The sequence below is a fragment of the Monodelphis domestica genome, chromosome X (assembly GCF_027887165.1).
Source record: "Monodelphis domestica isolate mMonDom1 chromosome X, mMonDom1.pri, whole genome shotgun sequence".
NCBI classification, from domain to species: Eukaryota; Metazoa; Chordata; class Mammalia; order Didelphimorphia; family Didelphidae; genus Monodelphis; species Monodelphis domestica.
Genome location: NC_077235.1, coordinates 33,551,858 through 33,623,946, shown reverse-complemented (window position 1 = coordinate 33,623,946; position 72,089 = coordinate 33,551,858). Strand labels below are relative to the sequence as shown.

The following is a 72,089-nucleotide window of genomic DNA, read 5'->3' as shown; positions in this document are numbered from 1 at the left end:
TCTGATATACTTAGCTCTGTGTTTGAGGATTCTCTTTTGGACAGCTGTGTGGAGAATGAACTGTAGAGTGAAGGGTCTGCAAGAAGATTCCAGTTATGAGGCCATTGCAATAGGCCCTATCCCAAGTTCATGCTACTCTTTGAACATGTGGGAAAGAATCATTAGTCCTTAGGTGTAGGATCAGTAACAACTAGGTCATCTCCTAAGAGAGAACATCCTTTCCAGGTCTTAACATTCTTAGATTCAAGTAAGTACCAAGAGAGTATATCTTTAGTCTGAAGATTCTCTAGGGTGTCTCCCAGACAGTCAGTTCCTTGGCTTAAAGGGTTTCCTTAGAGCCAAGGACCATGATAGCCATCTTTTCCCAAGATTTTCCTGAGAGCGATATGGAAACTGATTTGTAGCCAGAAAATACCTGGGCACCAGTACAGTGTACCAAGTGCTGAGAGGGCTGGATACAGAGAAGATGAAGCCACAATCCTGCCCTGGGGGACCTCCAATTTTAGGAAGAGAGATGGAGAAATAAGGTATACTTGGGATTGAGTTGGGTTTAAAGTCAAGGCTTAATTTCAATAGGGAGAAGTATGTAGAGACTAAAATTTTCAAAGCTGATTTGAGGGGTAGTCTGATCCTTTTAGTCTGGTCTGACGAAATCAGAAGGTTCCTATGGAGCAATTGAGGGAGATAATGTTGTTGGACTTGGGGTCAGGAAGGCCTTGGTTGAAAAAACTACCATTAATGTTTACTTGTTATGGGACAACAAACAATTCAGTTTGTCTCTCTGAGCTTTAGTTTCCTCATCTGTAAAATAGAAATGTTTGTCATACTTTCTTCATGTAGGGTGGACAGGATATTCCTTTGAACATTATTAGGTCAGATATTGTTCATTATAATGAGCTCTTGGCTTCTCTCTCTCTCTCTCTCTCTCTCTCTCTCTCTCTCTCTCTCTCTCTCTCTCTCTCTCTCTCTCTCTCTCTCTCTCTCCCTCCCTCCCTCCCTTCCTCCCCTTTAAAAAGTAATTTTCTCCAAAAAGCAAAGTCCACCATATACACTGGTATCTCCTCCCCCCACTTCCCAGACCTTGTCTGTTTATCTATCATCTATAGGCGTCCAGGGTCTTGGAATGTTCTGGACAAGGAAAGCATAGTCTTTACTTCCATTTCATTTCTATTTGTGGTTGTCTTTTTTGACCCTTCTTGAAACACTCTGGAGACTCTGCATTGTATCCAAGAGCCACCAGACTGCTGCTCTGGTTCTATTCATTTCCTTGTCTCCAGTGTCTCTGTTGTCCTTAATTAGATTCCCTCCTCACTTTCCCTGGTCTGAGGGAAGTCAAACTGCACTGAGCACTGAATTAATCATGATTCATGCTTCTTTGGCTCTAGGGAAGATGGGGGAAGACTACCTCCTTTGGAGAGCAAAAGACTCCTAGAACAGTGGTTGAGGTGCAGGATACATGCAGGGAGCTGGGAGATGTGGGTTCAAGTCCTGATTTTGTCATGTTAAGAGGCAGTGACACTGATATCCTTGCTGTCATTCACACATAATCATCCATCTCCTGGCTCCATACATTTTTGCTGGATTTACCCCCATGCCTAGCTTCCCTCACTTCCTTCAAGCCCCAACTAAAATAGACCATTTTGTAAGAAGCTTTTCCTGGTCCTCCTTAATGCTAGTTTCTTCTCTCTGAGATTATCTCCCTATTTATCTTGTATACATAGCTTGTTTGTACCCAGTTGTCTATATGTTGTCTCCCTTATCAGTATATGATACTTGAGAACAACAGGTACTTTTTTTGACCTTTCTTTGTATCCCCAGAACTTAGCAGAGTGCCTGCTAAATGCTGGTTTACTTGATTCTTCAGTCTTCATAAATTCTCCTCCCCTCCACCATATATTCCTCCGATCTCCATGTCTTTTAGAATCTTTGGCATTTGTCAAGACTCCATGTGCCACCTTCTGCCTTTCCCCCTTGGCTCCCCTCTTCCCCTGCAGTTCATCTCCTCTGGATGTATATCATAAGTACCTATTTATTTAGGTGGTGACTCTTCCATTAGATTATAATCTTCTTGAGGGCATGCAAGGCATTTACTTCTTCCCAGCATTCTAAGGAGGTAGGCAGTGCAGTTCTCTATTTTTTCACAGCAGAGGCAACAAGTCTTTGAAAAGTTTTGTGACTTGTCCATGGTCCTGAAATGTACACATTTTTGAGCCCAGGTTTCCTGACATGAAAGTTAGTGTTCTTGCCACTTTTCCCACCCTGACTCTCCTATCAGTTATATGGACCAGAGAATGGCTTTTCATAGTTGACACCCTCCTTACACATGCAGCTTTTCCACAGACTTTTGACTGTTGATTCTACCTGTATTGTAGGTCTTAATGTGTTGACCCATTTTTGCTGGGTCCCCACACATGGGTCCTCAAATATAACAGGCTTACTCTTAACTGGTGCATTTGTTCCTGCTGATTAGCCCCATACCACTGGAATTCCCTCCCTCTTCTTAGATTATTTACATCAGGGCTGGATTTGAATCAAAGGGCCCAAGTTTAAATTCGGGTGTGACTGCTTATTAGCTGTGCCATGTTAACAAATTCCCTTGCCCTTCCCTGGGCCCTAACTTAGGCATTTGTGCAGTAGGAGAATTGGGAATAGATGGTTCTTTTTTAAGTATTTATTTTTTAACATTCATTTAAAAACAATTTTATGTTTCAAATTCTCTCCCTTCCTCCAGGCCCATTCCCACCCACTACCCACTGAGAAGGCCAATGAATAGATGATTTATAAGGTCTCTTACATCTCTAAATATATGATCCAGTGATACTCTACATTTTCCCCTTTTTCAGAGGCCAGCTCAGGCCCACAGCCTTCAGGAAGCCTCCCCCACTCTGCCAGTCCCCACTGATATCTTCCTATTCTCAGGAATCATTAGGCAGTGGAAAGAAAACTGGACGTGGAGTGAAATCCCAGTTCTGCACTTCCTGTTCTTGTAAACCTGAGAAAGTGACATCATTTCATAGGGCCTCAGTGTCTTCATCTGCAAAGCAACAGAGTTGGACTCAGGGCCCTCCAAGGTCTCTTCTAGCTCTAAACCTATGATTTTATGGGACTGATTGTGTGCCCCCTTTCTTCCTGCCATAAATTAGCAGAGAATTGGGACACTAATGAGTGTCCCATGGGAGGAGTCAGGTCTCACTCTTCTTGGTATAGCCTACAGTTCAAGGAGATAAGTCAAACCTTGTTGAATTGACTAATATTCCCACTAGAACAGACTAAACAATGGCCACTATGAATAGATAATGGGCATTGGTAGATAGGGAGAAAAACACTATTCGAAAAGTCCTAAATGCTCTCTCTCAGGCCTCCCTATGTCAGAGCACTGAGGTGAATCCCAAACAAACCTTTGTTGACGTAGGAGGTAAGTGTGTAGCTGGCCCCTCTGGAGAATAAGCTAGTGGTCATCTTCTGCTACTCCCCCCACATTTGAAGACAATCAAACTGGACTTCCTGAAATGTAAAGGTCATCTCCATGGGTTGCTGTGTCCTGGTCTCACTGGAAAACCAGAGCAGATTTATTCAGGGGACTTGGTCTCTGTTCAGGCTTCACATCTTAGCCAGAAGAGAGATCTCAGGGGCCAGCTAGTTCAAAGGCAATAGGAATCCCTTCTCTTACATTGTGAACAAATGGTCCTTCAGCCTTTGGTTAAAAGGCTTAGTTTGACTACATCCCAAGACTGACATCCACCTCTGCCTCAGGAAGGCTGAGATGATTGGGAAGTCTTTCCTGCCATCAAACCTAAACCTGCCTCTTTGCAACTTTCAGCCAGTGGTTGGTCTTGTTTCTGCCCTCTGGGAGCAATCAGAATAAGGCTAAACCTTCCATAAGGCAGCCTTTCAAAGAATTAAAGATATCTCCTACTAAATTGTCTTTTCTCCAGGTGAAATATCCCTAGTTTCTTCCTCTAGAAATCATATTTAATGAAATAATAATAAAAGGTAGAATTTAAAACACTTTAAGGTTTACAAAGTGCTTTAGAAATGCGATCTCATTTTATCCTGGGACATAGGTGTTATTATTATCTTCATTTTATAGTTGAGGAAACTGGGGCAGGGTTCAAATGGCTTGTCCTGGGTTACATAGCCAATGTACATTGGAGTCTGGATTTGAACTCAGGTCTTCCTAACGCCAAATCCTGACTATAGCTTCTGTGCCATCTAGCCATCTTGACCACACTCTTTTATTTTTTCTTGATGTTGTTTTTTTAATTTTACTTAGTCAATTTAGAACATTATTCCTTGGTTACAAGAATCATATTCTATCCCTCCCTCCCCTACCCCCACTCTTCTCTTAACCCACATGCAATTCCACTGGGTATTACTTGTGTCCTTCATCAGAACCTATTTCCATGTTGTTGAGGTTTGAACTAGAATGTTCCTTTAGAGTCTACATCCCCAAGCATATCCCCATTGACCCATGTAGTCAAGCAGTTGTTTTCCTTCAGTGTTTCTACTTCCACAGTTTTTCCTCTGAATGTGGATAGTGTTCTTTCTCATAGATTCCTCCGAGTTGTTCAGGATCACTGCATTGACACTAATGGAGAAGTCCATTACATTCAATTGTTCCACAGTGTGTCAGTCTCTGTGTACAGTGTTCTCCTGGTTCTGCTCCTTTCACTCTGCATCAATTCCTGGAGGTCATTCCAGTTCACATGGAATTCCTCCAGTTCATCATTCCTTTGAGCACAATAGTATTCAATCACCCAACATATACCACAATTTGTTCAGCCATTCCCCAATTGAAGGGCATCCCCTCATTTTCCAATTTTTTTGCCAACACAAAGAACACAGCTATGAATATTCTTATATATGTCTTTTTCCTTATTATCTCTTTGGGGTACAAACCCATCAGTGCTATGGCTGGATCAAAGGGCAGACAGTTTTTTATCGCCCTTTGGGCATAGTTCCAATTTGCCCTCCAGAGTAGTTGGATCAATTCACAACTCCACCAGCAATGCATTGATGTTCCAACTTTGCCACATCCCCTCCAGCATTCATTACTTTCCATTGCTGTTATGTTAACCAATCTGCTAGGTGTGAGGTGGTAACTCAGAGTTGTTTTGATTTGCATCTCTCTGATTATAAGAGATTTAGAGCACTTTTTCATGTGCTTATTAATAGTTTTGATTTCTTTATCTGAAAATTGCCTGTTCATGTCCCTTTCCCATTTATCAATTGAAGAATGGCTTGGTTTTTTTGTACAATTGATTTAGTTCTTTATAAATTTTATTAATTAGACCTTTGTCAGAGGTTTTTGTTATGAAGATTGTTTCTGAATTTATTACTTCGCTTCTAACTTGGGTTGCATTGGTTTTGTTTATACAAAACCTTTTTAATTTGATGTAATCAACATTATTGATTTTACATTTTGTGATTTTTTTCTAACTCTTGCTTGGTTTTAAAATCTTTCTTTTCCTAAAGAACTGACATATATACTATTCTGTGTTCACCTAATTTACTTATAGTTTCCTTCTTAATGTTCAAGTCATTCACCCATTCTGAGTTTATCTTGGTGTAGGGTGTGAGATGTTGATCCAAACCTAGTCTCTCCCATATTGTCTTTCAATTTTCCCAGCAGTTTTTATCAACTAGTGGATTTTAGTCCCAAAACCTGGGATCTTTGGGCTTATCATAGACTGTCTTGCTGAGGTCACTTGCCCCAAATCCATTCCACTGATCCTCCTTTCTGTCTCTTAGCCAGTACCATATTGTTTTGATGACCACTGCTTTACAATATAGTTCGAGATCTGGTACTGCAAGGCCACCTTCCTTCATATTTGATTTCATTATTCCCCTGGATATCCTTGATCTTTTGTTATTCCAAATGAACATTGTTATGGTTTTTTCTAATTCAGTAAAAAAGTTTTTTTGGTAGTTTGATGGGTATGGCACTAAATAAGTAAATAAGTTTGGGTAGGATGGTCATTTTTATTATGTTAGCTCATCCTACCCATGAGCAATGTTTTTCCAATTGTTTAGATCTAGTTTTAATTGTGTGGAGAGTGTTTTGTAGTTGTGTTTATATAGTTCCTATCTCAGCAGATAGATTCCCAAGTATTTTATTTTGTCTAAGGTGATTTTAAATGGAATTTCTCTTTCTAATTCTTGCTGGCGAGATGATGGAGATATATAGAAATGCTGATGACTTATGTGGGTTTATTTTGTATCCTGCAACTTTGCTAAAGTTGTTGATTATTTCGACTAGCTTTTTAGTTGATTCTCTAGAATTCTTTAAGTACACCATCATATCATCTGCAAAGAGTGATAGTTTTGTCTCTTCATTGCCAATTTTAATACCTTCAATTTATTCTTCTTCTAATTGCTACTGCTAGTGTTTCTGGTACAATGTTAAATAATAGAGGTGATAATGGGTATCCTTGTTTCACTCCTGATCTTATTGGGAATGCATCTAGTTTATCCCCACTGCAGATGATGGTTGCTGATGGTTTTAGATAAATACTGTTTATTTTTTAGGAAAGGACCTTCTATTCCTATACTTTCTAGTTTTTTCCATAGGAATGTATGTTGGATTTTGTCAAAGGCTTTTTCTGCATCTATTGAGTAAATCATGTAATTTTTGTCAATTTTCTTGTTGATATGGTCAGTTATGTGGATGGTTTTCCTAATATTGAGCTATCCTTGCATTCCTGGTATAAATCCCACCTGATCATAATGAATAACCCTTGTGAGCACTTGCTGGAGTTTTTTTGCTAGTATTCTATTTAAGATTTTTGCATCTATGTTCATTGATTTGCCTATAGTTTTCTTTCTCTGTTTTAGACCTGCTTGGCTTTGGAATCGGTACCATATTTGTGTCATAAAAGGAATTTGGTAAAACTCCCTCTTTTCTTATTCTGTCAAATAGTTTGTGTAATATTGGGATTAGTTGTTCTTTGAATGTTTGATAGAATTAATGTGTGAATCCATCAAGCCCTGGTGATTTTTTCTTAAGTTCTTTGATGGCTTGTTCAATTTCTTTTTTCTGATATGGGATTATTTAAGAATTCTATTTCTTCTTCTGTTAGTCTAGGCAATTTATATTTTTGTAAATATTCATCCATATCACCTAGGTTGCCATATTTGTTGCCATATAATTGGGCAAAATAGTTTTTAATGATTGCCTTAATTTTCTCTTCATTCTCTGTTTTCATCTATGATACTGTTAATTTGGTTTTCTTCTTTCCTTTTTTTTATTAGATTGACCAGTACTTTGTCTATTTTGTTTGTTTTTTCAAAATACCAATTTCTAGTCTTATTTATGATTTCAATAGTTCTTTCACTTTAGATTTCATTAATTTCTCCCTTAATTTTTAGGAACTCTAATTTAGTTTTCATCTGGGGGTTTTTGATTTGTTCACTTTCAAGTTTTTTGATTTGCATGTCCAATTCATTGACCTCTGCCCTTATTTGTTAACATATGAACTCAAGGATATACATTTCCCCCTGAGTATTGCTTTGCCTGCATCCCATAGATTTTGAAAGGATGTCTCATCATTGTCATTTTCTTCAATGAAATTATTAATTGTTTCTATGATTTGTTCTCTAATTAACAGATTTTGGAGAATTATATTTAATTTCCAATTAATTTTTTATTTTCCTCTCCATGTACCCTTACTGATTATTATTTTTATTGCATTGTGATCTGAAAAGGTTGCATTTATTATTTCTGCTTTTCTGCATCTGTTTGCCATGTTTTTATCCCCTAGTACATGGTCAATCTTTGTGAATGTACCATGTGCTGCTGAAAAGAAGGTGTATTCCTTTTTGTCCCTATTTATTTTTCTTCATATATCTATTAAGTATAATTTTCCCAAGATTTCATTCACATCTTTTACCTCTTATTTATTTTTTTATTTTTTTTATCTAAATTTGATAGTGGTAGGTTCAAGTCTCCTACTAATAGAGTTTTACTATCTATTTCCTCCTTCAACTCCACTAGTTTCTCCTTTAGAAATTTGGATGCTATACCATTTGGTGCATACATGTTGATTACTGATATTTCCTCATTGTCTATATTCCCTTTTGTCAGGATGTAGTTACCTTCCCTATCCCTTTCAATCAGATCTATTTTTACTTTGGCTTTATCATATATCATGATTGCAACTCCTGCCTTCTTTCTATCAGTTGAGGCCCAATAGGTTTTGCTAAAACCTTTAATTGTAACCTTGTGAGTGTTTACCCACCTCAAGTGTGTTGTTTCTTGCAGACAACATATGGTAGGATTTTGATTTTTAATCCACTCTCCTATTTGTTTTCAATTTATGGGGGAGTTCATCCCATTCATGTTCAAAGTTATGATTGCCACTTGTTTATTCCCCGGCATTTTGATATCCTCTCCTAGTTCTGTCCTTTCTTCTTTTTCTATAACCTTTTAAACCAGTGGTTTGCTTTTAATCAGTCCCCCTAATCCCTGCCCTTAATAAGCTTCCCTTTCTGCCCCCTCCCTTTTTGTTCCCTTCTTATTTTTTTAGAGTCTGTTAAGTTCCCTCCCCCCTCTTTCCCTCTCTTTTTGTACTCCCTTCCCCCATGTCCCCCTTAGTTTTCCCTTCTTACTTTCCCTGTAGCGTAAGATAGAATTCAATACCCCAATGAATCTAGATGATGTTCCCTCTCTGAATTGATTTCACTGAGAGTAAGGTTTAAGTATTACCTATTAGCACTCTCTTCCTCCTCTTCTTATAAGAGTATTCTTCCCCCCCTTCCCGTGTGTATCTTTGTGTGATAAAGATTATCCTATTTATTTTATTTCTTCAAGTATCTCTTGGTGCCATCTTTGATTCCCCTCTCCCTTTTTCTTTTTTTGCATATTATCTTATAGAATTCATTATCTCAATTTCTTCCTGTGAATGATTACTCTAATTGCTATAATAGTGAATATAATTTTTGAGAGTTACATATAACATTTTCCCCATATACTAATATAAATAATTTGATCTCAAGGAAGTCCTTAAAGAAGAAAGTTTGAATAAAAAACACCCCCCCCCTTTTCCCTCTCTTATTTGCCTTTTCATGTTTCTCTTGATCTTTGTGTTTGGATTTTAAACTTTCCACTTAGTTCTGGTCTTTTCTTTACAAATACTTGGAAATCTTCTATTTTGTTGAATGCCCATACTTTCCCCTGGAAATATATAGTTAGTTTTGATGGATAGGTGATCCTTGGTTGAAGGCTCAATTCTCTTGCCTTTCTGAATATCATATTCCAAGCCTTGCAGTCTTTTAGTGTGGAAGCTGCCAGATCTTGTGTAATCCTGATTGGTGGCCCTTGATATCTGAATTGTCTCTTTTTGGCTTCTTGCAAAAATTTCTCCTTAGCTTGGAAGCTCTTGAATTTGGCAGTTACATTCCTGGGAGTTGTCTTTTGACGATTTAGTGTAGAGGGCGTTCTATGAACTCTTTCAATGTCTACTTTGCTCCCTTGTTCAAGAACATCAGGACAGTTTTCTTGGATAATTTCTTGTATTTCTTGTAGTACCTCTAGAGGTGCCCCTCGCTCACTGATTCTGGCATGAGACAACTCTGACTCTGGCTCCATAGGTGTGGTGGGGGAGGGATCAGCTCTCATTTTGGTGGAAGCTTTTTCACCCCCTTATGGTGTAGAAATGCCCAAAGCCCATGTACCTTCAGTGCTGCGCCCTACTGTAGAGTCCCTTCATTTGTATGAATTTGTTTTGGGTTTTTTGGCTTTTTGAGGTAGTCTGTATTGGTAGGTGGTGAGGAGAGGAAGTGTGTCTAGACTGCCACCATGTTTACCCAGAAGTCCTTCTCTCTTTATGCCACGCACTGTTAGGTTTTGGAGATACAAAGAAAATAATCAAATAATTTCTGACTTCAAAGAGCTTATATTTTCCATGTTGTCAGTTCAACAGCAGATTCTTTTATCAGCCTCAGCTCCAGCAGGCTCCACTCCAAGTGTTTCTCTTTCAAACTCCCAGAAGACCAACCACTCCTATGCCCTTGTCTCTTTCTTTTAAAGACCTTTTTTCTTTTGTCACTTCTCCTAATTCCATGTCTACCAATCACAGCTGATGCTTTGCTCTAGGACTGCCCAAAAAGTAGTTTGTCGATTCTAATTCATTACCCACTATCACACATGTGGGTCATAGACCTCCTACTTCATGATTAAGTGGGATCAGCCACACTCTTTTAGATTGAACTCTAAGTTGTCAAAGCCCCTTTAAAAACATGGAGCCCTGAACTCTGTACAATACTCTGGATGGGATTTTCTTGGGGAAGAGTACCATTGGGCCATCACTTCTCTTTTCTGGCAAGGCCACATTAACTATTTATGCCCTCTCTATCACACTGTTGACTTATATTGAGTTTACGCTCCACTGAGGCATTTTTGTTATGGACTGTTGGCTATCTACATTTTCTATGTCCTATAATTTTGTTGGTGAATTTTTGAATTTGTTAGTAGAACTTCAAGAATTACTGAATGTGATGGAGAGATTGTGCGTCTTAGAGTCAGGAAGGCTTAGGTTCAAATCCCACCTCTGACACGAGTTATGTGACTAAGAGCAAGTCACAGGTTCATAGGTTAAGATCTGGAAGGGACCTTGAAAGCTACTGAGTCTAACTCCTTTGTTTCACAGGTAAGAAGTGAGGCACAGGGAAGTTAAGTGACTTTTCCAAGGTTGCACAGCTAGTGAGTATCTGAGGCCAGCATTCAAACTCTTTATGTCTTTGTGACTCCTATGCCCATTGTTCTACTCACCATGCTACTTAGCTGCTTCTAATCACTCACTGGCAAGTCTAACAATGCCCACAGTGGGAGTCCTCTGATAATGATGAAACCACAGTTATTTTCCACTTAAGATATAATATTTACTCTATAATATCATCTGTAGATACATTTCTCTCATGTTTCACAGGGAGGATTTAAAGCTGGAAGGGATCTCATCCAACTGCCTCATTTTACAGAGGAGAAAACTGAGGCTCAGGAAGGAGAAGGACTTCTCCTTCCTTTTTCTTCTTTAGTTCTTTGACCATTTCATAGTCCATCAGCAAATTCAGTGCTCATCAGCACAGCTGATGATACAAAAGCCAATCAGTGGGATTCCCGGTAACAGCTCTGGCCCCATGAAAAGCTTGTGGGGAAGGAGGTGAAATCAATAAAACAAGGTCTGGGAATTCTCAGAGGATCAAATGCACCTGCCTCTCCCTGATTCTTATTAAAATGGAGATCAAGTGTTGCCTGAATTGCCTACCTGCCCAGGATTTATTGGCCTTTGAGAGTTTTTCTGAGACTTCTAAGGATTTATCTGCCAAGTTAAAGACAGGCTGCAGTCTGATCTATATTGCTGGAGAGTGTTCCCATACCAGAAGCTTCCTACTGCTATTACAGTAGGCCTGTTCCGGGAGCCATTGCAACTTTCTGGGACCTGCATATCTCAGCTGAGACTGGGAATGTGCCTGGCACGCTTGACCTCAGGGCAGAGAAAACACTTTGCAGTAGAAATACCACCTAGGCAGTGGTAAGCTCAACCGCCATGATCCTTTGCCTAAAAGCCAGGTTTTTGCCAACCTTCTCCCCACCCCACCCTTCCAGGGGGTAGATCCCTGCTGTCTCTGATGAGCATACTTTCCAGGGGTCAGAGCTGACTACAACAGGGGATGAGGAACCTGTAGGAAAAAAGGTTTGTCTAAAGACTATCTTGATGGAGCCCTCAGCTAGGAGTATGTTCCCTTGTGTTAGATTACAAGAATCCTTTGAGCTCAAAACCAAGAGATCCTTGCTGATGGAGGAGTTGCAGGTCCTGGGTGACTCCATGAAGCATCTCTCTATACGGTAACTCCTCCTTTACTGGATATCAATGGGGAAGGATTGCACCCTTGAATTTTTGACTGTATGTCTTAGGGCTTTGCATAAGGACTTTTGGTTTTTTAAAAAATATTTTAACCTCTGGAGATGGCAATGTTGTGTCTGATCACAGGTTTTAAGCAGAGGACATTAAACATAAATGAAAGCTTTTCTTGGGGTGTTGAAGTGCTGATTATGAGAATTGACATGGGTTGTCATATGGTGATGTCAGCAAGGCCTAGTGAGGTATAGGGACTGCTTTTCCCCTCTGCATTATGGTCCTAGAACATTGGCTTTGGTGAGTCCTTGTGACGGCTCTTTATGGTTTTTCTGCTTCCTCTCAGACTGTCTTTTTCTGTCCGTTTTCAGTATGAAATCAACAATATTCCCTTCTTTCTCTTTTAATGCAATGCTTTTAATCTACTATAGAGGAGTTACCAGATAACAAAGCTGTTATTAGAACTGTGTACAAAATAAAAACAATTCAGTTCTGAAGGAGAGACAGAAAGAATTCCCATCTGAGTAAAGTGTATGGATTTTCCAACTAACTACTCAGAGGCCTTTTTTCACTTCTTTCTGGGTTCTCAATAAAGTTCTAGACAGACTAGTGTGGTGGACATGTGGCCTCTGGATAACTGATGTGGCATTATAGAGCCTCAGACTCAGGAACAATGATTTTCCGCATGGAATTACCCATAGTACCATCTGTATTATGTTCTTAAATGGTGTTCTAAATTCTCTGGCTCTTTTCTTTTGGCAAGGAATAGAGTGTCCAGAGTCAAGCTTAGCAAAGTTTTGAACATTCCAGAACCCTTGTTTTATTCCTTTTTCTTGTTTGTTTCTTCTCTCTATTCACACTCCCCACCTTGTCTCATTCCATTGCCCACCTCCCTTTTCCAGACTGTGGGACAGTGTATGCTGGGCTATTTGGGGATGCTGCCTGAACACCACAGGCATCACATCTAAAATTCCCAATAGTCCAGAGGAAGGGAGTGGTGAGAGAACAGGAGAACCAGCCTGTGGGACGTTGAACAAAGCCTAAGGCCCAGGGAGAGGGAGAAGCCCATTGTGTATGTGGGGACCCATTGTGTGTGGGGGGGGGGGGCGGAGGGAGAAGGAGCTTGAGGGGTTGGTCTGCTCTTGGCTTCTCCCTTTAGAGGTTTCCAACCCTCCAATGAGTGAAGTGCATTGGGAACATGCCTAACTGAGATGGGGGGAGAGAGAACAATAGTGGGATTGGGCAATTTTCCTCAGATTTCCAATACAAACCTGGCTGTCGAGTGAAAGAAGCAAACACACAATGGACACCTTCAGTGCATTCTTCAACAACAGATTTAATCTTTTGCCCCAAAATTTAGTTGTAAGAAAGCAGACTGGTCTCTTTGCCCACCCCCACCCCCCTACCCCATTACAACAACATAAATTACATCAATACATTTCTTTCACAGCTCATAAGCATTAGGGATCATTCAAGGTCACTGCTGGGGGGCCCAGAGTCAAAGGAGGCTATTTGGGTGGGTCTGCTGGACATAGAGCTTAATTTTGACCCTTTAAGACTTGATGTTGTTTGGTTACTTGAATCACAGTGTCCCTGCCTTGGCAGAGGCATTATGTAAGGGCTGAACTTGGGCTATGCCCTAGCCAATGCTAAAGTGGGGATGTCATTGTGGAACAGTGGGCAGATTGTTGGTTTGGGGCGGGTGAAGAACTATATGATATATGACCATGACCCCAAATCAAAGAGCTAAAGTGGCTGCTGGCTGAACTCATGAACACTCGAGATGCCTGGACACCCTGTTGTCTGTCTCAGAAGGGTGCCAGCAGAGTGTCCTAAGGCATCACAAGTGATGGCAGATTCTTGCATGCTTCACAATGTCATTGGCTTCAACAGTCATTGGCTCAGCTGTGTGGCTTTCTTTCTTCTGGCCTCAATGTCCTTGTCTAGAGAATGATCCCTGCCCTGCCTCTCTTGGGGGAAGAGGCTCAAAGGAGGTCATATAAGTGGAGTCACCTGGGAAGGGAGGATGAGCTCTATGGATGGATAGGATCTGGGGTGTTCATGTCATTCTGCCCTGGGAGAGAGCTGAGTGGTGTGTGGTGATTGAAGCCACAGTATATGCTATGCCTAGCTACAGGCCAGAGATTGGCACTACAAAGTGGGCTGTGTTTAAGGGATGCAGTTGAAATGTCCCAAGAGATTTGAGACTGCATCCAGGGCCTGTGGTAGTAGGTAGGGTGCTAAGAATTGCCAAGGGAAAAAACAAGCAGTATCTAGAAATCGAACTAGAAGAAAAACTTGAGAAAACATCAGTAGTTTTACACTAACAAAACTGACCTATGAACTCAGCTAGTGGGTGGGTCAGAGATCCTACTGGCAAGAGTGAGTGGGAGCTGTCCAACAAGGGCCAGACACTGACCCTCTTCCTCTGAAAGGGATTCTGGAGAAGTTCCCATTAACAGAGGTTCTTTGGAGGGTAGGCAAGATGGGGGGAGGGAAGGATTGGTAGCAGGAATAGTCACAGCATTAACAGTATGTGAACTAACTCAGATCTGCCATTTACCAGCTGCATGACCTTGAGCAAGTCATTATGCCTCTTGGAGCTTTAGTTTCTCCCTCCGGAGGATTTTGGAATTGGACAAGATGGCCTCTGAAATCTCTAATCTTAATTTTGGCTATGTGGCAGGTACCATTCCCTCAACTTGGCCACATGGCCCTCTATATGTAACCAGGAAACCCAACTACCTAACAGGGTGTTACTATGGGGGATATTGTACCCTAGTGGCTGAGGAGGCTGCTGTGGATCTAGCAGACCAATTTTAGTGGGATAGGAAAGCCCTAAAGTCTAATTCCAGGGAAAAATATAGATCATTGGGCTCTAAGAGCCTTGAATCTCAAGACCAAATCTGTATGGTTTGGTTTAGAAGCATAGCCCAGGGAATAAATGATTATTTTGTAAAGTCATAGGTGAGGGTAGAATCCTTCAGCTTAACTCTCAGTGACACCCAAGCAGTGCCAAGGGCAAAGTGCCCAATGACCGGCTTCGGTAACATGTCAGTGATCCTGCACTTTCTTGCCTTTCATCTCTGAATGTAGCTTCTACTGGCTTCCTTGCTTCTGCATTCTCTGGCCTCCACACCTCTGGTCCTGGTTCCTTGCTACCTCAGAAAGATCAGGAAGGGATTTTTGTGCTCATTCAGGGCTATCATGGAGAAGTGGGAAGAATGATGGATTTGGGGTCAGAAGATCAAGGTTGGAATCTCTGCCACTTACTACTTGTGTAACTTTGGGCAAGTCGCTATTCTCTTTGGGCCTTAGTTTTTTCTCTTCTATAAAATGAGGGGATTGGACTAGTTGACATCTAAGGTTTCTTCTATCTCAAAATCTATGGTCCAGTGACCTCCACCAAGGCTTTCAATTGACAGAGGATTCAAATCCAGGTCCTCATTCCAAATCAAATAAGCCTGAGGCACAAAGAGAAATTTCTATCAATCCAAGGTTCTATCAATCAAGATCAAGATACAAGATAGAAGGAAGAGGACAAGGAGCCTTCTTAGGAGGTGTCTGGGTCACCCCAGGGGACAAGGATACAGAGCCAAGATCTTGCAAAAGCTAGATCTTGGAAGGGTTAGCTGGGGAATAGCAAAAAAGATACAAGACGAGAACATTTCCAGCTGCTTCTTTTCCCCATTGGCCATGATTGGGGGGCCCCTCCAGATGATCATAGGCGGCCTCTCCTCATGGAAACAGACAGGCCATTTAGAGGTACAGATAAGCGATCCAATACACGACGTTGAACAGTAGGAACGCAGTGGGGAAGAAGACTCGTGAGTAGGTATCCAGGCGGGAGATGTGGATGCGGACACGGCCTTCCCTCCATGTGCCTCTCTGGCAATCTTCAATGCAGCAGAAGAACTGCTGACATTCCTTCCCTGGGCAGCAAGTGGTCTCCTCCTGCTCTTCCTCGTCCTCCTCATCATCATCATCGTCTTCTTCCTCTACTCGATCCGGGACCCAGGGCATGCTGCTGGTAATAGTGATGGCAGTGAAGGCAGGCATGCCACTGACACTGGCACCAGTACCAGGACCAAAAGTGGCACCAGCACTGGCACCAGAACCAAAGGTGGCACCAGGACCAGCACCAAGAGTGGCTCCAGGACCAGCACCAAGAGTGGCTCCGAGACCAGCACCAAGAGTGGCTCCAGGACCAGCACCAAAAGCAGCACCAGGACCAGCACCAAAAGCGGCACCGGGACCAGCACCAAAAGTGGCACCGGGACCAGCACCAAAAGTGGCACCGGGACCAGCACCAAAAGTGGCACCGGGACCAGCAACCAAACTGGGACCAGGACCAGCAACCAAAGTGGGACCAGAACCAGCAACCAAAGTGGGACCAGGACCAGCACCAAAAGTGGCACCGGGACCAGCAGCCAAAATGGGACCAGAACCAGCACCAAAAGTGGCACTGGGACTAGCAACCAAAGTAGGACTAGGACAAGCAACCAAAGTGGGACCAGGACCAGCACCAAAAGGGGCACCAGGACCAGCACCAAAAGGGGCACCAGGACCAGCACCAAAAGTGGCACCAGCACCAAAAGTGGCACTAGGACTAGCACCAAAAGTGGCACCAGCACCAAAGGTGGCACCAGGACCAGCACCAAAAGTGGCACCGGCACCAACACTGGTACAGAGGCTGGGGCCAGCACTGGCACTGATATTGGCACCAAGAGCGGCACCAAGGCTGATGCTGGTACTGGGGCTGGCCCTAGGGCTGGCCCTGGGGCTGGCCCTGGCACTGGCAATGGCCCTGGCACTGGCAATGGCAGGACGCTGAAATGAAGCAGATGACAAAAAAGGAGGAATCAGTTAGTACTTTTCAAGCCTTTGTCTTTTTTAGCCCCACCCTCACCCCCAGCCACCAGTTATTAGCTAGGATGGATCATTTTTCTCCTCTGGGTTTCTGTCATATGGGTGGAGTGGGGTGGGGAGGAGACTCCCAGGAGAAAGGGTGGGAAAGGGGTTAAACTAGACATCCCTTCTAATCTATGTTGTTCTGAGGCTACAATTGGCTGTATCTTTGAGTCAGCAACAAATGACCAGTTCTCTTATTCAATACTTGGTTCAAGACAATAGATACCCAAACGTAGAATCTTCATTCTCTCTAGGACCCAGTCTAGGTCATCTCCCATCAACAGGAACTCCAAGGAGATATTGCCTTGCTAATGGGGATGCGTTTGGAATTAGGGCTTGGAAAGGTTTTCCCTTAGATCTGAGAAACCTTGGGTGAGTAATTTAATGTCTAGTCAGTTTGCTCAGCTTCCAAAAAAAGACAAATAAGGCTGGAAGGGGCTCTCCTGTAGAGGACTCCTGGAAGGCCTAAAAGCAGGAGCCATGCTTCTTTAGGGGTTAAGAGATGAACATTTTAGAAGAGGAAAAACTCCTGGGGTCAAAGTTCTCTTGGATTAATTCCAAGGACAAGCTGGAATCTCTAAGAAACCCAGGGGCCTCAAGCCCAGAGCCAGAAACTTGATGCCTCCTCTTCTTCACCCTATCCTCCAGACTGTTCAACTCATACGTAAAATGGGAATTCCCTCCACAACCAGTAACCTTAAAAGTGAATTATCATCCTCTGCTTCAAGGCCTCCAGTGAGGGAAGACTGGACTATGTTGGGACAACTGTCTACTTTCCTCTTCAACCTAACACTTATTCCAAAGGCAATGAATTCATACACTTAGATGCATCCCCAGTTGGCCTCTAGGGGATGTGACTGCTTCTACCCTCTTCCTTCCCCTGCTTTTAGGCTATGGAAACTATCCAGGTCAAGATAATCATGGGATAGGTGGAGGTTTGGGGGGGGGGGAGTCCCTTAGAGTGGACCAGACTCCTGGGCTAGGTGGGGAAGACCTGACTCTCTCTCCCAACTTCTCCCCATCATTTCATGACCTCCACAGTGATGCCCTCCTTCAACCTTGGCACCTAACTTACAGGCCTGGATCTCCGCTTGCTGCTGCCGGAAAGCAGCTTCCTGTTTCCCACCAAGTAGTTGAGTGTGGCATACTCAATCAAGGCAGCAAAGACGAAGATGAAGCACACGGAGACAAAGAGGTCCATGGCGGTTACATAGGAAACACGTGGGAGGTGTTTTCGGGAAATGGTGCTCAAGGTAGTCATGGTAAGCACGGTAGTGATCCCTGAAAAGCCAAGAATACTTATTAGTGGCAGGAGTTAGTGAGCAAATTGAAAGCAAGCTCCTAGGTGTAAGAGAGGGGATGATTTAATGCTTCCAAAGGGAGAGGCAGAGGCAGCATAATATGCTGGATAGACTGATGCACTGAGAGTCTGAAGACCTGGGTTTGAATCCTGCTCTGCCACTGTTACTGATTCATATCAGTGTGGCCTTAGCTAAATCTAGACCTCAATTTCCTCCTCTAAGAGCCACTTTAACCAAGTCATTTTATAGATGGGGAAACTGGGGCACAGAGAGATATGAAGCATCTTATCCACACAATGTGAGCAATGGGGGTGACATTCCAACCTTGTCTTTTCTGACCCCAAGGCTTTAGCATTTTTGTCCAATCCACCAACCTGGCTCTCCAATAAGCAGGTTCTGCTTGGCCCTAGAAGGCAGAACAGGACTTTCCAAGGAAGGCTAATATAGCTGGATACAAGGATGGACTTTGTACCAAGGCTAGGTAACAAGGGGGGGCTAAAGAGGCATTCTTGCACACAAGCAGGAGTCAGAAGCAGACAATTTCAGGGATCTGACTGTCTAGGATTCTGTGACCTCTGAAAACTGTCTGTTCCCTTCTTATGGCTGAAACCATTTGTGGTGCCTTCTATTACATTAGCTTAACATTTGTCACTGCTGATTTGTTGATTCTTTGGAGACAAAATGTATTGAACCCAGAGGATCTCTGCCCTCCGTGAAAAGGCAAGGGATCTTTGGAATGCACTGCCATGAGAATTCCACAGGGAGCTTCCATGTTCTTCCCTCTGGGGCCAAGCAGAACCTACCCATTTGGAGGGGCAGGGTGGTGGATTGGGCAAAAATGCTCCAGCCTCGGGGCACTAAGTTTGAGGATCACATTGTAGGATTGTGAAGCGGCTGATTCATCTCTCTGCTTCAACACTGTCAAGTGAGGTGACTGGACTAGGTACTTTCTAAGGCCCCCCTCCAACTCAAACTCTAGGATTCTGTGATCTTTGACTTTGTAAGACTGACCTGGGAGATGCATACTGGGAAACTGCCAGGAACAAATGGAAAATTAAGGTGGGCTCAACTAGCCAAGAGCCTTGGAACCAGGAGTAAAATTTTCTACCCCACCTAGGCAGCAGAGGGTTGCTACTGAAGGACTCTGAGTGGCAGATGGAAGCCACTGGAAAGGGCATAGAATAGATGAGGGAGAGGGAGCTGAAAAGGGAAGATTGTTCCTGGTATGTACTGGGCACTAAATGAATGCTTTTGAATGAATACTTGGCTTCTAGTTGTAACTCTTTTGTGCACCTTTTTAAATGATTTTATTTTTCCAGTCACTTGTAGAAACACTTTTGGACAATTGTATTTTGACATTTTAAAATTCAGATTTTCTCTCTCCACCCCAGAGACCTTAATTCATCTTTAAATGGGGACAATAATAACACTTACCTAACATAATTATTGCAAGGATATAATGGGATAGCATATATAAAGTGCTCTGTGAGCCTTAAAGGGCCAGAGAAATAACTGTTATTATTAATATTAGCATAATAATTACAGGTGAAATCAACAAGGTATGCAAATATGAAGTGATTTGCCCTTGGTCTCCTAGGCAGTCAAATTAAGGTCCCCCACCTCCATATATGCACATCTCAGAAGACTCCCTTCCCCTCCTGTTATTTTACAGAAGAGTGAAATAAAGCCCAGAAATGGAACAACCTTGCTCAAAGTCCTCAAGGAGGGACTTGGGCACTCCCTCTATCACCCTAAGGTCTCACTCCTCTTGAACTTCTTCCTTGCCCATTCTCTTCCTAGTTTTCATGTTCCCTCAATCTTTTTGCTTTGCTCTCATGAAATAGTCTTACTGTTCTGGCCCTAGATGTCATCTTCCAGCTCTAAAGCCTTCCCTAACCCTAGTCCCTCTTTCTATCCCTGGAACTCTTCAGCTGATTGCCTGGAAGAGGAAAATCTAGGTGGCCCTGGCCAGAAGTTTGAAAGCCTTGTCTATTGTTGGGAGCAGAGGCTGAGTGGGAAAGTTGGTGTTCCCAAAAAGGGAAATGAGCTCAGAACCTTCCAATGCCCAGATGCCCTGTAAGGACATGGATTTTTGATGGACTCCCTTGGAGAAGGTCCAATTGTGCCTCATTTCCACCAAGATGCCCCAATTTCTACCCTCCTCTGGCCCTTGGGTCTTTGTCCAAATTCCTGTTTTCAAATGAATTTGTAGGAGTAATTGTTCTGTCACCCTTACCAGCCCCAGGTTTTCAGGTGATCACCATGGCAATGGGGGGGGGGGGAAGGAATAACCAGTGGGTTCCTGGAGAAAAATTGGAGCAGCCCAATTAGCCAAGTGTGATTATGGCAGTCAATTTCCATTGCCACTGGATTCAGAGAATAATGGAAGCAGCAAGGGGGTATATATCTAATACTGCTGCGTCAATCAAGCAGAAAGGCCTGGAGTCAGGGTGGATCAACATGAGAGTCAGAGATCCTGCAGCATACAAATATCATGGGTCCACATGACATGTTCTTCTAAACCACTACTGAAGCTGCCAACCCCAGTGATTCATTCCAGAAAATTAGTCTGGGTGAGAAGAAGGGGTGAACAGTCTATTGCTTAGTCTAAACTGACTGACTGGCTCTGTGTGTGTGTGTGTGTGTGTGTGTGTGTGTGTGTGTGTGTGAGTGAGTGAGTGAGTGAGTGAGAGAGAGAGAGAGAGAGAGAGAGAGAGAGAGAGAGAGAGAGAGAGAGAGAGAGAGAACACTTTATATCTGTGCTTATTTGCATGGACTTGGAAGAATTGTGAGACATATTAGAATATAACATCCCTGACTACTAAAATTGTTCCATTCTTTGTCTTTGTAACCTTAAGAGACTAGCACAGTTTCTACAACATAGTAGGTACTTTATGAATGTTTGTTAATTGAGATTATGTTTGGAAATATCACTTTATCCATTTCTCTTGCTGACAGTCCCACGCACTAAACATTTTATCACTTGCCATGACTCATTCTCACTTGAGAATTCTATTAGCTTCTCCCCATGTACTCTTTCTTCTTCTGTAGAGACTACTGGGCCCAGAATTGTACTATTCAGATGTTCAGCATTTACGATGGCTCTCTTATCAATGCTTCCCAAATCTTTGCCTCACTCTCTAAGATTCAACTCTAGGACTCATAGATGAATATCTTTCCTAGCAGGCTATGTAAGAGAAGGTTTGTCTTATCTGATCCCAAAACACACTTTTCCCATGGACCCACAATTCAAAGAGTGACTCACTCTTTTTAGAAACAAAATCACTCCGAGGGTCAACACTCAAACACCTTAATTACTTCATGGTTATTTCTTAATGATCTATCCAAGGGATTGGTGCCTTGGCATCTATACCCTCTCATGGCCATTTTCTTATATACTCCTCCTGCTCTGTACCCAAGCTACACTTCATTTTCTTTTTCTCTCTTACAGCTATTTTACTTTACCCAATATCTGTCCTTTACCTCATGGAGTAAAGATATCCAGCATTTGGATCACAAACAGCCACACTAAATAATTTTCCAATGTGAAAAAAATATGATGGATGATGCTTCTTTCTTGTGTCAATATCTGCCTCGTTCCTCCTTCTACCACTTCAACCCTAGGCTTTTCAGCCCTAAAAAGTACTTTCATGGTAGACCATAGTCTAATCTACAATTGTTCAAGTGGGATTTCTATTAATGGATAATAGAATCCTTGAATGTGCTAGCTGGAAAGACCCTTAGCATCTAGTTCAGGTCTCATTTTACAAATGGGGAAACTGAGACTCATGGTAGGTAAGGTCACACAGTAAGTGATAGAGCTGGGTCTAGTATCCAGTTCTTTAGACTCCCATAGCCACTCTTCTCACTCTCCTGCAATACCCCAATTAGATCGCTGCCCTTTCCTCCACAAAGAAGCTAGACTGTGGTCCTATACTGCCCAGATGCTCAAGGGAATCCAACTTACCCAAGGAAGTCCTGGCAGGAGTGGAATCTCTCTTGATCCAAAAGGAAACCCAAGAGAGTACCACCGTCAATATGCAAGGGATATAGGTCTGAATGGCAAAGTAGCCCATCCGCCGGCTTAGGTCAAAAGAAACAGTCATGACCATGTAATCACCTGGAAGACACAAAAAGCTTGTTAAAGTGCTAAAATGTTGGTCTCTACTTCAATCTCATCCATCTTTTGGAAAATGGCCATCTCCTAAACCCCTTTTCTCTCAGTGGCAAGCCCAGCTTCTTTTTTTAGCTGAATACAAAATATCCTCCATAGTATTCAGACTCATAGTAGGGTAAAAGGACTTCAAGATCAGCACCACCACTATCATAACCATCATTACTATCATTTCTTTTCCCTGGGATCAGAAAGGGGAGGAGGATTGCCCAATATTGCCCAGTCAGATAGATGAGTTTTCTGAGTTTATACACATAGGTCTCCTAACGCCTAGTCCTGAACCCTTTCCATAACCTCCCACCCATCCCCCACACTGCCACCTTCGAATCTTAGCCCTTCTTTGTGCTGAAGGTTTTCTTGCTAAAAGGAATTAGATCCTTTTCCAGGAGGACTAGGATCTACCTCAATCTTGGTCAGGGCTATCCCAGCTATGCCATTGTTTATTGTTTGGTTCCAATTACTTTGTCCTCTGGGTTAAGCTGATAACTTTGACAACTTCTCTTCCTCCTCCACCTCCTTCTTTTTCTTCTCTTTGTCTCTGTCTTACTCTCTCTGTCTGTGTGTCTCTAACTGTTGGCAGAATTCTCTATTTACTGATGTTTGAGCATATGTTTAAGACACCCTAGCCAGCTGGTCTTCAGGCAGAGCGGATGGTATAATAGGCTCATTCTAGAGACCGAGCTGAGAAACAGAGCTTGTGAACTCCAAGGCTGTATTTGTGTAACATCAGAACAGCAGAATGGAAAGTAGAAAATTTACTCAGTCATTTAGGTCAGCTCATTGTTTAGAAATGCTAGCTCTAGTTCATTTGAATACTCAGATTTCAAGACAATGAAGCTAGAGCCAGAACCAGGGTAGCAAAGCTGGAGCTTTGTCCCAGGTATCAACATCTGGAAGTGTTATACTTCCTTGCTTGTATGCTCCCTTAAGTTTTCTGGAGGTCACTCTTCTCATACATTAGTTATAGGACAAATAAGTGCATGTCTTAAGGGTCATCTCTTCTTCTAGGAAAACTGCACCTGTGGCCAAATTTGGCCACCAGACTCCACTATACCAAGTAGATTTGTCCCAGATGCCCAGTTTTCTAGTTGCAACTCTGAATCCAGCTTCATCCTTGACTTCAGACACTATTGATTCCACAGAATATAGATTAATAATTTCAGAGATGCCTGTAATTTCAGAGCTGGAAAGGACCCCAAAGATCATCATCTCTCACTTCCTCATTTTTATAGGGAAGGATGTTGAAGCTCAAAGGAGGGGAAGGGACTTGGGGCAGGAAAGGGATATTCTGGAAGGAAGATTGTCCTGACCACAGCTCTGAGAATTTGGACTTGGTCCTCTCAAAGGATCTCCAATTATTTGTGGACTATCATTGTTCTTTGAAGGAGAAGAAACAACCAAATTAACTCAACCTCGGGGATAAATTTGGAGTATTTTCATCAGTTGTCTGAGTTCCTCTACCTTTATCTTGAAGAGTACACTTCTTCTTGGGTGAACATTATTTCATTATGGATAAACTTGCCCCAGCTGAGCCTCCAAGGGGCTCTAGGACCAAGCTAATTATATAAAGAAGTACACAAACACAGATGTTTGTTCTCCCATGCCTACCCTACCACCTTGAAACTACCCCTTGATTGGAGAAGACACATGACAACTGCATCCTTGACATTCATTGTGATGTAGACACCAAGAAAGCAGTGTCTAGGAATGGAGTCTTATGGTCTTCTGCCATGGCCAGACTATACCTGAAGTATATTATTCAGTTGGGGATTATGTGAGTATCAGAATTGTAAGATAGATGGTATGCTGAGGACTACTAGGGTATATTATGAGAATCAGTTGAAGGGAATGGGAAATGAGTGTGTTTAACATGGGGAAAAGAAGGCTGCTGCTGCTGCTACTTTTGGAGCATCATGTCTGACTTCAAGATCTTGAAAGATGGTGATGTGAAAGAGAGAGAAGTTCTCTGTTTGCTTCTAGAGGGCAGAACCAGGAACAGTGTCTGCAAGTTGCCAAGGAGTAAATTCAGGCATGCTATAATGGAAAAATAGACCCTTCCTTAATAGAGTTGTCCTGATGTGGAATGGGCTGTCTTGGAGGGAAGAGTTGACTTCTCCCCCATGAATGTCTTCAAGTTAAAACTTAGATGACCACTTTTTGGTGGGCTGCTATATGTATTTCCCTTTCCATATACATTGGGTGGCTGCTGGATCCCAACTCTTAAAATTCTGTGATTCTAGGACTTTTCCACCAGGCATTGCCATCACCCAACTGTCTGTTTCCAAGACAGGCATGGAAAGACTTCACAAATTTTTCCAGACCCAAGGTTATGGCCATTCTTTTGGGACATGTCCTGGTGTTCCAACTTGTTTTGAGATAAGAAGTGAGAATCATGGCTTATTGGGTGCTGTGTGCTTCTGTTGCCTACTTTCTGGGATATGGGCAGTCTGGGCTAGAGTGCCTGGTGTGAGGTTCTTGGGACACCAGGTTTATAACTCTCTATTTCTATTTGCAGCCTCCTCGTTAGCTCCTCTGTGCTTTATGCCTGCTTCACAGGTCCACATCTCTCAATCAGAGGCTCCTACCACAATTTAACACGTCCCAACTTAACAGAAATCTTCTCACAGCTAGTAGTTCATCAGTTTGGCGCTGTTTCTTTGCCGAGTTAATATTTTCTTGCTACAGATAGATTTATTACCCCCATCAACCTTTTCTATTTATGTTTAGTTTCTTCTGGGGCCAGAGAAGAATTTTTTTCCTTTGCTAAGAAAAGCTGAGAGATGGAAATCTTTTGGGACTGAGGAAGGAATCCGACTCAGTGCATATATTCGGTGCTTCCTTGTGGCCAAAAAAGCCAAGTGACTATGAATAAGTCATAAATGGTTGAGACAGCAGGAAGCCCCACTGGTCTGACTTCCTAGTTGCTGATGTGTGGCATATTATACTTTCTTGCAAGACCAGGGTTCTGACTGAAATCTTGGGGTCCAGAGCTCATTAGCTATAGTTTGGAATAAGAAACTAGCCCTAAAACTTTTAGCAGACCCTGAACACAGAGTCTTTGCCTTACTGCCTCAGTGCTTTTCCCCAGAGTGGTGAAGTATAAGTAATGTTAGATTTGGAGGCAGATTACCTGGGTTCAAATCCTTAATGTGCTACTCTGCTACTTTGAATAAGTTATTTCCCTTATCAAAGTGCTTTGTTCTTTCTCTGCTTTTTACCCAGAGATCTTTCAGTTCTCTTCTAGGGGGCACTGGTGAGTGGTTCCCCTCCTCCCTGCTCCCCAGCTTTGAGTTGCTCTTGGCTCTCTTTTAGCCCTGATTTGTCCTTGATTCTCTCCACCATCAACTGAACTTTGAGCTGAAGATTGCCTTACCAGCACCAGTCCGGAGAACTTCCGATGTGTTCCGCAGTCCTGTAAAGTCAAACTGGTAGAGCCTCCAGGAACGCTGGTCTGATACTTCAATGGAGTAGCGCCTCCAACGGTAAACAATCTCTTCAGCTGGATAACCATCTGGAAAATGGGAGAGGCCAAAAAGAGACTAAGGACTAAGTACCTGAGAGGTTTGCTTGAATGAAGCATGCTTAGTTGTCTGGCCTTCTGTAGTCTTGTGACCAATGAGGTAGCTGCCACGTGTATTTGAGATATTTGGCATGGCCCAGGAAAGACCCTCCATTCTTCAAACATCCCAGATATTCTTTGACATTGTCTTGGGAATAAGTCATTGGGCTGGACTCTGCTTCTAGAGCATTTCACAGTTCATGCAAGAGATCCAGGTCCCATTTTATAGAAAAGGAAACCAAGGCTCACATGGTTAAGTGACTGCCACTTACTAGCCCTCCAACCCTGGGGTTGAATTGGGACTTGAACTCAGGCCCTTTAACTCCATATCCTTGCCCTTTCCATTATCCTACTACTCTTTTGGCATAAAATCCAGGCCCTGGTCCCTCCCACTTGGCAGTTGAGTGTTTTCGAATCATTTAACTAAAAATGAAGTGGAAGAACTAAGCCCAGCAAAAATTAAATTATTCTTCAAATTCTATGGCTGGCCCCAGGTTTCTCCTTGTTAGTGGTATTTGCCCTCTATTATTCCCCTGCTGGATCTTCCCTGTGCTGGGGAGTTCCCTCTGTTACTTTCAGACTCACTATGCTTTCCTTCTGGTAACTTTTTTTAAACCCTCATCTTCTGTCTTGGAGTCAATACTGTGTATTGCTCCAAGGCAGAAGAGTGGTCAGGGCTAGGCAATATGGGGGTCAAGTGACTTGCTCAGGGTCACACAGCTAGGAAGTGTCTGATGCCAGATTTGAACCCAGGACCTCCCATCTTTAGGCCTGGCTCTCAATCCACTAAGCTACCCAGCTGCCCCCTCCTTCTGGTAACTTAGCCAAAACACTCCAGGGGAACTCTGGATAGTGTGTGTGGTCACTACAATGACTTCAAGACAGCTGTAAAACCTACATGGTAACAGGAGCCATATTTGATTACTCCTCTCTTAGATTCTGGCCTCATACAGGCTCAACCTGCCATGAAAGTTGTCATTCTGATCAAGCCCCAAGGGCTTAGTTTGGGAGTCCTATTTTAAACTCCTCTGTCCCAAACAGATGAAATTGGTTCCAAACCCAAACCCAGGCTTCCACTAATACTCCAGATATCCCTCCCAATGTGGGAAAAGGCATAGGAACCTATCCCCAATTCCCCCACTACCACTTCTAAACTGCACTTCTTGAAACTCCACTGTTCTGGCCACTTTTCAAGCCATCCCTTTCAACCAAATGGAGAGATCTCAACCCATCTATGAAGTCCTCACCAGCCAAGTTCCAGTGTTCCCGCCCTCCCTCTAGCCCCTCCCATATTCACTAGCTTTACTATTCTCTTGGCACTAGGCCCTATTTCCTGACACTTCCTGTACTTTGTGTGAGTGCTTAATGTAGCGGCCAAGGACCCAGCTTTGAATCTTGGCACTGCCATTTGCCACCTATGGGACCTTTGGTAAGTCACTGAACTCTGGGAATTTGTTTCCTCCTCTGTAAAATGAGAGAGTTGGACTGGATGATATCTAAGGATGTAAACAACTTTGTCTGATATTCAGTCTCTCTCTCTCTCTCTCTCTCTCTCTCTCTCTCTCTCTCTCTCTCTCTCTCTCTCTCTCTCTCTCTCTCTCTCTCTCTCTCTTTCTCACTTTATATTTGTTCAATTTTTTCCTATGCGTTAATCTTATCTTCTCAGCTAAACGTCTATTCCCCAAGGGCAGAAAATATAACTTTCTCATAAGGAGAGCTCCCACAGTGGTGAGCACAGGGCTTTACAAGAGTAGGTGCCCTGGCAAAATTTGTTGACCAACTGCCTGACTCTAGCTGTTTAGTTATCTCTGCCATTTCTGAAACTTGAGTTCAATCAGCCTGCCATTGCCCTAAAGTGATGGGTATCAAATATAGAGAGAGATCAATGGCTGGATGTGAAACAGGTCTTATTAGAAAATCACTGAAGGCATGAGAAATGCCCCGTCATCATCATCACTGAATCTGTGGCCCATCAAGTGAGTGCATTGCTCCTCTGGGACTTCCCCTCACCCTTTGGTAGCTAGGTTTTTAGAGGCACTAGCCCCCAGTAGCTGAGGTAGACTGAGGAAATTGCTGGCCTTCTTCCTTTGAGGTCTGCTTTAGTCTATGTAATAAATGCCAAAGGGCTCGGGAAAAAGGGTGCCAGTACTATGCCAGTACCACCAGGTAAGGATGCTGGTACTGACAGAGTGACAACAGGAATTCTAACTGATGGGAAAGCTCTCAGGCCCAGGGACTCAGGGACCAGTAAGAAAGAAGGGAAGCCAAACCAGGCAGGTGAGGGGGAGGAGGGGAGGCTGAGAAAAGGGGCCTGGGAACCTCCAGAGCAGGTACTTACAGCTAGAAAAGATGAGAGGGCAGGAATGGGTGTCCATTGGGAAGTTCTGGAGCTGGAGGAGACATTCAGCTTCTATAGTCAGCCTGGAAAGGAGGGAGAGAGGGGCCTTGTAAGCCCAAGGATTCATCCTTCCAGCTAGCCAGCACCCTAGACTCATGGCATCTTAGGGTTATATCTGTAAAGGTCCTCACAAATCATCTAGTGCCCCATATCATACATGTTCTGGCTTAGAATTCTGACCAGGATGACTTGTGTCAGGAGGCAGCCAACTAGGATTCAAATTGAGGCTCTACCCATGTAAAATCACCTGTGTGCCTTTAGGCAAGTTATTTCCCTTCTGTAAGTATCCATTTTCTCTTCTATAATGTGAGAGGATTGAGCCAGATGGCCTCTAAGATTCTTTCCTACCTCAAATCCTGTTATTCCCCTGACTATCACTGGAGTCCCCACTGGGGGGTCATAATCCAGGGGTGGCCAACTCCATGGACCAACTCCCTCTAGGAAACAATGTCAAAGCCAGGTCTTTTTTCACATTAACCCCTGGTCAAGAAGGGGCCAGTCAGGTAATGAAGTCCAACCAAGTATTCTAAACTATTATCTATTGGCACGTTCCTATCCCTGAATCCTCCAATATTCCACATACCTAAGGGTGTAGAGAACCTTCCCATCATTCCAGATGCGCAGTAGCTGATTGGGTGTGGTGATCCAGTGAGAGTCAGCCCTCTTGGAGTTCCGGAAAAAGGTATCCGGGATCCAAATGCGGCTTACCATGTTGCTGTTCAGAGTTAGAGCTTTAAGGGTACTGTTGAAGCGGAGGCGACGATCATACCAGCTCTGGGCAAAGAAGATGTCAATGGTGTATTCCTAGCACAAAGGAAGGGAAAGCTCATTAAACCCCTACATGGCAGAGCCAAGACAAACACAGGGACTACCCCATCGCAGGGACCTAGGAGGCAATGTAGCAGGGTAGAAAGAGTCATGGAAAGGAACCCAGAAGGCTTGGTTTCTGAGTCTGGCACTTCTGGGCGCCTCTAGGACCTCAGGAAGGTCATTCCATCTTCTCTCGGCCTCAGTTTCCTCAGAGGGAGTGGGTTGATCTTGCTAACTGAAATCTCTTTTAGCTCTATAGCCTACAGTCTCATAATCCTAGTCTTTTCTTCATCATCTACTTTGGTGTCTTGGGATAAGACATTTAGTTTCTCCATGGCTCAATTTCTTCCTTTCTATAAATAGCGAAACAGATTCAGAGCATACAGTGGGAGGCAGATGACCATAGTAGCATAAATTTAGAGAAGGAAAAGATCTCAGAAGTCAATGAGACCAATTCCCTTATTTTACAGGTAAGGAAACTGAGGCATGGAGAGGTGAAGACATTTGACCAGAGTCAAGGCCTAGTCAATGTCTAAGGTAGGATTTGAGTGCAAGTTTTCCTGACTTCAAACCCTATGTACTACCCACTACACTATGTTTCAGATGGTACCAGGAAGCCTAGTTTCTATCCCTCAGTCCAAGATTGAATGCATCAGGGAGCTCTAGCATCAATCTGCCTTTGGCCTCAAGGGCCTAGTTGGGAACATGAGACCTGGTCAGGGACTAAGTGCAGCATGCTGTATTCTGGCTGAGCCCTTGGCCTTGAAGGACCTCACTTTGAATCAGTTCATAACTCACGTGAAAGAAGAGTTAAGGGCTTCAGCTCACCCCAGATACAGAAGTTTTCCAAAGGCTTAAGGACCACAATCATCAAGTCTGAGAGCTAGAAGAAACCCAAGATAACCTGCCACACCCATTCCCCCTATTAGAACTCTCCTTTATAAAATCTCTACAAAATGGTCACCTAGACTTTACTTAAAGATGTCCAGTGAGAAGGGACCTCCCAAAGCAATTCACTCCATTTGGAGGTATCTCTCAGAGTGAAGAAGATCCCTTCTCCTTATATCAAATCTAAATCTGCGTCTTGGCAACATTAACCTAGCGTTTTTAGTTCTACCCTCTGAGGCCAAGTTGCATACCTCTAACCCCTCATTCCTGTCATTGCCCTTCTAATACTTGAAGACAGCTACTATTTCCTCATCAACCCTTTGCTCGTCCAGGCTCAACACATTCGGGTCTATTCAACGATCCTCATAATGAGTTCCAGTTTGGATATGTGTTCTGCATGAGATGCTTAGAGAACATCCAGTTTGAGATGTCTAATAGGCACTTGGCATTGTAGGACTAGAGGTCAGGAGGGACGTTAGACCTGGATAAATAGATCCTGGAGAATCATCAACATAGAGCTAATCATTGAATCCATTGGAGCCAAAGAGATCACCAAATAGTTCAGATTGGAAGAGATGAGGGCCCAGTCTTCCCTGAAAGCTCTCCAATATCTTTCCCAAATGGTGGTACTCCATGCAGATTACTATACTCCAGACAGAGTCTGACCTTAGTACAACAAGAGTTATGCCTCTCTTGTCCCAAGGTCTATCCCTCTCTTCATGTAGCCTAAGACTGCACTATTGACTCAGTTCTCCCTCTATTAAGGGTTTGCCTTCCTACTTCACCACCTCACTGAAGATACTATAGTTTAAACAGAGCATTGGATCTAGAATCAGATGACTTGATTTCCAGTCCTTCCTCTGCTACTTACTACCTCTGTGAAGCTGAGCAAGTGATTATACTTCTGAGCCTCAATTCCTTTCCCTGTAAAACCAAGGGACTGGGCTAATCACTAAGGTTCTTTTCATCTCATTCTCTTAGGATCCTATTTTTTGTTCATTTTTCTGTGTGTGTATGAAGGGGAACTGGGAGGGGAAAGAGAGAGGGCACCTCACCTTTTCTCTTAGTTTCTGTCTTTATCTGTATATGTGTGAGTCATATGAGGGGAGGCTGGCCTAAGGTTGAAGGGCAGAGTATGGATAGGCTGCTTTTCAGGTAGTCTTGGGAAAGAGCAGAAGAAGATGAGGAAGGAGGAAGCATGGAAGGCCAGCAGGATGAAGTGGCATTTCCCTGTTAGTGGGTGAACTCTGGGCGGCATTGACTGTCTCTGCCATGGAGAATTCATCTTGTCTTGCATATGTATGAAATGCTAATTGAGCCTGGTGACCAATTTCATCTCCAGCATTTCTGACAAACTCAACATACCAATCATGCAGGTAGAGAATAATATTCTCTACACAATACTCTCTCTCTGTGTCCGTCTCTCTCCATCTATATACATATATAAAATATAAGATTTCTAAAATCTTACAAATCTTTTAAATAATATAGGCAAGAGTAGATATCTCTATTATTTAATGGGAATGCTTTTCATTTCAGACTTATCCATTATATAAGATATTTGTGGTTTCTGATATATTCTTCATTATGTTAACAAAAGCTTCTACTATTCCAATTTTTAAACATAAATGAATTATGTATTTTATAAGAAAAAGCTGCCCATGATATTGTGAGCCCTCTCTTTTTCACAAGGATGGAGCAAGAAGACAGCAAGTCACAAGAACAGTCCAAGTCTCAGACAAATCCAAGAGCCTTACTTGCTTCCAGGGGTGGTGGGAAGAGAATAGTCCCTCAGAAACACTATGTTAAACAAAAGATTGTGATGATCTGCCTCATTCTCACATTAGACTCAACTCAGAACAAAACTTTTACTAAGAAAAATATTGAGGATAGTCTGTCTCTCCTTCTACCATTCCCCCCTCTCATATATATATGAAGACAGATGAACAAGAAATAGGATCTAAAGTGTGATTTATATGGATAATTATTCAAATTGTTTCCTAATATTGAACCATTCTTACATTCCTGGTATTTGAATTTGGCCATAGTGAATTGTCTTCTGAATACATTGTGTTTTCCTTGCTACGATTTTTTTTCAAATTGTTGTCATTAGTTTGGCTGGTATTAGGTCTTTTCCTCTGCTTTGTCTCTTCCTGGTTTGGATATCAGAACCATATTTTTCTCATAAAATTAGTTTGGCAGACTATCTTCTCTACATATTCTATAATAACTCATCTTTAAGTGTTTATTAGAATTTACTTATGAAAATATTTGACTCGGTTTTTGTCACATTTCTAGAAACACAAAGAAATAAGATAAGAAAACAAAATTAAAGGAATAAAACCCAGAAAATAATAGGCGAAATGATTTATAGTTGCTGAAGACATGATGCCGTACTAGAAAACCTTGGAGAATCAGCAAAGAAACTAGAGATGATTAATAGCTGCAATAAAGTAGCAGGAAAGCAAATAAATCCACAGAAATCGTCAGTATTTCTATTCAGTAATAAGAAAGACCAGGAAGAAACAATCATACAACAAATTCCATTCAAACTAATGACATAATCCATAAAACATTTGGGTTTTAACCTACTAAGGTATGAGTAAAGTTTTATATGAATGCAACCATAATGCAAATAATCAAAGGGACAGCCAATTCTCATGATTAGTCCAGGACAATACAATAAGAATTATGATACTTTCTAAACTGATTTAGAGGTTTAGTAATATACTAATTAAACTGCCAAGTAGACAGTTTACAGAACTACACAAAACTGTAACAAAGTTTACTTAGAGGAGCAAAAGTCCCAGAATCTCAAGGAAAATATTGAGAGTACAAATAAAAGGGACATAGCATTCAAATTGTATCATAATACAGTAGCTATCTATTTAAAAACTATTTAAACATAAAAGTTGATAAGTGAAATAGGACAGATAAACAAGAAACAGAAGCAAATGAAAGCAATAGCCCAGTGTCTGATAAATCTAAGTTCACTGGGGAAGATTCATAACGTTTTGGCTAGAACACTGGGCAAAACTAGAAAACCGTTTGTCACAAAATGGGTCTAGGCTAGCATATACTGCAACAAACTCAAAATGGGTATATAATCTGAATATAAAAGGTCATATTTTAAGAAAAATTATAACATTTAGATTCAATACCTTTCACAGATATGGTCAGGGAGAGAAATCTCATATAAACAAGAGAATTATGAGAATGTAAAGACAAAGCAACTAGTTTTAATTATGTGAAAAATGGAAAAAACAAGCTTGTGCAGGAATAAAGTGAAGATAAGTGGGTAAAAGTTTTTTGCATCACCAATAAATGACTGGTATCTAAAAGATTCAGAAAATGGATCCAAATGCATATTACCAAGAATTATCCCCTCATTGAATAAGTGGGCAAAGGATATGAATATTTTTCAAAAGAAGAAGTGCAAACTGTAAGTGACCTTTTGAAAACACACTCTGAATTACTAATAGTAAGAGAAGAGTACATTTAAACAACTCTAATGTTTCACCTTACATCATGTAAATTGGTAAAGATCACCAAAGAAAAATAGGGAATAGTCATTACTGGAAGGGCTGTGAAAAGACAGATACCTTAAAAAACTGATGGTAGAGCTGCGAACTAGTCCAATGATTTCAAGTATCAATTTGGAATTATGTAAGAAAAGTGACTAAATTGTTTAAACCCTGCAAACTCACTATTAGGCATTTACCCTAAGGAAGCCAATGACAAACAAACGTTCAGCATATGCCAAAATATTCCTAGTAACACTCTTCATAACAAAAGAACTGGAAACAAAACATGTGCGCATCATTTCAGACATGACCAAAGAAACTATTATATTGTATTAAATATAAGGGAATGTTATTATGCAGAAAGAAATGACTAACAGAATGAATTCACAAAAATATGGGATGATTTGAATAAACTGAGTGTAAAAATACACCAAACAATTAGACTGTGAGCTTCTTGAGAGGAGAGACTATCCTTTTCCTTTCTTTGTGTTACGTGGGCTTAACTTGATTCATAGCAGGTCTGCTCACCTCCTGACTGACTACAGCAGGGAAAATGAAAAGACCACTAAAAGAAATCTAAGTACCTGGAAATCCCATGATGTCCCTAGACCACAGATTGCATAATATTTCCCTACTCGTGGCAAGCTGGTAGGAGCATCGTATTGGATATCTTCTCTCTTCTCTCTTCTCTTTTCGTGTTTGCTAAGCTTTTTTTGGTCTAAGGAACAAGTCCATGAAATTGAGGTGGTTTTTGGATTTGTGTTTTTTGTCTAGAAATGCATGATACAAAGAAAAATGGCATCAATAAAATAAAAAATTTTAGGGTCAAAAAAGCAGTAAGGACCTAAAAGAGAGTAAAGAATACCATAAATGTTAAAGTCTTTTCAAATTCCTCCCGGGGCCTTTGCACTCTGCTCAATCCTTTGGAGCTCCAGAAATTGCCCCATAATATTGCCAGGGTTGTGCCAAATCATGACCAAGACTTCTTGATTCAAATGCTCACAGGCTGTCTCATCAACTACCTGCAACTCACCATTTGGTACAAACCCTTGTTTGAAATGATTCCTCTTTCCTTGTTTTTTTTGAATTTTGAATTTCCTTGATTGCGTTGGGTTTAGGAAGGGAACCCTCACGTTGGGAACTAAGTGTTATTATAAGTAGGGAATGGATGCAATGTGAGTACTATTTTTGTTTCTGTTTTGTTTTGCTTTGTTTTTGCATACAATGTAGTCTATCTCCTAGACTGCCCTGAGGTCTGTTGTGTGTCACATGGAGTATCATATCACTACCATTTCCCACGACTGAAAACAGATCCCATTTTCCATTCTTTAAGGAATTTCTATATCATGTAATGAGGTAGCCATTGACATACCTCATACCACAAAGCTAGCCACAGAAAACTCTTTGGTGTCTTATTAAGTCTCTCACTCAACCATGCTAAACCACAACGGGCTCTCTGAAGGAATCGCATCTCTGAAGAACTGACATAGTGGGAATCTCATGTGATGTAGGTCAAGCAAGCAGAGAGAAGTATTCCTATTACTGAAAGACTGGTGCATAGACTGAAGCTCATGGCCATGTGGCAAGCTGGGAAGGAGAACTGGTTGGAACCTGATCACGTCGTGTTCATGCAAGTCAATTGTAAAGAGAGAGCAGCTCCATGACTTGAAGTTCACAGATTCTGTCAGGTCCATTTGGCATTGTGTAGATAAACAATCAGTTGTTTCCCTGAATAGGTCATTTTTTCCATTGGTTGTTTTGATGCCTTGAAGACACATGCTCAGAGTACAATTTGAAACACAGCAGTAGAGTTAAAACCTATTAAAAATGAATTGATAAGCTTGTTCCCTGCTATCTCACCTATGCAAAAAGCATGTTTATTAGTTTCTACTCAAGGGCTTGGAGGAAAGAAGAAAAGTAGTTGGGGGGAAGGTTAGGTTTAGAAGAGAGCAGAAGAATAAGGAAGGGAGATGGGGGAAGATCCAGATCCTCCTGGGCCCTGTTTAGGATGGATGGTCCAAGATCAAAATAGCAAAAGGGGCTGGCATGGGAGTGTGGAGTCCTGAGTCCTAGTCCTTCTGCCACTAACTCATTGAGTGACTTTGATGCTTAGAAAAAGAGAGACTTTCCTAATGTTCCCCCAAAATATAACATGAAGTAGTTGAACTAGAAGATGACTTAGAGCCTTTCCATCTATAGTACTCCTTGAATATGAGTCCTCACAGGCTTTAACTCCAACGGTTCTGACCTGATACTAAAGCTCATAGTTAGGGTCTAGGCTTGAGTTCAAGTAAATAAACTAAAAGAATCAGCAAATGCTTTAGGGATAGGAAACATTTTGTGGAAACCCTAGTGATGCTCATATCTGCTTTCCATTTGAAATGTTCTCAGAGATCTCGGGGAGCTGAGGCCATATGTCAAAAAGAGATCTCAATCCTCACTGTTAAGGACTGCCCATTGAAGCTATGAGGACTGAGAAGAGTGCCAGCTTGTATTGCCACTCTCTTTTGAAGTGCCTGAATGGGTCCTCATTTCTACCTGTTTATCAACTTGTTGAGGTCCACATTCTCCAATGAGTACTGTCCTATTTCTCAAAGCTTTCTTACTTGTGGAGGGTTTTGGAGCCCAGATTGTATTTTCTACACAGAAATGTATTAATAATTGACTTCTATATCTACAGGAAATTTACTGACATGATATCTAAGGGAAAACATTTAAAATTGATGCTAACCTGCCTTCATGGTATCTAGGCCCCTTAAAATCCAAAGTAGAAACAGTCTCTTCAATACTTCATGTCACTTTTTAAGCTCCAAGTGCAGGGGGAGATGATAAGCCAGATTTTGCCATGAATCTGATTGGGATGGCCAGCAAACAACTCAAGTAGAGTAGACAAGATTAAGGCAAAACAACCAATGAGCTTCACAGAATGTTTTGAATTCTTTTGCCAATCTGGAAGAAGGTAGGAGTTCATGACACTAGGCTCTGTCCTCCACGCCTCATTTCATGGACAAGGAAAGATTTATTACACATGCTTGGAGCATATACCTCCAGAACACGACATCTGTTCAGATGTACCTTTGTACGTGATGCAGGATCAGGTGGAGGCAAACCTTGAATGAACAATCAGTGTGTCTCAGGGCTTTGTGGGGCCTAGGAAGGCATCCCTTTTAGCCCCCAAACCCAAAACCCTTCATGGGCTCTAGATCTGGCCATCACTCATCAAACTAGAAAACATTCAGAGAAGGGCTATCAAGTCATGGGAGAAATAGCTGTACAAAGTGGAGATATGTGGCTTGGCAAAGATAAGCCTTAGAAGGATAAAATACTTTCTAGTATTCCGAAGGTCCTCTTGTAAGGAAGAAGGATTAGATTTTTCTATATGACTTCAGAGGGCAGAATGAGGGCCAATGGGTGGAAACTACAGGGGGGTTGACTTGGGCTTGATTTGAGAAAGAAATTATTCATGATAAACATCCTAGATGGGAATGAATTGTTCCTCATGAGATAGTGCTGTACTTGGAGGTATTTAAATAGAAGCGTGAATCCCTATCTATTAGGGGACATTTTCAAGGAGATTTCTAAACGCAGTGGAAGATTGGAAGAGCTGCCTCCTAAGAGCCTAACCTTTCATCTGTCTGCATATTTCCTTAGCAATGGGCTCATTTCCTCCTTGTATAGTGGGTCCCAGGTTTGGTCCTTGGCTTTCAGTGTCCCTTCTTTACAGTCATAGAAGTCTTTGAGCTCTTGCCTTTTGCATAGAAGCCCAATGACCTAGTTATGAAGCTTTTAGCTTCTGCTTAGCAGCAGTGGTGGCCAGGGAATTCAGAGAGTCCTTGAGTTTAGACATGACATCAGCCAGACTGCAAGCAACTGGTGTCCAGCAGACCCATCTGTCTGCACTCGCTGACGAGGTTGTTATTAAAACAGCCGAGCTGTGGACATAGGACACTAAGAAGGTGGAGGAGAATTCTGGACACCTTGGGGCTAGAGCTTGTGAGTCTCTACAGGACAGGACAGACTGTTTTACTTCTGCTCTATATCCTTCCTAATTTTGGCTTTTGTTATTTCTATCACTATGAGGTGCCAAGCCAGAGTATAAGAAGTCTTAGAAAGACAGCAAGGATTTGAGGTTACTATGGTGACCTCTACAAGGTCTTTCACCAGGGTCTACATCAACTCTTTATTAAAATGAGACTTACTTAGGCCAGTCCCTCTGTAGTTGCCTTTCCCCTTGGGCCACTAGGGCAATCAAAGAGAAAGACGTTTGTCTTTTTCAGGGAGTTGGGTTATACATCTATAATCATTTGTAGGGGACAGGCATTATGGGGCAGTGGTATAGGAACAAAATTATAACCCAAAAAACTTGAACTTCCCTCCTTGGTTCTGTTGCCAACTAGCTGTGTGACCTTAGCCAAGTCACTTCTTCTCTCTGGACTCCAGTTTCTTCCTCTAGAAAATGAAAGGGTTAGGCTATATTATCTCTAATGGCCCTTTTAGAATTTATATTCTATTCATTTAACACAAGGAATAATCTAGAACTGTTGGAAAGCAAAGTCATAAATTGGCCCAAATAGCCCCTGGGGCAGGTTGGTGGGAGAGATTGTCATGGACAGAAAACAGTACAAGGTTGAGTTGTGGTGGTACAGAGAAATAGTCCCATTGGGGATGTGGTCATGAGAGGAGGGGGTGACAACTTGTTCCCTGCAGAGTTCTAGAGGTGATTGTACCTTCTGTCTCCAGAATATTGGGATAAGGCACCTGGATAGTGGATTCTCAGGGAAGAAGTATGCTCTTCCCCCTGCCAGCATGTGGGAACAAAGGCTTACTTCTCCTCCTGTGCCGCCATACTGGTTATGAGTTTGACGAAGAGGCATCTCCATTAAGGGCACATAGTAAGATAAGAGGAGTGGGACTCCATTCCAGCCATTCCTTCCTTACTGTACAGTGTGATGCATCACCAACATCAGTATTGTTATTTTTGCAGCCATCAAACTTGAAGGTTCAGAGAATGCTCTTGGCTGTTCTCAGACTAGTGTCCATCTCATTGGGAAACCACACAGCTCTCCTGTGTCAGGGTGACTCTAGGCTGCCATGCCTTTGTAACTGCATTAGGAAACAGTGGATTTTACTAATTGTATCCAGGCCCCACATCTGCTCTCATCGAGCTCGCAGTTTATTGCAGAAGGTGATTTGGCTCTGACTCTTTAGAGAGTCCAAATTGCCTGCTTCTGCTTTGGCAAAATAAGGACACTCTTGCCTAACAGTTACCCAGAGTACTAGTCCTCCTTCTGCCACTTATTGGCTCTATGACTCGAGGATAAATAATTTCCCTTCCTAGGGACTGAGTGTCCCCATCTTTCAAAATAAGGAGCTGTAATAGATGACCTACTGACCGTATAGAAACCTTCTTTAATTCTAGGAATGGGGTTCTTTGTTTTGTTGTGTTATGGATCTCTTGGCAGTATAGGAAGTAAATATGATCTATAAGGTCTCAACTGGTTCCAAAATCCTTTTATCGCAAGGAAACGATTGGTAGCAGCTAGTTGTTGCTAGTGAAGAAGAACAAGAGTCATTGCTCTTCCCTTCCCAGTGTCCTCAGGTGGCAGTTGGATGTTTTCTAGTTTCCCATAAGCATTCTTCACCAGCATGTAGTTGAAATGAATGCTCCTAGATCAGTGTTGGCAAACCTTTTAGAGATTTCATGCCCAAACCATACCTTCAAGCTACCTGAAAGCCTTCCTGCATTACCCTAGACAGTGGAGGGAGGAAGTACTCCCATTTGTCTGCTGGGCAGAGAGGTGGGGCATATGAAAAATGTCCTCAAGTGCTGTGGAGAGGGAGAATGGAGCAGCCTCCTCTGGCACACATGTCACATCTTGGCCAACACGGCCCTAGTATATCTTGACTGGAGTGGGTTGGGTGGTGAGGATGGCTATAAAAGTCCAGGGTGATTTCCCTTATCAGCCCTGCTCCTTTGACACTGCCTGGCATGATGTACTGAGTACCCACAATGCTCTTGTTGACTGATGGATTGATGGTGTGAGAAATTGGTAATTTGGTTCCACTGCCATATATGAACTCTTGTTCTTTAGCAGTTGGCATACCTGACTTTCTCAAAAGCCTCCCTTCTTTCCCCCAGTCTTACTTGTTCCAAGCTCTTGCTTGTGCCAAACTCTCATCTACTAACTTCTAAAATTTCATAACTGGGCAAGGAAAAAGGCAAATAGTCATTCTATCTCAAAGACACACAAAGAAAGGGACAACAGTGATGGAAATGAGAATGGAGAAGAGAATGGGGTTGGAGAAGGAGACTGGAAGAGCATGAGGACCTTGGTTTTCTCAACTCCTAAATGGGAAACTATATTCTTTGCCCCGCCCTGCTAAAGTTTGATAGATCTTGGAAGAGGATTTGACTCAACACAGTGAACAATTATGAAGTCATTACTGTGTGCTAGGCACTGTGCCTGGTGCTGGGAACGTGTAGGCAAAAACTAAACAGTATCCCTGCCCTTGAGCAGCTTCCATTCCACTAGGAAGATAGATTGTATTCATAAATTGATGTGAAATAGATAAAAGGAATACAAAGGTCTTCTCCAAGAGACAGTATCTGAGTTGTTCTTTGAGGGAATACATTGCAGATGTGGGGGCTGTAGAAAACCACTCCAACCAGAGAGAATATGGGGTTTTTCAATGAAAATGAATGTTTACTAAGATGCCATGCAGGCGGACATTGGGATATTCCAGGATAGAACAGAAGGTCAATTACAACCTTACCGTGTTGTAGAAAGAGGGCTGAACTTGGAGTCAGAAGAGGCTTGGGAATGAATCTCCTCCAACAGTTCCTGTGACTGTGGACATATCACTTAGCCTTCCTGAGCCTCAATTTTCTCATTTGAAAAAGGAGGTTAATAGTAGTTGCAAGACTCACCTCACAGGATTGTTGGGAGTATCTTTTAAATTATAAAGGCTGTACAATTATCATCTATGATTGCTATTACACAGATAAGAAATGTCTGTTCTCTTCTAATTGTCTTCACCATTTCAGTGGCATTTGGGTTTGAGTTTTGCCTAGGAATCTCCAGTGTCCAGCATTTCATCAGCTAGCCTATATTCCGGGCCCAAGAGAGCCCACCCCCCCATTGTGCTATCTGACCCCCAGGATGATGGTGACAGACATAGGAATTGACATCAGCTAAGCAGCTCCCTGGGTTTGGACAAGCTCCCTTTGCTTTGTTCCAGAGAATGGAGCTTTATGAGGTGATGATAAGCAGCCAGAAGAGAGAATGAATGGGAAGATGGCACTTGCTTTCAAAAAATTGTTTCTTCACTTTATCTCTAGCATCAGTCCTGATTTTTCCAACAAATGCCCAATTACTGCTCCATCTGGTTTGCATTCTCTTGATTGCCTAGGTATTCACATTTTTACTTAAAGGGATGAGATGGGAATTTCATAGAAACTTCCCCCAAATACTTGTGGGTGGCTTTATGCCATTTGGTATATGTACTCAAAGTATCTTTTTATTTAAAAAATGTTAATGGTCTGGGCTTTTGATTTCATTTTTGTAGGGGGACTCCCTCTGTGGAAATTCCAGCTACTCCAGATCAATGACTCAACTGTAACTTAATGCCTTAAGAGGGCTGTTTGGGACAGAGAGGTCAAGTGACTTGCATAAGGTCACTCAGCTTGCATATGTGTTAAAAGATAGATCTTGAACCTAGGTCTTGCTGACTCCAAGGCTGGACCTCTATCCACTTTGCCATGCTGTCTCTCAATATAAACTTATTTTCATATCAGCTTAAGCGAATCATAAACTCTTTGGCCTTGGTTTTCCTCTCTCTAAAATGACAGCCAGGAGTAGTATACCTACCCATCCCTCCATCCACTCATCCATCCATCCATCTATTTAGCGGCCTACATATCTAACTATCCACCCATCCATCAGTCAATCATCTATCTGCCCATTTATCAATCCATGGATCTCTCATTTGTGTATGTTCATCTAGCTACATATCTATCTATGTATCTATTTATCTATTTGTCTGGATGACTATCTTTGCAAAATTCTTTGTATTCAGGATCACACTGGCTATAGTGATGATGGAATCTAGTCTCTAACATACACACAGGTTCATTCTGTTGATTCAGTGCATTCCACTTGAATTTGTCTGAGTTATCTATAAGTACACCCCACTTAATATTCTTAATTGGTTCCAAGGAAACATGGCATTAGGTAAAATAATATTGCAGGGCACTATAGGAACCCTGCTCTAAATGGGCAACCAACAGAATGATGTTACAGTGACTTCATGGTGGTGTTTGGTTATAATGTATTCATGGCATTAGTGGGGAATGGCATTGATTGGGGGCATGCTTTTATTATATAGTGACTTTGTCCACAAGAACAAGCATTATAATGTTAACAATAACAATAACTGGCATTTATGTAGCACTTTTAAGGTTTACAAAGGGCTTTATGTACACAATCACATTTCCTGATATTTTGAAAATTCAATTTCAAAAGGCTCAGTTGTACATTTGGTGTACTACCACTCCTTTTTCCACCATCATCATTAAAAACACTTAAGCATTTACCTATATAGAGCCATTTCTTTCCAAGATCACCCCAGGTGTGCAAAGCCATTGTTCTTCAACAAAAAGCCAAGTAGAGTTAAAGCTGGAGGAGGTTATGGAATGGAATGTTTGGTCAGGTTATGCCAACAACAATCTTGTGCGGACTTCTCTGAACTATTTTGAGATGGAGATATTCCATAGTGGCCTGCCTCACAAAAAAGGACAATTGTGGGCCACAAATCTATAAAATATGAGCTGGAGAAGTCCCTTGACCTCATTAGTACAATCTTCTAATTTTAGATTGTAAGCTCCTTGAGGGCAGGGACTGTCTTTTGCCTCTTTTTTGTATCTCCAGAGTTTAGCACAGTGCCTGGCACATAGTAGGTATTTAATAAATGTAGACTGAATGAAACAGTGGAGAAAGTGAAAGAGATTTGACTAAGGTCACATGCCTAGTCAGTGAAAGAATTGAGGACAGAATGTTGGCCTCATGACTCTTAGTCCAATGTGTTGGATCAGTGGTCTCCACAACAAACATTCAGTAGAACAACTGTGTTGTTCCAGAAAGTGCCTCAGACACCTTGTAATTGCCCTGTTCTATCTTTGAAAAGTTTGTCTAAAGACTCTGACCTTTTTGAGTTTTCAGCATCTTGGGGTAATAAATTTCAAGCATTGTCCTTTCTGACTCTCCAAAGTCCTTCTCTGATGCTTCATAAGGGTCTGTAGGTGGCTACAAACTCTTAAGAGTTTCTGCTTCTTCTAGCCTTTCTGAAACTGAAAAGGCTTTGAGTCTGGACCCAATGATGGAGTATTTGCCTATCATCTGAGGACCAGCATAGCTAATTACAGAGAAGCTTAGCAGCAGGGCATTGACCAGGAGGTAATTTTAATTTTCCCTTAGTCACGGTAACTCTTGAAAATGCTCTACTAAGTCTCGGAGGGCTTGACGTGTGTGTGTGTTGGTAGAGGGAGTGTGCATACTGATGAAGTCCCAGGCCCTTGAAGTGTTGAAGTAAATGTGGTATCATGAAGGACTCAAACTACCTGTCTCAGGATTCAAAGGTTGGCCCATTCTAGCAAATTGTCATTTGGCTCATCTCAGAATCATGCAGTCTCAGGCAGAGCTGAAAGGGACTGACTATTCCATCCAAGTTCATAGAGTCTTAGGGCCAAATGGGATTCCAGAGACCATCTATTACAGGAAAACATCCTAGCTTCCCACCCTCAACAAATAAATACTCAGCCTTTACTTGATGACCACCTCACCCCCAGTACTGGGGAGGGGACTCAATCCCTCTTGAGGCAGCCCATTCTAAGTGAGAGAGACATAATATATGGGATCAGGGTGTCTGAGATCTAGAGCTGGAAGGAAACTCAGGAGTCATCCAGTCTAACTCCCTTGGCTTTATAGAGGAGGAAACTGAGGCCTGGGGATGCTAATTAATTTGCCCAAGACCATATAGACAGTAAGTGGTAGAGCTGGAATTTGGATCCAAATCTTCTAACTCTCTGGTCTGTTCTACCTCCATATCTTCTACTTTGTCCACCTAAGGATGACTCCACTCCAGTGAATCCTCATCAGAGTTGCAACTTGGGCCCACCTAGCACTTTTTTTACTGCACCACAGTCTCTTGTGGTGCAAGAGCAAGGGCACTGGACTTAGAGTCGGGAAGATCTGAGATTGAACTCTGCCTCAGTTCTTTACTACCTGTGTGACTGTGGGCAAGTCACTTAACCTTGCCTTAGTTTCTCCATCCATAAAATGGGTATAATAATAGAGCTTACTTCCTATGGTGGTGGAAGAGTCAGATGAGATTTTATATGTATATATATACACACACACACACACACACACATATATATATATGTAAAGTGGTTTTTTTTACAAACGTAAAGCTCTATTTAAATGCTAGCTATTACTTAGAGGTTTTTCCTACAATGAACTGAAATGTCCCAAATCCAAACTCTTTATAGCTATATAGCCTCTCCCCCTCCAGCCTTCCATACTCTGAGGCATCAGTCTTTTTACCTTCCAGAGTGTTGTTGCAAAGTCATTTGATGCACCAAACATTGACTGACTCTGCCCCTGGGCTTTGGCCCAGGCCATCCTCATTGCCTTTGCTATGTCTCTTATGCTTAGCCTAAAGAGGCCCTAAACATCTGCTTGCAACAGATATACCTCCTGTGTGGAAGCCCCATGGCCCTCTGGGCCCCCGGTCCAGTGGAAACAGGCAAGACTGTAAATGCCATTGCTTTTATGCTGGGTCTGGCTGAAGGTGAGACGCTGGACTAGATGATCATTTGAAATCTCTTTCCTTTGCTTCTGCTGCCTGATTTCCCCTGGGCCCACTCCAATATCTCTTAGGTCCCAGGTACCTAAGGATGTATTAGCTTTCATAATTTCTGTAGACAGCAGTGGGAGCATGACTAAGAGTCTCTGATTTAAAGAATTAAGAAATTCTTTAGTGGGAGAGTGAGGTTAAAGCGAGGAGACGGGGAAAATGGCTGAAGCAGCAATGTACATGGCAGAGGGGTAGCAGGAGATACCTGCTCAGTCTCCATCTCCACCCCATCCCTGTTTCTGTCCCTCCTAGGTAATAACTGCCACCATTCTCCATTGAATTTATGACTGTACATCAGGGCTTCTAACCTGAGCTCTGTGAATTTATTTATGTTTACCATTTTGATAAGTGTATTTCAATATAATTGATTTCCTTTATAATTCTATAAATTTCATTTTATGCATTGGAAAACATGATTCTGAGGAGTGCATAAGCTTCACCAGCCTGACTGCCCAAGGGAAATCAGTGATGTACAACAGAGGTGAAGAAGCGTGGGGACTAAATGATCAGCTTCCCTCTGAGATGCAGAAAGAAAGAAAATCCCTAAGCCTCCAGGTTGTATATGAGAGCTCTAACTGGGGTGGAGTGACTTTAGAGCACTGGCATTTGTAGGATGTTGACAGTACTTCACAGTCCTTCTACAGTGTAGAAACAACTGAGCTTGGCCCCTAGTTGGCAGGACTAGCTAATAATAATAATAATACTAAGAGTAAGAATTTAGATAGCTCTTTAAGGTTTGAAAAAACATTTTGCATAAGTGAACTCATTTAATCCTCCTAATAATCCTGGGAAGAATCATTCCCATTTTACAGATAAGTAAACTGAGACACAGAATGGTTCACTGACTTGTCTAGGGTCACACAGCTAGTGCCACCTAGATGCCTCAAAATAAGACCTTACCAAGGAATGGCTTTCCTTCTCAGGACATTTTTATATCGATGACTGAGATCATGGTTTTTATTGATGGCTCAGTATTAATTTGTGTGAATTAGTGAGTCTCTCTTCTTTCTTTGCTATGCTTCCTCTAAGAACTATTCTAGGCCTATTATGGAATTGATGAGTCCCTTCACATATCCATGAGTGCACACTTAAATACTTCTAGGGGAGTATCATCTGTCTATTAAGTTAGGTGGTACAGCTGATAGAATGTTGGCCTAATCCTGGAGGACCTGAGTTAAAATTTGACCTCAGACAGTTATTAGCTGTGTGATTCTGAATAAGTCTCTGAATCCCTATTTGCCTCAGTTTTTCCATCTATAAAATGTTCCTGGCATATGTAAATGTTAGGTATTATTATAAAAAAGGAAAGGAAAACTGATCAAAGCCAATATTAGTGGGGCTCTGTAGAAGAAGATACCCTGGGGCACTAAATAAGTAACCATTTCATAATCGCTTATTAAGCAGGCACTGGAGATACAGAGACAAAAACTAAATAGTCCCTGACTTCAAAGGATTTACATTCCATTGGAGGAAATAGCATATACACAGAAACAAACATGAAATAGATAGAAAGGAATTAGGGATGGATCACTGGCTTCTGGGGTGCATCTGGAAATGGCTTATGGAGGAAATGGTACTTAAATTGAGCCTTGAAAGAATCTAAGAATTCTAAAGGATGGATGAGAGGGGAAGCATTCTATGTTTGGGGCTAGCCCGTGCACAGGTGCCAAGCTAGGACAGCGAATGTTATGTAATATGGTTGGAGACAGACATGGAAGTGAAGTGTGGATCTGGTTTCAAATCCTGGCACTGCTGTGGATCTTGGGAATGATATTGGGAATTTGTTAGCCCTTTTCTGAGCCTTAATTTTCCCATCAAGAAAATGATAGGGTTGCATTGGATGGCTAAACCAGCCCTGCTCAGGGCTAGGTACAAACCTGTGATCCTATGGGGAAAGGTTTGGAAGGAAAGGAAATGGTTTGATCTGGAGGTTCAATAGGTCCTTTGTTTGCTATAAAGCTGTATAAGCCCATAATAATCCTACTCTCACACCCCACAAATTGCTCTTTAGGTTCTCCTAAAATCTTATAATAGGGTAGTTTTTGTTGTCTTTTTTTTTTTTTGCTATCTTGCCAATAGGCTAATGTGAAGCTAAGCAGGTGGGTGGCGCTGCAGAGGATGGAGCGCTGAGCCTGGAGTCTGGAAGACCTGGGTCTCAGTTTGCCCACAGATCCTGGGCAAGTCACTTAAACTCTTTCAGCTTCAGTTTGCTCATCTAGAAATGAGGCTAATAATCACACCCACTTCCCAGGGTTGTTGTGAGGATCAGATGAGTTCATGTTTGTAAAGTATTCATTCCCACAGCTCCTGACATCTAGTAGGTGCTATATAAACACTTCCACCAACTAGATCTAGAAACTTTGAGCATCAGACCAGAAGCTGGAGGAGCAAATTCATCTTGAAGCACCCAAAGGAAGAGCAGCCTTGCATCCCCTGCCTCTTTAGAAGCAAACTAAGGTGCACTCACTCCCCTCCTTGAAATGACTTTGTGTCTACATCGTGTCTACATCTCCATTCAGGAGAACCTAAAGAGCAATTTGTGGGGTATTACAATAGGATTGAGGATGCTGATTTCTCAGAAATTCATTGCTGTCTTGGTGTACCTCTCCAGTGCCTCCTCTCGTGCCCAGGACATACTGGGCACTTGATAAATATTTGGTGAATGGAATTTAATGGAATAAGGGCAAAGCTCTCCTTTCACCTTCTCATCATAGAGATCATCATCAATTATCTACCTGTCACTTCTAGAATCCTCAAGTTTTAGAAATAGGCAAGAACTCAAGAGATCATTAAGATCAACCCTCCAATCTCTTAAGAACTGCCACAGTCAAAAGACAGAGCTCATGGCTCCCAACGACTTCATTTTCAAGGGGATAAAACTAGGTATAGAGCTAGGAAATGACTTGAATTCAGGTCTTCTGAATTCTGTCTAGTGTGCTACCAATTTTACTCCTGATGAAGTAAACTAAGACCTGCAGAGGGAGAAATGGGAGAATGGACTGGCTGTCCTCTAAGGCTTCACATAGCTTGAAACTTGTAAGTACCTATGATCCTAGATGTGATATGTAAGTAAATGACTTGTCCAAGGTCACATATCAATATGTTGCAAAACAGGGGAACAGCACGGGGTCTAAAAAGTCAGGGCCTCTGTGCATCCAAAGGGAATTCCACTATTGCCTAGAGCTCAGTGGGCCATGAGATTCCATTTTCACTACAAGTGGGAGCCTCTGCAATCTAGACCCCAAATTAATTCAGCTCTCAGTCATTCTTGAAAGAAAGAATAAATCCCCCATAGACTGGGATGTGTCACTTGCATAAATATATCTAAGTGGCATTGCTTGCTTGGCATTACCTTTACCCTCTTCTTCAGGGCACCATGGTCAGACACCAATGGAACACGAGCCAGGTGGCTCATCTCTTGGCATGGCCCATTCCAGCAGTGAGCGGACCCCCCCTCCCCAATTCCAAATAATTAAAAACCTTCCCTGGGATTGAATGTATCAAAGTTTCCCTTTCAGCTTTTGATTGGGGAGCACAGATGCTAATTAACCTCAGGCCTTGATTCCCCAGAACTAGATTCTAAAGTGTTGTCCTTGCAGATCTTCCTTGTTTATTAGTTTTCCTTTTACAAGGGATTTTTTTTTTCTTTTTTACCTAGGGCATCTGTCCTCTGAATGTGTGCATGCATGCATACATAGACAAATCTTGGGTTATAGGGATGTTTTCTACCCCCATAAATGGCCTAAAAAACTTAACTGGAGGAAGTAGGAAAAGGGGATGATTTATTCCACCAATAACAAGGAAAGATAAAACAAACAGCAGGTGCCCCGAGCCAAGGAAGCAGTTTGAGAAGCAAGTACCTAAGCCCCTAAAACTTGGACTTTAAGACTGTCGGAGGCTAGGTTGGCCCTTTGAGATGAGCCAGCCCCTTCTCTGCCCCTTCTTGGAGAATGGGACTTACTCAAGGTCAAACAGTGGCAGGATCTGAACTAGAATCCAGGTTTCCTTACAAGTTTCACTAATAGGAGAAATGCAAATCCCAGTTTCCTGGGAATCAAGTTCTCAAATTAGGTCACTGGAGCCTGGGAGTCAAGAAGATCTGAGTTATAGCCCTGATTCCCACAATTCTAGTCCAGACTATGTGTTTAGAATCAGCAAGGTCTGAATTCAATAGGACCTCAATCCCTTACTGGTTCTAGTGTGACCCTGAGAAAGTTGAATACCCTTTATAAGCCTCAACTTCTTAATCTGTAAAATGGGGATAATAATAACACCCATTTCACAAGGTTGTTATAAGAACAAAGCATGCGCAAATTGAAAGCCCTTAAAGAAGCTTTACGTTTTTAAAGCTTGACAAATGACTATCAAAATTCGTCTAAAGGGCAAGAAAGGTCTAGAACTTCAAAGGAAATGAGAAAAGCAGTAGGAACAAGGGAGGAATAGGACTTTTAGACCTCAAACTATAAAAATTATAAAGTGGTAATGATGAAAACTATTTGTTATTGACTAAATAATAGTAATATTGGTAATAATAATGATGATAGTAATAATAGCATTTATAGGGCTCTCTAAAGTTTGCAAAGTGTGATTTCATTTGATCCTCACCTGACTCCAGGCCCAGTAATGCCATGGAACTGTTTTGAGTACAGCGGACTAGATAAGCAAGACTCAGGAATTATCAAATTGTACAGAACTCTACGGTTCTACAGCCCTAAGGACGTCATCTTCTTGCATAAAGATTCCCTGTTTGACATGAACTAGTGGGAAGATTGGAGAGCAGTTTGGCAAAAAATGGTATCTGATCTACATCATAGACCCTATACGTTACATACCATATAGTACCAAATGTATGCATATACAACCTTATAGATTATAGATCCACATAATTTTTCAAAAACTAAGGCAAATGGATAGAGGTGCCCTTCTTTCATAACTATAACTAATATGACTTTTATAACTAGGATGAGAATTCCCAAACAAACAAGAAATGGAGGTGATGATAAAAATTAAATAGACAATTGCTATTACTGGAAGGAAGGTACAACACTTTTACACAAACAAAATCCATGCGATTTTTGATTATGGAAAAATTTGTATCAAAGATCTCTGATAAAAGTCTGATGTGTAAGATAGTTAAGAGGTTAACATAAATATGTAAGCCCAAGAGCCACTCCTAAAGTGGATAAATGGTCAAAAGATATCACTAAACAGTTAACAAAAGATTTGCAAATTTTTTGAGTCATATGAAAAATTATCCTAAATCACTAATAGGAGAAATACAAATCAAAACAACTTTGATGTTTCACTTCCCACCTAGCAAATGAACAAATATGACCAAAAAGAGAAAGGGCCAACACTGGAAGGGTTGTAGAAAGTGTGCAGGTGGAAAATTTGCCACACCTGAGCTATATTTCCAGCATCCTTTTAAGTTACGTCCTCATTTTACATAAGGATGCTTGGAAGATAAATCTGGCTGAGACCCACATTGTGGGGCTCTTTTATCGAAGCTTGTGCTTTTGGTAAAGTGCTGCAGGTGTGAGTCTCTGACTCTCTTTGCTCTGCTCACTTGACTGAAAGAGTCTTTTTTTTCTTTCCCCTCCCTTTTGATTATTATTAAAAATCCTACAAAAGAGAGTCAGAATGATGTCTTGTTGATGGAACTGGGGACTGATCCAACCATTCTGGGAAGCAATTTCAAATTGGGTTAAGGAAGTGACTTTTACTCAGATATTCCAATGCTAGGAATATACCTCAAGAAAGTCAAAGACGTAAAGAATGATTCTATTTATGTCACATTAATTATAGCAATTGTGTATGTGTGTTTGTATGTGTATGTGTATAGTAGCAAATAATGGGAAATATCCCACAAATAGAAGAATGACTAAACAAATTGTGAAAACACAAGAAATTATGAATATAAATAATTTAGGGAAGCATAGGAAGACTTATTTATAATAACTGATGTAGAATGAAGTAGAACCAAGAAAACAATGTACAACGCATTGACAGTGGAAACTGAGAGAACACTACGATGACATTGAATGCTTCATCTTGGCCTTGAAGACAGATGGATTGTGTGTGTGTGTGTGTGTGTGGGTCGGGGTATGCCTGTCAAATATTGCATGTGTTGTCAGATGCTGTGGATCTATTGATAGGTTTTTCTGAACTTCTGTTTTGCAAAGAGGGGAGAGATCTCTTTGGAAATTAATGTCATAGTTTAAAAAGGACAATAATAAGTTTTCTAAAAATTCTGTATAGCTAAAAACTATTATTAGCCTTGCTGATGCTTAGTTTGCTGGCCATATTATAGGGTTAATAATAGTTGCAGGGTTGAATTCACAGAGTTTCTATGAAGAAAGAACTTTGCAAATCTTAGAGAACTGTTTAAATACGAATTTGTATCAAGTCTCAGGAATTAAATATATAATATAGGATGCAAAAATTTAATATTGATGCAAATATCAACCCACCCACATGTGTACCAACATCCCTTTTAGAATCCAAATCACATTGTCCTCTGAAAAATCCCAGAGCTAATCTGAGCACAACAAAAGCCCCATGTTAACATCCACTCACTGGGTGGCTAGAAGAGTCCTGAAAGAGGAGGAAGCTTGGCTGCCTCTCACTCAGAGATAATTCAGTGAGGAAGTGGGCAGGGAGAGAAAGATTGAGGAGAGGGATGGAGCTGTATAAAGCCTCTCCTAGTGCTGGTAGGTGGAACCCAAGGATCCAAATAACTGGTAGCAACAGACAAAAGGATCCACTGGACTCTGCCCTGCCTTAGTATAGGAGCTCTCCCTGCAGGATCTGGGGACTCCTCAGTGCTCCTGGCAGAACTGGACTACTGCTGTCAGCTCCAACTTAGAAACCAAAACCCTTTTCCCCCAAGTTACTTGAACTGTCAAGTCAGCCAGCAGGGCATTTTCTACATTCATGCTGTGTTTAGATTCGAAATTATAAAGTGTTTCAAACAAGGATTTAATTTCTATTTAACAAGATAACAATTGTAAGTTAATTACACATCGACTGATAATGAATGGATCGATTTTTCCCCCATGGGTTTGACAAGGGGACCTTGAATGAACATCTATTTGGAAGCAGCTGAAATCTCGGGAATTCTGTTTTAAAGAACTAGCTTAATGAGTACACCCTACAATAATTACTGCAGCTAGATGCAGCATTATAGACTTCTTATCGCGACTGGACATGCCGGGACTGTCAGCAACTCCTGGGATGATAATTGCTTGCTAATGAAATACTGATTGTTTCAGACATACTCACATGTTGCTTTTTAAAACAGTTCACTAAAACCCAAGCTGGTATAGCTGTGGAGTGGAGGATTGTTTCTTGAGGGCTGGACAACTAATGATTCAGTTTCTAGTCCTAAGGGGTCAACACTCTAAAATTAACTGGGAAACTCAGTATCTGGTTGAAGATATAAGAACTTGGTGTTGTAGATTGAGACCTGGATGGGGTCTTAACTATTATCTACTTTTCAGTCACTTAATTTTATAGATGAGGAAACCGAGATCCTTAAAGGTGAAATCACTTGCTCAGGGTCCAACAGGTAGGAAGTAGCATATCAGGATTTCAACCTGAGTTCCTCTGACTCCAAATCCAGTACTTTTCCTACTGCATCACACACTTATCATAAATCAGAGACCCCTGGAAATCCTAATTGTCAACAATTTGTGATCAAAATCATTAGGGGAGGATTGGCCATTGGTAATAGTCCTTCCCTTCAAGTATTAGGATTCATGAATAGGTGAGATGCCTTGATGGAAATAAAAACTCCAATGTAGAGTTCATATCCTGCCTTTCTGGGCCCCAGAAAAAAAGAGCTTTGAGATTTTCCTTAGTCTAGACTTCTGTTCCCTCCAGGTTCCTATAACTTTAATGTTATTTCCCTAGACATTTTCAGGGGTTCTCAGCCTCACTCCAGTTACTTAATGGTCCTTATTTCAATCTATGGAAATAATCATCTCGAGATGATATGTTTTGGCTCCTTTAGGCTACAGGTCCTTCATGTCAAAACATTTGATAAAACATCTTGTAGAAAAGGTGGAGAAATATAAGCTATCTGATAGTACCATTCGATGAATCTGAAACTGATTGAAAGGCTGTTCTAGAAAATTAATGTAAGTCAGCAATCGTTTATTAAGCACCCAAGTCCTTTACTAAGCACTGGAGGTACAAAGAAAGGCATATAAACATACAAAACACTGGGGCTACTACGAAAGTCCCAAGTGAGGCTATCAGAAGAGTCATGAATGGTTTACTGTCAACCCAGAAGTCTCCAGTGTAGTGCCCCAGAGCTTGGATTAGGGTATAGATGGCATGCTTTTCATATTTGCAGGTAATACAAAGCTAGGAGTGGAATAGATAATACATTCTCTGACAGAGGCAGGATACAAAAAGGTCTTTATAGGTTCTAGAGAATTGGACTGAAACTGATAGGATGAAATTCAGTGGAAGTAAATGTAAAATATCACACTTGGGTTCAAAATATAAATTGCAGAAATAGACAATGGAGGAGATACACTGAGAAAGAAGTTGTTTGGACAAAAGTCCATGGCTTTTAGAAGACATAAAGTTCAATGTGAGACAACAGTGTCATATAGTACCAAAAAAGCTAATAAAACCTGGGGTTACATTAAGAGAAGTGGAATTTCTAGAACTTAAGGAGGTGATAGTCCTCTTCTACTTGGCATGATGAGACCACATGTTGGGTATTTTGTTCAGTTCTGGGCACTGTCATTTAGAAAGGTCTTTGATAAGTTATAGGATAAACCAGAGAAGAGATATTAAAATGGTGAAGGGCTTTGAATCCATACCACTTGATGGTTTGGTTGAAGGCATAGGAAAGTTCAGTTTAGAGAAGAGAAGACTCAGAGAAGGCATAGTGATTTGATTTCATGTACTTGTAGGGATGTGGAAAAGAGATTAGACCTAGTCTGTTTTACTTCAGAGGACAGAACCAGGAGCAACTGGCAGAAGGTGAGAAGAGACAAATTGTGTTGTGATGTCAGGAAAAACAATATAACAGAGCTATCAAAGTATAAATTCTTCTCTCTGAGCCTAAGGTTACTCATTAGTAGAAAGGGAGAGTTGGTCCAGGAGATCTATGACTACCCTATCCTTTGGAAGGAGTGCATTCCCCATCTCTGGAGGTCTTCAAGAAAAGGTGCAATGCCCATCAGCTGGGCATCAGATACCAATTGGACTGAGGTCCTTTCTAAACCCAAGATTCTTTGATTAAGCTCGTGGCTCATTATAAAATGCCCCTTAAGAATGGTCTTAGTTTAGATTTTTCTAAAATGTCATAGCTAGCCCTAGGTGATCCCAGTTAGACATGCATAGTGACCTTGCCACTACTGGATTCCTTTCATGGTCCTTTCACCCCTCACATAGACAAGACTGAGAGTAGAGACAGACTCCTAGGGACTGGACTATTGGTGGCCATCTGTGTTTGTCCCTTTGATGTATCCTACTCTGCCACATGGAGCTCTAACATCTGGCTCTTATCCTCACTTCCTCTAAAACAATCCAATCAGTTTTAGATGATAGTATGAAACAAGTTAAGGATACACCAACGCAGAGGCTTGGGCTGATTTTTTATGTAGCCTCTAGGCAGTCTGAAAAATGAAGATACTGGTGCCCTATTTATGGCTACTGGCAGCAGCCACTGTCTTCCTGTTCTCACAGCTCAACTTTTCTCCCTTCTTCATTGGGATAACAACTTTCTGCATAAGATCCATGCCAATATAGTTTCGACCTATGCTTGATTTAACAGAACCATTCCTATTTCAAAGCTTACTTCTCCAGTATTACCTTGCTGACTCACTAGGCTATAAGTCCAAGGTCTAGGTACCTCATTTAAAATGGTGCCCAAGCCCTTGACTAAACATGATTCAAAGATATCAGAAGCACTTCCAATGAATTCCAGTGAAAGTCATTTGAACAGGAGACCGTCTGGAAAGCTTCCTCCCTAAGGCTGCCTCCCTTGGGGCTCCTGCAGCCTCACTGCCTTTCTAGAGCAGAAGGGCCCAAGGGGATCCTTCCACTGGGACCCAATGACCTATGCCAGCTTTAGTCACTTTGGAGCATCTTAGAGACTTTGGAAAAACACTGTGGGGAAGCAAACTACTTGGCCCCCCACTCCCAGTCCCAAGACAACTGATAGAGAAGGTAGAACTTTTCCAGAGGACACTCACAACAGCAAGGAACAGAATTGCAGCTAAGCAGAAACCCCAGAGTGGCACTACTCTACCACAGAGATCTGCCCAAGCTCTCTTTTTCTAATTCGGCTCTGCAGCCACCATATAAAGGCCAGCTTTTAACTACCAGCTCAGAGGCCTGGGCTCTCCCTGATTCTACCTGCTGCCTGCAGGAAGTCTCAAAATGAGAGAGAAGCTGGCAACCCCATTAGGGCCATTGGCAGAAATGGCTGTCTTTCTGTTCCCTCAGCTCAGCTGACTTGCCTCTATGAATGTGGCAACAGAGATGGTTTCTGGAGAGGGATCTCAACCTTGGAGCTCTTGCTGGAGGAGGTCTGTCTTACTCCAGGAAACAACCCCAAGGACAAAGCACAATTAAGTGGGCAAGTATGAAAAAAATGAGCCACTTAGGTGGCAATTGTTCTAGTATTGTGTAACAATCCATGTTTGCAACTCGTCTCCCTTCAAACAGCTCTTAACTAATATAGTTCAATTTGGATGATGGATGATAGGGATCCAGTTCCTAGCTCCTAAGAAGGAGATTTTAAATCACATCTTCTTTTCATTTTTTAAAGGGAACGAAATGAGTTTCCCATCTTGGCATGATTTATCACCTGGAGGTCCAGCCGGAGAGCTGTCTGTATGGCTCCCCAGCCTTAATTCCTGTATATGAAAGACTGTGATTGTGTGGGGCCCATGCCAGCCAGCTGCTGTGCATTGCTGGGAAACTGGCAGGTTCTTCCAAACCAAGAGGGTTAGCATTACCTAGTGGCAACCACCTTTCCAGTTCTGAGGGCTTTCAGCATCCTTCCAGACAGGCCAGTTCCCCACCTCCTCACCTTCTCCACCTTCCTGCTTCATCTTATTGGGGCCCTCACTCCTGTTAGGGCTGGCTGGCTGGCTGGAGTCAGACTAGTTGGGCTCTAGGCCCAGCTCTTCCCCTAACCACCATTGTGACCTAGAGTATAAGTTCTTCTCTCTGTGCATCAGGTTACTCATTGGTCAAAAGGGACAGTTGGGCCAGATGATCTCTGGGAGTTTTACATGTCTATGATGTCATCAAATATTTATGACAACAATACCAAAATACCAGGGGCAGAAAGCCAGAGAGATGCACCCACAATCTCTCCCCTTCTCTACCTCTGGGCTAACCCAGCCTTGGAGACTCTTCAGCCAGGAAACGATAGTAGCAAAGGGACCAGCATATCCTAATCTCCAAGGGGCATGGAGAATGAGATTATCACTAATTCATTCATTTAGTTACAGAACTTTGGAGAGACCTCAGAAGCCATCTAGACTCATGTTGGCATACTCAATAGAAACAGATCCCTGAGGGGTGCATATTCACCTAGAAAACCGTAAATGAACATTGTCTATATTGTATTGCATTAATTTTGTTAAACATTTCTCAATTCCATTTTAGCCTGGTTTAGACCACAAGAGTTCTGCAGACCTAGTAGGCAGAGTACAATACCAGGCTGTGCATCTGGCACCTCTGATCTAGGCCGGTTCATATCTACAAAACAGGAAGTGGTCAGCTAGGCTTTGCTTAAAGTCAAGAACTATTTGAGTACCATTCCTGATATTCGGGGCATTAACGACCCCTCCCAGCTTTCCAGTGTCTGAGAATGTGATAAGGCTTTCATCCATACCTTCATCCAAGTCATTGACTAAAAATGGTTAGCAGAGGCAGGGCCATAGGTTAAGACTGCTCATTGCTCTTTGGTCCCATTCCTGCACAGGTTCTGAAAACACCTACCCATACTGTCATCCAGCCTACATCTTAAGGTTCAGTAGAAAAAGCCTTGGATCTCGAGTCAGAGGACCTCAGCTTGAATTCTAACTCTGCTACTTACTACCCATATAACCTTCAGCAAATCATATCACCCCTCTGGGCCTCATCTGTAAAACACAGTAGTAGTTTGACCAGACGTTCATAAAGGTCCCCCATCTTTAAATTCTATCATCATCTCTTCTCTCCCTCTTGTCTACAAGGATATCACAGTAGCCTTCGTAAAATGCCATGCTGAAATTGAGGTATATTATGTCTGTGCCATTCTCCTGATCCCAATCTAGTGACTTTATCAAAAAAGGAAATGAGGTTAGTCTGGCAGGACCTGCTCCTGATGAAGCTGCCATGCTGGCTCTTTGTAATCACTACTTTGCTTTCTTAGTTTTCATAAAACTTCCCTTTTAATAATCCATCCATCCATCCAACAAATATTCACTACACATTGGCTACAGGCAACACCTTATGCTAGACACTCTAGTGGACCCAGAGATGATTAAGGAGTGGCACCCACTGTCAAATGACATGATAAAAGAAGACAGGCCTTTGAGTTATCCTTCTTCCCAATTCTTAGTGTTACAGTTTTGTGTCCCCCCAAGTCTGTAGGAGGTACAGTCTCATCACCCCATGATACCTACTGCCTACATCCCCTAGCTGCCCACCTAGGAGGCAAAGTGAATAGAACACTGAGCTTAGAGTCAATAAGACCCTAGTTCAAACACTTATTAAATACATGACATTAGGCAAGCCACTTAATCTTTGTTTGCCTTACTTTCCCCATCCATAAAATGGGGATAATAATAGCACTTACCTCACAGAGTTGTTGTGAGGATCAAATGAGTTAAAATTTGTTTAAAACACTGAGCACAATGGGTAGCACAGGGAACAACCACTCACATTCCCTGTTCCCTTCAGCTCACATCCAGGCTACCCTGTTATTGCATATTTTTCCCTTCACAGCTGTCCCCCAAACTTGATGTTCACTGAGCCTTCTTTTCACTGGCATGAGCAGACTAGATGTGAGTATAGCAATGGAAGGGCTACCAAGTACTTGAGAAAGAAGTACTACTAGAGCTAGGGCTACATATTTCTTCTGCTGGAGCCTAGAGATCTAGCATGGCAGCATTCAAAATGGCTGGTGGTCAGGGTCCCAGGAGAGATTCCTTTGTATATATTTGTTCATTGTCTCTCCCATTAGATTATCTTCCAGTTGAGGACAAGGACTGTCTTTTGCTTCTTTTTTGTACCCCCAATACTTAGTATAGTGGCTGGCACATAAATGGCACATAATAGGCATTTAGTCGATATTAACTGATTGATAGGGTCAGTAATTTAGAGCTAGATTGTTCCTTTGAGGATATCCAATCCAACCTCCTTATTTGATAAATGAGGAGAATGAGGTCCAGAAATATTCTGTATCTCCCTCTAAAGATACTCAGCTAGTAAATGGCAGGGGCAGGATTTAAACTCAGGTATTCTGACTCCATAGCTAACATTCTTTCCACTATACTATGAAGCTCTATTTTATACATCTCAAAAGTCCTAAGATGTTAGAGGAGTTAAAGATGCAGGAGCCAAATGGACCTCTAAGTAGAGAAATAGAAAATGTCCTCCTAGAAACCTTCCCTTTGCACAGACCTAGTATACCACTCACCATAACTGTATGGGGGAGACAAGTCTGAGGTAATACTATGTGGTGGAAAATTCCCTGAACTCAAGAATCAGCAAGCCTTGTTTCTAGTATTAGGTTGGCCATGAATCCACTGTGTGATTATGGGCAAGTCTTTTCCCTCAGTCTAAGAAAATAAGATCTAAGAGGGACAAATGTAAAATTCTACACTTGGGTTCAAACCATCAATTGCACAAATGCAATATAAATGAAGTATGACTAGACAACAGCTTGTGTGGGAGCTAAAAAATACATTCTGGCTGCATTAACCAGGTAATAGTCCCTCTGTAAAATAAAGGGGCTAGACTCAATCTCTAAAGTCCCTTCCAGCTCTGTCATTGTATGATGCACTCTGCTCTGTCAAATTATTAGTGCATGCTGAGAATTTCTTCAAAGAAAGTAATATGGTGCTGTGGAAAATGGCAATGAAAGGATCTACAGAATACCAGGTTCCCACCTGTTCCTTATCTCAACTTTTACCTTTCTCTTTAACATTTACTTCTTTCCCTCTGGCCTGGACCAAAACCTCAGGTTAAGTTAGTGAGGGGACTGGGTGGGTGGGGGGACAGGGGGGTATCTGTTTCTTGGAACCAGGATTTTTGTTCCCTGGTCTACTACCAATTCCCTGAATTCCCTTTCCCTTCTCTGAGTTTCTCTTTAAAATGAAGAGTTTGGACTGATGATATTTAAGGGACCCTCCAATAGTAATAATAATAGCTAACATTTATATAGCACTTACTATGCACCAGATACTCTGCTAATTGCTTTTGCAATTGTTATATCATTTGACTTTTACAACAACTCTTGGAGAGAGAGTTGCTATTTTGACCACCATTTTACAGAGGAGGAAACAGAGATAAATGGGTTAACTGACTTGCCCAGGGTCACATAACTAAACTAGTAAGTACCTGAGAATGGATTTGAGCTCAGGTCTTCCTGACTCTAGGCCTGATGCTCTGTTCACCGAATCACTTCACTGAGTGGGAAGAGTATTATTAATCTCAAGGAGTTTCAAGGAAATATTCCTTGGGTAGAGTCAATAACCCCAACCTTGGCTGGGGTTGTCCTCCATTATGGTACAGTGGAAAAGAGTAAGAGATTAGAAATATGAGGACCTGGGTTCAAATCCTGACTGCTATTTACTACTTGACTAATACTGGGAAAATCTCTTAACCTGTCTGGGCCTCATTTTCTTGCCAGTCAGCTAAGTATCTTTTTATTAAATGACCCCAAAGGGTCCTTGTAGCTCTAAATCTACCTTTGACTTTATGTTCCATGATCTCTTTTCAAGGCTCTTCTTTCCCCCCCACCTCTTACTAATAGCCTCCTGACTAGTCAGGCCAGAATGGCTTTGCCTTTGGTCAGAGGACTTTGTAAGACTTCCAGAGCAAGGAGTATACATTCTTAAAATATAAGGAAGGCTAAATAGAAAGGGAAGTCCCATTCAAAATAGGTTAAAATGCATCAAATATCAATCTACAAAAAAGTCAATCTACCCATATACAATTAAAATGAATATAAATATAATTACAAAACTTGTTTTAAAGAATGACTTGGCTAATTAGAAGTACAGTAATTGTTCATGGTTGGGCTGTGCTGGAGTAATAAATTGACTTACAGGTTTAATGTCATATCAATCAATTTGCAGAGGGGTATATTTTATGAAGCTGGACAAAATAATAGCAAAATTCACTTGAAGAAGCAAAAGGATTAGCATCTTAAGCGAAATAATGAGAAACAAAGTAGAAATAAAAGGGGACTGGCACTGTTGGACCTCAGATTCTATCATAAAGCAGTAATTATCAAAACTATTTGATTATGGCTACAAACAGAAAAAGCAAATCAATGGAATAGACTATGCAAGGAAAAACCAGAAACAATCACATTCAATAAACCCCTAAACCTAAATTACTTGAGAAAACACTTTCTATTTGATAAGACCTGCTGGGAAAACTGAAAAGCAATTTGGTAGAAATTAGGTTTAGAACAGCATCTTTCCACAACAAGCTCAAAGTGGATGTACAGCCTGAATATTAATTTCCTTTCTTTTTTATCCCCAGTACTTAGCACATAGTAATGGCTTAAGAAATACTTGTTGACTTGAGTTGACACCATTAAAACAATGAGAAGAGAACAAGACCCAGTACATCTCAAAGCAATGCCCAGAGAAAGAGTTCTTAACCAAACAGGGGGCAAAGTCATTGCCAAGATAACATAAATAATTTCAATTATTTGACATCATAATGCTCTAATACAAATAAAATCAAAACAGTTAGTAGAAGGAAAGTTGTTAACTGGGAAACAATTCTTTGCATTCAATTTTCTGATAAGTATTCAGGATATAAAAACACTGAGCAGATATATAATTATATATATATATACATTTGTTTTTATGTAACTCTATACATATGAAATCAGATGCATACCAAAAACCATTCCCCAGTGCAAAAGTGGTCAAAGAATATGAACAAGCATTTCTCAAAATAATTGTAAGCTATCAACAACCACATGAAAGATGGCTCCAAATCACTAATTACAAGAAAAATGCAAATTGAAAACACTCTGATGTTTCAACTAAACCAAATAAATTAGCAAAGCAGACCAAAGAAGAGACTAATCTTCGAGGGACTATGAAAAGACAAGCACACTAATACATCATTGGTAGAGCTGCAAATTGGTCCAACCATCCTAGAAAGTGACTAAAATGTCCATACCCTTTGACCCAGAGATTCCACTGCTAGTATATAGCTCAAGGAAGTCAAAGACAAAAACGAAGGCCCCTTATATACCTAAATATTCATGTCAGTCCTTTTTATAGTGGTAAAGAACTAGAAACAATATAAGTGCCCACTGACAAAGAATGATAGCTAAACAAATTGTGATACATAAATGTGATGGAATATTATTGTGCCATAAGAAAAAATGATTATAAGAAATTCAGAGAAATATGGGAAGAGATAAGAAATAATGCAGAATGAAGTAAAGAGAACCAAGCAAACATTATACATAATGACTATAACAAAGTAAACCCCCCAAAATAATAATAAAAGTCAGTAATTGAATGCTATGTAATTATAACAACCAGATTTGGCCTTAGATTAGAGATGAGAATATGTACCTCTCTCTCTCCTTTCTTTGCAGAGGTAGAAAACCATGGGCATGCAATATTGCATATGCTGTTAGGTGTGGCTTCTGTGTTGCTTAGTTTTACTGAACTGATTTTTTCCGACTTTCTTTGTTATAAGGGATGGCTTTACTGGGTAGGAGAGGAAGAGGAATATATTCAAAAATGAAGTGGATGCAAAATCACAAAATGGCAATAAAAATAAAATAAAATGTAAGACAGACCCAAATCCAAAGAAACCAAGAGAATTTCCAAATGCAAAAATAGGTACCATTTCCAACTTGATTTCTGAAGAGAGTTAAATGAATTACATCTGTTCTTCTCTTTGTATCCCCACTACTTCTCCTGGGGTGGGTGCTGAATTGAATTGAATTGAATTGTTTTAAGGAAAGGATCTGAAATCATTTTTGCTCTGGTTTTTGAGGTGAGCTGTACAAATGGAGTAGGGGTATGCTAGAGCCAGCTCCTACAGGCTCCCAAGAGTCAATTGATAAATTTTCAGGGTGAACTTTTACATCTCTGAAATCAGAGCTTGGTTTTATGGTTTTGTTGAAAGTAGGAGAGAAAATATTAATAATTTAGAATTAACATAAAATATGTCTTAGAGGATACTTTTTGGATAGCTGGATGTTAAACATTTACCTGCACACCCTTGGGAGAGATCCTCACAGTTATTTACAGGATGGTTACTAACAATAATCAGTAGCTTTGCTTTTTTGTGGTATTATTATGTGGTGGAAGCCAATTGAAATTCTCCCACACATACCCAAGAAACTTCTAGTATGGTTCTAGATACAAAGAAGAGACCAAAGTAATCCCAGAGTTTGCTCCTGCAAAACAGGGGTTCACCAGGCCAAGAAGTCCCTAGCTTGGTGCCTTTGGTACTCACCATTTGGATGACAGATACTGGTCCAATGCTGTTCACATAGATATCAACATCAATGTTTGTAGGCTTGACTGCAAAGGGAGAAAGAGAAGAGAAAGTAAAGGCTCAGCAATGTCTCTATCTGAAGGGAAGAAAAAGGGGATGAGGGGGAAGGAAGCATGTAGGCATTTAAGACACCAGGTTAGAAAATATTGGGACTTGAATATTAGCACCTACTATGTGTAAGATACTGAGGCAAAACACAAAGTTCCCTCTTTTCCCTCAAGCAACTTATATTCTAATAGGGAAGTCAGTTTGTACCTTGATAAATGTCTCCAAACATGAATCCAGGGGAGGGATTGGTGAAAGGAAGGCACGAGCAGCTGGGGACAGGATAGAGGTGACTTCTTCATGTAGAATGCTGTGCTTGGGTTGGATTTTAATCTGCCTTTTTGGTCTAGAAAAGATACCTTAGATCCCAGCCTGTTCTTCATTGACCTCTGCATGCTAGTGGTCAGAATCCTCCCCTGCCCTGTGCCTGCCTTATCTTTCACTATTCTGGGCTGCTATCCAATCCAATCCAATCCCACAGCCATTTTGGAAGTTTCTCTTTCTCTTCCCACTCTTTCCCTCCACTCTGACCCAAGGAAAAAGGATAGAATCTCATCTGGTACTTACTTCCAATGTCAGGTCTCAGCTTGCTGTCATAGTCCTTCAGAAGAGTATTCAAGATCTGGGTAGCATCAGTGTCATGTGCCCTGGGAGTCAGGACCCAGGTTTTGTTGATACCAAGGTAATCGTAGTCATACTCCTCAGCAAGGTCAGTGCTGGAGTCAAGAAACACAGCATGAGACAAAGGCCCCTCCATAAGATTTCTCTCCCAAACCTCCCTCCCTATAAGGATCCCCTTTCTCTATTTCCAGATCCCTCAGTTAAGATCTAGAATCACTCTTCCTGTTCCACAAAAGCATGTTCTAGCAATTGTATGCAAAATAAATTTTGTACAAGCAAATGGCTTTCTACATACAGTGAGGGCCTTCACTGCCAGCTGTTGCTATAGTAGCAAGAACAAGGATTAGCCTACTCTGCAAAAGAAATAGACAAATTATCAAAAGGTATTCTGGATACATAGCACTTTTACTCTTTTCTTGGTTATCTTCTGTAGTTTGGATAGTGAGGTTCTCTTGTTCTTTCCACTGTCTCATAGTGGGCAGGGACCAAGGCCAGTCAGGCTTTGGGATTTTTGACTCATTTCAAACTGCTAATGGAGCAGACACCTGAGGGGGTTCTCTGTTCTCTCCAAGAAGGAAAGACCAGGGGGCTCTGGGGCTCTCTGGGAGGCTAAGGTAATGCCTCCCTCTGATAATTCAAGTAGGCTAAATCAAAGGGCACCTCTAAAAGCTTTGTAAACCCAGAAAGAGAGTTCAGGAAAGAAAAGAACAAGCCAAAAGCAAATATTTAGGCAGCATCTCTAGGGGGGCACAGTCTTGCTTGGTTTCTAGGAAGAGAGTCCAAGTAAAACAAGATTTAGTTTATTGGAAATTGATAAGAATGCCAGTACAATCCAACAAGCATTTAATAGTAACCTACTATGTGCAAGGAACTGGCTAGATGCTAATCCCTGCCCTTAAGGGGGAATATAGCATCTAAGGGAAACCATGTCAAACTTCTGGCAGGAGGGGGCTAGTGAACTTAGCCTAGCTACCAGCCAGGGATTCTACATAACAGAAGTGAGGAAAGAGAGCTTATGCAATGGAACAAAGGATGAAATGCTGAATTCCCAAAACAGCAATTTACCTGGAACATAGACTGTCTAAGGAAGAGTCTATATGAGATAATCCTGGAAAGATATACAGCACTGAAACCAATTTGCAAAGAGACAGAGTTTGGGGGGAGGAGAAGAAGAAGAGACAGAGAGAGTGTGTGTGTAAGAAGAGAAAAGAGAGAGAGGTGAGAAGAAGGAGAAGAGAGAGGGGGAAGAAGAAGAAGAGAGAAGAAGAGACAGAGAGAGGGGGAAGAAGGAGGAGGAGGAAGAGAGAAAGAAGGGAAAAGAGAGAAGAAACAGAGGGGGGAAAGAAGGAGAAGAGACAGGGAGGGAGGAAGAGAGAGAGAAGAGGGGAAGAAGAGAGAAGCAGAGAGAGAGGAAGAAGAGACAGAGGTGGGGAAGAAGAAAGATAGAAACAGACAGACAGAGAGAGAAAATGAGACAGAAGAAGAGATGGGGAGAAGAAGAGAGAGTGAAAGAGAGACAGAGAGGGGAGAAGAAGAAGAAGAAGAAGAGGGGGGAAGAAGAGAGGAGAGACAGAGACAGAAAGTCATTGAGAGAAGAGACAGAGAGAAGAAATGGGGAGAAGAGAGGAGAGAGAGACAGAGATAGAAAGAGGAAGAAGAAGAGAAGAGACAGAGAGAAGGGGGAAGAAGAAGAGAGAGGAAGAAGAGACAGAGGTGGGGAAGAAGAGACAGATAGACAGACAGAAACAGAGATAGAGGAGAGAAGAAGCAGCTGGGGTTGGGGGAGAGAAGAATAGAGAGAGGGGGGGGGGAAGAAGAAGAGAGATAGCCAGAGAAAGAGATAGAGACACAGAGAGAGAAGAGAAAAGAGACATAGAGAAGAGATGGGGAAGAAGAGAGGAGAGGGAAAGAGAGAGAAGAGAGAAGAGACAGAGGGGGAGAAGAAGAAAGAAGAGACAGAAACAAGAGATAGAAAAGAGATAAGAAGAGACAGGGAAGAAGAGAGGGGGCGAAGAGAGGAGACAGAGAGGGGAGAAGAGAAAAGAATCAGAGAGAGAGACAGAGAAGAGGAGACGAGACGGGAGGAGAGAGAGAGAGGAAGAAGAGAAGAGACAGAGAGAGAGGATTGTGTGTATGTGTGTGTACAGTTCCTACAGTGGGTGTCTGGGGGAAGATTAGGTTATAACTACTCTGAAGGGTTAATGCCTAGCTAAGAAGGGGGTAGGGTGGGAGCTTTTATAGCAAAAGGAGGGGAAAGAGTGAAGAAGTTTTGGAGGTTGGGGTAAGGGTGGTTGTGCTGGAGATAAGCCCCACAATTGGCTTTTACAGGAGGATGGAGTTGTGAGCCATCTTTCCAACCCCTGATTGGTTAACTCCTTTGGTGTCATATCAACTCCTGGTGAGATAGCCCCATTTTGGAGACCATTACTCTATTCTATCAGAAAAGAAGGAGAGAAGGCCCTTCATGAGAGAGAGGGAGCATAGGGGCGGGAGGAAAAAGTTTAGAACAGCTTCTGGGGAGAACCTCATATGGGAAGAACTCAGTTTTCAAAAATTTCAGTTATTTATTTGAAATCTTCACCTTGATGATACTGAAGGCCTCTTCCAATCCCTTATCATGGCTTGGAAAAAAGCCTGGGTAAAGTAAGGCTCATCCATCACAATGTGAAGCCTGGAAAGGTTTACCCAGCTTGGCCACAAACCATGCTTGTTGTGGCTGGCACAGCAGCCTGGCTGAATGTGAGGGCGGCTCAGCCTCAGCAGGGCAGTGACCAGAGGGTGAGAGTTTGGGGTCACAACAACTCCCCTGACCCTTCTCCTAAGGCATTGCAAGGCTTTTGATCTCCATTGCTAGAAGGAGGCCCTCCCTGGGAAGTGATGGATCTTTTGAAGTATCTGTCACTCAGCACTCGGAGGGATCTGTTCTCTCAGGCATCCTGTTCTTTTATTAGTAAAAAGCAGTAATTAGCCAGCTCTGCTACATTATCTCAGAGATATCAGTCTCTGGTGTGAGTCTGCCCATTTGGTGGCAGATAGCAGAATTGCAGGCATAGACTGGCAGGAGGAAATCAGCAGCCCTCCCTTCCCCCCCCCCCCCCAGCTTCAGGGCTACGCACCTGAATGGAGCTCAGATACCTGTTTCCTCCTCCCTGGCAGGGGGATGGAGGTCAGGAGGAGACCCAATCCAAATTGCCCAAAGGTGTTTTCAGAGCAGCTCTTTGGGGGTGAGAAGCCAGACCAGAGAGCAGGCTTAACTATGTCCCTGGGCCTCCCCTCTGCCATCTTGGAGAGAATGCCCACTAGTGGTACACCATGTTGGAGGAGAGACTAGGGGCCAGCTCCTACCAAATGGCTGTGTGTGCCAGGATTCAAGGAATGGCCTCCCAGGACCCACTCAGGCACCCCAGCAGAAAGGAGGCCAAGTCTGAGAAGAGGGGGAAGTGAGTTCAGGAGCAGGTGGGTGCCCAGGGCCAGGGTTATGTATGCTCCAGCGCCCTCAGCCCAGAGATGGAGCAGCAGGACTTGGCCTGTTGGGGCTGATCCATTGGGGGCCCAGGAAGAGCTGGACCAGCCAACCAACACCATTGTTGGTGTCAAACCAGAGAGATGCCACAGGCAACAAGGAAGGCAGAATCTTGCCACTGGCCACACCCTGTCTGGAAGGTCCTCCTTCTCCAAGCCCCTCCAGGTCTCCCGGGGGTCTGACACTCCAGAGAAGTCTAAAGGGCCTTGGAGGAGTGAACAGTCCTCTCCCAGGGCTGGCCAGGAGCTAAGACACTGCAGAGGGAGGGGCAAGGGCAGGGGTGGGAGTGGTTTTGCGAACCCAAAGCCAAAGAGGCTCCCTGGTGGGTAGCCGGTGCCCAGCCGCTGGAGGGCACTCTTGGGCCCCGACCCCAACCTAGTCTGGCACCCCAGATACACCCAGAGGAGCCCCTCGTCTGCCCGTTCCCGTCCCAGTCCCAGCCTCGGCCGCATTGGTAATGGGATTTGATGGGCTTTAAGTCGCCTTATTCTGCCAATTAGCTCCAGCCAGTAAAATCCCTCTTCCCCGGAGCCCTGGGGTAATGATCTGCTGACAACATGTTCCTTCCCGATCCGGCCATTAAGCTCACTAGCAGGGCTGGAAGTGTAAAGAACTTGAAAATCCGTGCGCTCTGGACTCCGGAGCTGTTTACAGCCAAGCCCGGAGAGGCGAAAGGCTGGCCTCAGTGTTGAGCCTGCATCTGCACCCGCCAGCCCCACCCTAACCGTGGAGGGGGAGGGGGCACCACTGGGGAAGTGGGAGGGAGCAACAGGCCGACGGACGGGCAGCCTGGCACCTCGGGTGGAGGGAGCGGGGAGCACCCCCGCCTCCCTTCTTCTGGGGTCTCTCTCAAAAGCTGGTGGTGGTCATCTTGGCCAAGCCACTCCCCAATTTGGGGGCCAGCTGGCTAGGGGTGGCAGGTGGGCGCAGGCAGCCAAATCCCCGGGCGGGCCCTGCCCCTGCCCCTCAGGTGCGCCAGAGGCGCCCTCCCCTGAGCCTGGCTTTCACCCCTCATCGTGGGTGCCAGGGGGTTGTGCCCAAGCTGTCTGCGGGTCCCGGCCAGAGGAGCAAGGCTCAGGACAAGTGAAGCGGAATAGAGGAAGAGCCCAGACGAAGTCTTTGGTTGGGCACATGCAGCCTGAGCCTCTCTTTGTCCCTTTTGAAAGGAACATGAAGGCTGTCGGGTCGGCTGGGGTCCCCCACTAACAGGAAGGGCCAGGGGAAAGGCAGTCCCACCACTGCACCCACTTGGAGAACGTGGAAATGAATTCTAGGCACCTCCACTGTTTGATGCTGGAGGAAGCAGAAAGGATGCACATTCCCGCCCCCCCCCCCCCCCGCCCGCCCTACCAGCCAAAGGCTTGGGAGAGAGTCTCTATGAGGATGGGATGGTGAGGGGAAAGGAACGAAACCTCGGGCACAAGCGTGCTGGTGGGTATGGGGGCAGGCACTGCAGGGCGCAGGGCTGGGCGGTAAGCAGGTGAGGCCCCCAGCCACGCAGGCAGGAAAAAAACCAACGCGGCCACTAAGGAGCCCCTTCCTCCTTTCTTTCCCTCCCCAACTCAGCTTTGGACCCCTCGGTAGCTGGGAGCCCCCCCCCCCCAACTTCTCCCCCTTGGCTTCCTCAGCTCTCCCCTGGTCCCAATTCCTAGCCTTAAGCTGAGGAGGCCAAAAGGGGCAAGCCACTTGGGGTTCCCCCAGGCTTCTCTGTCGTTGCTCTCCAGGACTTGAGAGGACGTTTTCGGCTCCCCACCCTTCCATCTCCGGCCAAGGCATCCAACTGCCCCTTCACTGGGAAGGCAGGGAGGCGAGACTCAGTTTCCCCACTTGTAAAGTGAGGGATTTAGGTGAGATTGTCTTTAAGGTTTCCCAGGACTGATGTGCCAGGAGTCTATGAAATGGGGAAAGACTCGGGACAGACAAACGGGGGGTTGGGGGGATCAGGAGAGAATGTCGGGCTTCTATCCATTTCTCTCCTTGCTGGACGGGCTAGGACGGGCTGGGATGACACAGGATACCTGCCGGGGTCTGAATATGGAAGTCGGGCATCTCACCTCATTTGGAGGGCCGGATAGATGGCCAGGTAGAGCAGGAGAAGTTTGCCAGACATCTTCGAGACCGGAGGCAGACCCCGTCTCTGAGGCAGAGTGTCCACAGAGAGAGAGACTCCGTGTGAGCTTTGGGTTTTGAAAGGATCCCAACTCTCCCCCCTCCCCTCCCTTTCCCTCCTCCTCCTTCCCGCCTCCTTCCCTCCCCCCACCTCCCTCACCCAATGGAAATCACTAGCGTCCAAGGGAGCTGCGGCTGGGGGGGGGCGGGGGCGGGAGTGGGAGTCAGGTCAGAGATGGGGAGGGAGCCCACTGAGTTCAGGGAAGGAAGAGGTAGAAAAAGCCTGAGGAAGTGGCCTGCCCCCCCCCCCCAGGGCAGCAGCCCCGCAAAGGCCACTCCAAGTTCGGGAGGTTCCAAGCTGGGCTAGGGCTCCTGTGCCGTTCCGCAGCCCCCTTCTTCTCGGGGCGCTCCCTGGAGCCCCCACTGCATCCCCTGTGGCCGGGCTGGGGGGCGGCAGCACTCACCAGTGGCAGGCAAGCCCCCAGCTCGAGGCTGGCTGGCTGGTCCTCCCGCACGGGTGGACGGACGGGCGGGCGGGCAGCGGGCGGCAGCAGTTGGCTCTCTGTGGCCCAGCGCACACAGGTGCGGGCAGACAGAGCTGCTCCCACCAGCAGCCCCACCGGTTGCTGAGGCAGTGGCGGGGCCAGGCGTGTGTGTCCCTCCTCCCTTCCGCCGGCCCCTCAGTGCTTGTTTCTGCCTGCGCTCCTCCCTTCTCCCGCCTCCCGCCTCCCTCCCTCCCTGGTCCTGGCCAGCCCTTCTCTGACATCTATCGAGAGGCAAGAACAAAAGTTGGCCATTTCTTAACCTACTCCTTGGCAGAAAAGAAGCAGGGGAGCACGCGCACACCACACACACACACACACACACACACAGACATCCAAAAACATAGAGACACACACACCACACACACAGAGACACAGAGACATGCACACCACACACACACACAGAGACACGCACACCATACACACAGACACAGAGACACGCACACCACACACACACACAGACACACACTCACACACACAGACACAGAGACACGCACACCACACACACACAGACACACAGAGACACACACACCACACACAGACACAGAGACACGCACACCACACACACAGACACACACACTCACAGACACACACAGAGACACACACACCACACACACAGACACACAGAGACACGCACACCACACAGACACACACAGAGACATGCACACCACACACACACAGACACACAGATACATGCACACCACACACACAGACACAGAGACACGCACACTACACACAGACACAGACACACACACAGATGCACACAGAGTCACGCATACCACACACACAGACACACACACACACCATACACACAGACACAGACACACACAGAGACATGCACACCACACACACATCCAAACACACAGACATCCAAAAACATAGACACACACACCACACACACAGACACAGAGACACGCACACCACACTCACAGACACACACAGAGACACACACACCACACACACAGACACAGACACACACACAGACACACACACTCACAGACACACACAGAGACATGCACACCACACACACAGACACACACCACACACAGACACACACAGACACATACACAGACACACACACCACACACACAGACACACACACTCACAGACACACACAGAGACACACACACCACACACACAGACACAGACACACACACAGACACACACACTCACAGACACACACAGAGACACGCACACCACACACAGAGACACGCACACCACACACACAGACACACACACTCACAGACACACACAGAGACACGCACACCACACTCACAGACACACACAGAGACACACACACCACACACACAGACACAGACACACACACAGACACACACACTCACAGACACACACAGAGACATGCACACCACACACACAGACACACACCACACACAGACACACACAGACACATACACAGACACACACACCACACACACAGACATACACACTCACAGACACACACAGAGACACACACACCACACACACAGACACAGACACACACACAGACACACACACTCACAGACACACACAGAGACACGCACACCACACACAGAGACACGCACACCACACACACAGACACACACACTCACAGACACACACAGAGACACGCACACCACACACACAGACACAGACACACACACAGACACACACACTCACAGACACACACAGAGACATGCACACCACACACACAGACACACACCACACACAGACACACACACCACACACACAGACATACACACCACACACACAGACACACACACCACACACAGAGACATGCACACCACACACACAGACACACACAGACACACACAGAGACACCACACCACCCACACACACAGACACACACACCACACACACAGACACACACAGACGCACACAGACGCACACACCACACACACAGACACAGACACACACAGAGACACACACAGACACACACACCACACACACAGACACACACAGACACACAGAGACATGAACACCACACACACCACACACATACCACATGTAGACATACACACACAGACACACATCCAAACACGCAGACAGAGACATAAGCACACACACACACACCACATACAGACACACACCCCACACAGAGACATACCCCACACATAGATACACACAGTCACAACACACACACAGACACCCCCCCCCCCAGTGATGCTCCAGGCTTCTTCCCAGGGTCCTAAGTCCCTCCTTTCCCTGTAGTTTTGGGGAAGTCTCTGTGCTTCTGAGACCATCAAGGAGTTAAGCAGCCCTCAGGGCCCCCCTTTTCCCAGCAGAAACAATCGCTAAAGGGCTCAAGTCACCCGTGATGGACGGAGATGGCTCGATCCTCCCCCCTCCCACCCAGAGGATCTGGGTGTCCACACGAAGTCGGGGACTTGTTCCGGAGGAGCTGTGTGAAGGGCTCCTCCGCCACTCTGGCTCAGCCTAACACTGCTTGACAGGGCCTTCGCAGGGTGAGCTGAACCGCCCTTAGGCTGGTCAGGGGTCAGAGAGCCCGAAGGAGGGGATCGAGCGGGCTGGGAGGGGCCCGCAGGAGGCCGCCTGAGTCCACAGCCGACTCACTTCCTTAGCGGGACCACGTTCAGCACCCCTCCCTGCCCTCATGATGGGGCTGTGTGTGTGTGTGTGTGTGTGTGTGTGTGTGCCTGCCTGCGTGTGTGCTCCAGCTAGAGTGTGTCTACACTGATAGCCGCCCACGCCTGAAATCAGACAGGTTCAGAGATTGGGAGCTGAAGGGCCCCAGAAGGGGGGGCTCTTCCCTTCGGCCTTTCCCCGCATTGGGAGCAGCTCCACTGCGGTGGGAGACTGAATGCCTGGCCTGCCCTTACGCACTGCACAGGGAAACCAGCATGGGGAGCAGCTTGGGCAAGGACCCAGGACCTGCACATGCTCAGAGCCGAAGAATCCTTGAGCTAAGTGGCTGCCCTTGGGTGGGGGCGGGGCAGGACAGGGTCATTTGTTCCTGGCCCCTGAGGAAGAGAAGGGTTTGGACCCTGGCTCTGCCCGTCATGAGGTCCGAAGCTGCCATGTCCCACAGAGCCCTTTCACAGGCCTGCACATGAACAGGCCCATGCGTGTCCCATTCAATGGTAATACTGAGCAGAGAGCATTTCCAAGCACTTAAGCAAAGGGGTAACAGGCGCCCGGAGACAGAGCTGCCCATGATGCTCCCTCCTCAC

The 72,089-nt window shown here is 43.3% G+C and overlaps 1 protein-coding gene across 1 annotated transcript; it reads right to left on the bottom strand.

The window, feature by feature from the left end:
* Positions 1–13,168: 13,168 nt before the first annotated feature.
* Positions 13,169–69,120, bottom strand: GABRE (gamma-aminobutyric acid type A receptor subunit epsilon). Its single transcript, XM_056809564.1, has 10 exons — positions 68,824–69,120; positions 68,305–68,387; positions 62,674–62,822; positions 62,020–62,087; positions 28,779–28,999; positions 28,136–28,218; positions 25,612–25,749; positions 22,032–22,184; positions 17,839–18,044; positions 13,169–16,682 (listed from the first exon to the last, which is right to left on the bottom strand). The coding sequence occupies exons 2-10, from the start codon at positions 68,358–68,360 to the stop codon at positions 15,612–15,614; spliced, it is 2,145 nt and encodes a 714-aa protein (XP_056665542.1). The 5' UTR covers positions 68,361–68,387; positions 68,824–69,120; the 3' UTR covers positions 13,169–15,611.
* Positions 69,121–72,089: the final 2,969 nt, after the last annotated feature.

Excerpts from the sequence above, each read along its gene's own strand:
- GABRE (XM_056809564.1), bottom strand. The coding sequence starts at position 68,360 with ATGTCTGGCAAACTTCTCCTGCTCTACCTGGCCATCTATCCGGCCCTC. Across the intron at positions 62,823-68,304 it reads TATCCGGCCCTCCAAATGAG|CACTGACCTTGCTGAGGAGT; the intron begins GTGAGATGCCCG and ends TCTTGACTCCAG. Across the intron at positions 16,683-17,838 it reads GCAAGCGGAGATCCAGGCCT|CGTCCTGCCATTGCCAGTGC; the intron begins GTAAGTTAGGTG and ends GCTTCATTTCAG.